Consider the following 72,089-nt stretch of genomic DNA (forward strand, 5'->3'; position numbering starts at 1 on the left):
ATACAGGAAGCAACTTGAAGCGATCATTGGGAACAAAGGCTTCTCCACCAAGTATTAAGTACATTTCAGTTAGCGTGTTCAATACTGTCCTGTGAGTGAGGTTCTTTTTGTTTGCTCTAGGGGCTGGGAGCTAGAGAGTTTTAGTGTTCTTGTGTTCTGGGTGTCGCTGGGGTTGAGGTTGTTTAAGGCGCTATGGGGTAGATAGATAGGTGGGTCACATCCTGGAGACAGAGGAGTGTCCGCCACCACAGTTTGCACATGTTACCTCTTATTTACCTCTTTGTGGTGGTGGTTTGGCTATTTCATCCACACCTATTGCTAACAGGTGCATAAAAGCAAGCATTCAACCATATCCATAGACAAACATTGCCAGTAGTATAATGGGTCGTACTGACGAGCTCAGTGACTTCACCATGGCACTGAACAAGGAAGCCACCTTTCCAACAAGTCAGTTCATCAAATTCCTGCCCTGCAGAGCTTCCCCGGTCAACTGTAAGTGGTGTTATTGTGAAGTGGAAACATCTAGGAGCAACAACAGCCCGGCCACGATGCGGTAAACCACACAAGCTTACAGAACAGGACCACCGAGTGCTGCTGTCGGGAGGTTCATGAAATGAGTTTCCATGGCCGAGCAGACTCACACAAGCCATCACTACGTGCAATGCCAAGCGTCGGCTAGAGTGATGGAAAGCACTACCATTGGACTCGGAAGCAGTGTAACAGAGTTCACTGGAGTGATGAATCATGCTTCACTTTTGGGGGAGGCTGTGGCGCAGGAGGTAGAGCTGCCGTCTAATGATCGCAAGGTTGGCAGATCGGCGGTTCGAGCCCCGGCTGGCCACATGTCGAAGTGTCCTTGGGCAAGACACTGAACCCCAAATTGCTCCCAGTGAGCGGGCCGGCGCCTTGCGCGGTAGCTTGCCGCCATTGGTGTGTGAATGTGTGTGTGAATGGGTGAATGAGAGGCCGTTGTAAAGCGCTTTGGATAAAGGCGCTACATAAGTGCAGTCCATTTACCATTTTACCATTCACTATCTGGCAGTCTGACGGATTGTGATGGCCCTCTGGCCTGTCTGCTAATCTTTGTGGCCTGTCTGCTAATCTTTGTGGCCTGTCTGCTAATCTTTGTGACCTGATTGGGCTCCAGCCCCGTCCACCGGGTAGCCTACCTGCTTGGGTAGGACTCAAGCAAAGATTAGCAGACACTCGCCACCCCCTTGAATATGGCCAGGAATGCCTCCATGGTCATCGCTCTCCCCCATCTTCTGGGGTCGGATCCGGGGGCCACCACCACCAGCAGCACCGTAGCACCCCCCCCTGCCATGGTCGCCTGGAAGAGGGACCAGTCCTCCGCCTATGCTGGGGATATCTCTATGAGTATCTCCTGCTGCAGCCACCGCATTTGGCCCTGCTGCCCCTGCAGTTCCGCCAAGGGCGACTCCATCTGTATCTCTCACTCTGTGCTCCACGTCGGGAGCCAAAAGTGATGTCAGACCCAGAGTCTGGTTGGAACGTCACCCGTTTATTGGTCAAACACAAGAAAACAAACACAGAATGTCCTCAGCACAACCCTGGCAGGTGTGTGCTGGTATGTTGTCTGTAGCGAGACCGACCTTTCCGGTTCTCCCGGACCCTCTTCACCACACCCGTCCCCGTCTGTTTCCACAGTCATGCATCACAAACTCCACACTTTCACTCAGGTTTTTCAAGGTAAGGGTTCATTCGGTAATGGGATAATTCGCCCCAGCCGGCACCCAATTATCCCACCGTCTACACTCCACCACAGTCTTCAGGCCAGACGCTGCATGCTCCCCACATGTGTATAATCTCCAGACACTCAATATTACAAGTTACCTTTATCTTTAAAAATCAAGGCTGTTGTAGACCAATCTGTGACCACACTATATGCATGGTACAATGCATGGTATACACATTGTATACCTTTGTTATTTCAATGAACAAAGAAACAATGATGGTACAGCCAGTAAGTGTAGCCTACCAGTTCTTCTAACAATATCTCAAACAATGACTCAATCTGTCTACAGAGGTGGACAGAAATGATAATCACTTGCCAATGAGTGGCAATGTAATTCTGCCGTTCATTTGTCTTTACTCTTCCGTGTTTTTTGTTTCCATGGCACGCACGCTGGTAGGGTTTGTTCCTGTGCTCTGGCCAGCCTATCAGAGGGTCACATGTGTCATGTTCTGTTTACACTCACAGAAAGAAGAGTGACAGACTGGGAGGGTTGTTATCTTTTGAGTGTACACACACACACACACACACACACACACACACACACACACACACACATACCCACAGTGTGAGGATTTCTCTGATGAACTCTGAAGAGTTGTTGATCAGCGTTTTTTTTCTCTCGTTTGTGCCAAACCTCAATGAGGCAAAATGAAGAGAGGACAGGAAAGAGATCATGTAAGGACGCAGGGGGTCTGGGGGGGACAGATAAAGAGACGGATGAGAGTCATGTGACCTGACTAAGTGACGTATCACCCCAACAGAATGTCGCCATCTCTCCACACTAAACAACAGTAAAGTCTCCCCCCCCCCTTCTGCCATTAGTTGACGACTGACCGACAAACTGCTCCAGCTCTGACCAAAACATAAACTTCTGAAATGCATTATATACTGTACACATGCACACAGGCATCCAAGCTAATAAGTTCCTGTAAGCTAATGTAAGGTCCTGCTGTACTCACTCCTGCCATTCTTATGTTCCTGTGGTGCTCTGACTGATACATACTGGCTCTGTATCCTCCCCCCCCCCACCAACCCACCATCACCCCTCCCCCCCTCCTTTCCTTCCTGACCACCCACTCACTCCTCAACCCTTTTCCCTCTCCTCGCCGCGTCCCCCCCACCCTCCACCTCTCTTTTCCACCGCTCTGCTCCTCCCTCTGCCTCCTCGTGTTTGATCAGTGACCGACTGTGAGGGTGGCATTGCTCCTTTCCTCCCTCCTTATCACCATGGCCTTCACACCTGGCCTGTCTAGTGGAAACATCCCCATAGCTGAGGTAAGATCGTTTATCATTCTGTACACACAGAATCATTACTGACTATCATTACTCCAGGAACATCCGGCTGTGTAAATGATTGAGTACTTATATGACAATTGCAGGATTCAAGATTGTTTTTACAGGCTAAGGCCATGCAAACTTGATTCATTGTTTAACAGATTTCATTATCAGAAAAGAATAACTACAAAAGAATATAATTTAATTTGGGGGTCATAATGTGTGTGATTGCCTCCTTCACCCATACTTTGTGCCAGCCTGATCAGAAACCATTCCATTTAAAAACAGGGCATCCATTAAACAATTAATGAAACGTCATAATGGGTAATAAACTAATAAAAATAATAAAAATGATTACGTATGGGTAATAAACTATACAAGTTTGCAGTCCTTTATATACAGTATAGACACACGTGTGTGTGTGTGTGTGTGTGTGTGTGTGTGTGTGTGTGTGTGTGTGTGTGTGTGTGTGTGTGCGTGTGTGTGTGTGTGTGTGTGTGTGTGTGTGTGTGTGTGTGTGTGAGTGAGTGTGTGTGTGTGTGTGCGTGTGTGTGTGTGTGTATATATATATATGTATATATAAAGGACTACTGAAAGTGTGACATAACTCTTTTGAAAATGAAACCAAAAAAGAGGGGGCTGGACAAAATCCTCTGCTCCACCTCTCTTCTTCTTTATAATCCTCACACATATACGGACATGCCCTCTCTCATGTTATGATTTATGATCTCTGTACACTGCAGAACAACGCCAACTTGGAACTATACAGCATCAACAAGGTAATATTTACTTAAGAGCTGTGTCTTAAGACTTTCAACAAAAAACTCAAGACAGTTGAAGTGATTTTTCTTCCTTTTACATTTTCTCTCTCACTTAGACAAGCTGACTAGCAAGCATGTCTGTTGGAGGTTTAAACATGAGTCATTTCCTGCGTGTTGCAATATGGAAATAAGAGCCAAACCACACTATAGGTTTCATTGCAGTCCAAGTGCTATTTCTTGCCAACAGGCAAAGACTAAATCTAATTTACTGTATCTGGAGCAGTTCATGGGTAGAATGAATTTTTGATAGCGATGGACTTATTTGAGGAACCAAGAAGTTGAGTTGATATGCAGGGTACGTCATTCAATATAACATTATTCTTGAGTTCTCTCTCATTTGATTTTTTTTTTATCAATTTATGAATTTTTGTTAAATATGTGTGACGAATGCCCAACATAGACAATGTACAAACTTTAGTCCCATACCTAGGAATTGGGATTTAACTTACTGTCCGTTAGAGAAGCTGTGTAATCAAATTCTCTGCACTCATACATTTTTGCCTTAAAAGTGTCCAATTCCCAGTTGCAGCAGTGTTTTGTTGTTTGCTTTGAGAGAACAAAGTGTGTTTGGGAAATGGCCAATGTCCATACATGGAAGTTGGAGGGACAGAGGCTGTTCATTCTGTAAACTTTAAGAGAAAACTGCATGCGGTCAAAGGTTTATACTTCACTTGTCATGGTAATGTTCAACGTTCAAAAAACTGTAACAGATAATGTAAACAGAAAACATTAAAAGGGACACTCATAGATATAATAACTTTTATGTCCTCTATGGGAACACTACACTCATCAGTTGTCAGATGCTTTCAGTCCTCAAGGGTATGCTAATGTCAGTCCCATGCCATGGTCGTGTAGAATCAGCCATATGCTTTAACCAGATGAATGGACATGGCTACCGTTGCCACAGGAAAGTGGCACAGAAAGTTAGAGCCTCGGTTAAATGTCTCTCACCCAAGATGGCAGTGCCCCCAATCACTGTACGACAGAGGAAAACCACCAGCTTGTCTGGTCAATTGATCTTGCCTATAATTAAGTGGTTTTATTGGAGTACAATACATGGAGGTTAATGTTTCCCCCAATCATTACCCTGTGGGCATTTGGGTCCCCTTAGACCAGAGGGAGGAGTGCCCCTGTACTGGCTCTCCAACACCCCCCCCATCATCCTAGTATCTTTCCAATTAGCTTCACAGTAATTAATTTAGAGTAAAACTTATACTCAGAAGAGACTGCATGGCTTGCTACAAATCCATTCTTCAGATTCTTAAGAGGATGGTTATCTAGGCGCTACACAAGGCAGGAAGCAGAGCGGGGAGATACGCATCATTATGTTGTCCTGCCCTTTTGCCTGCTGATGTACAGCCCCATGTTTACAGTAACGCTGCAGATCCATCCAGCCACCAACCTACAGCTGTAATTTGAAATATGGAAATATGGACTCCTTGACTGACCGATCAATGAGGCAAGAAATGACCTAATTCTTCTATGTTAACTTTGATGTAACATTACTTAGATAGAAAACATACATGTCATAAGACATATTCAAATAAAAACTCTCCAAGCCCAGGCCTCGCCCAATTTTGTATTATTGCCGAAATTACCTCATTCATTTGGGTGTCAATAAAGGAGGTTCACATAGAAAGAGGAGTGGTGTGCATAGTAACTTGGAAGTGTGTTGAACCTGTTGATCAACCTTACTGAAACTTGAAACTTACTGCCTGCAACCACACGTACAGTATGCAATAATCTTAGATTACAATCTTAGATGGTCTGGCTATTTTGATCTTTTTTGTATTATTATATATATAAATTTTTTTTTTATGTAGTCCTTCTCTGTGTAATATCATCTGATAAATATGCCTTTTTTATGTTATAAAGTTTACAAAATAGCAACTTTAGAACCGTGGCTTTTTTACGAAACTAATGTTATCTTGTTCCTTTTTCTTGTCTAAAAAGTTACTCAGTAGTTCCACAGATATTACAGGGAAGTTCCATCCACTCTATACCCACAATACAACCTATATGCTCTTAAATTAGGACCCCAACATTCTCAGAGATATCTAAGCCATAATGCCATACTAAACACTACACATTTCCAAAGTTCATAATCATACTGTCTGTACGCCTATGATTTATAATGCATAGAAAAACTCATGCAAACGTGGAACATACATACGCCTTTGCATCGAGTATGCAAACTAGGTCGGTAAAACAACCAATGCAATGCATGCAAATTGATGTCGTATGTATGCATAAGTGGAATATGAGACAGTAACCTGCACGTGCACGAGCGAAAAAGTTGAGACACAGCGCGTGCACATACGCACGCACATACGAACACACGCACGCACGTGCACGAGCGCGGAGGCAGGCAGGGGCACGGCAGGGAGAGATCATGTCGCTTTACACAGAACAGTTACTCACTCCTACACGATGTAAGTAAGTCCGTCTACTTTTTAACGATGTTATTACTTACGCTTATTATTACCACTAGGCTTTGTTTAGATAGTTCAACTTCAGAGATCTAAAGGAAATCGGGAGCGAGTGAATAGATTGTTCACAGGAGGAGTAGCTAAGCTAACTAACCAATTTAGTGAGTGAACTCAGTCGAATCGTGACTGTTTCAGCCCTCTCCCAGATACTTGGCTTTGAAAGATGGAAACCCCCCATATCATGTGTTTTTAGGGGTCTTTTAGGGGTTTTGCATCGTAACATAGCCCTAGTCAGATCAACCTGAGAAGGTTTGGGGGTCTTAACTTCCACCATACTACATAAAGAGTTGGGGGCAGAAAGTTTGGAGGGGGCGTGGGGGACGGGGGGGCAGGGGGCTGTAACTCTACTCTTTTTAAAAATATGTATTTATTTATTTCTTGAAAATGCTCTAGTTAGTTAGTTAGTAGAAGCGAATGCACCCGAAATCTGTGATAGGGACTCTAGTGAGTTATCTAAAAATAAGATGGAACTATTCTATCATTTCATGTGTTCACTATAGCGGTAACTATTCTATCATGTGTTTATATACGTAACATAATGCCAGAAAGCCTGTCATCCTGTATTTTAGCACAAACGCAAACACAAACCTTAGAAAAAGCCTTTTTTGGGGGGGAGTTAGAATGTAAGGGAACATAGTTTACTGTTTACTAACTATTGCATGTCAATTAATATAAGGATGCTTTCTCTGGATATTCTGCCTTTTTAATAGAGATAAGTGTGTGGTCCTAAATGGACATTGGGCCATGTAATAATAATAATAATAATAATAATAATAATAATAATAATACATTTTATTTATGGGTGCCTTTCAAGGCTCTCAATGACACCTTACAAGACAGTTAAAACCACATATCAAAACATTATAAAATCAACAAAGCAAAGTCGGATAAAAAAACATGTCAGATATAACTAACAAACAAAATACAGCAGGTCAAACCTGCACCGTGCCATTGTGAAAAGGTGTGTTTTAAGACTGGATTTTGAAAGTGGAGAGAGTGTCAAGTGTACGAGGTGGCAGAGAGTTCCACAGGCGTGGGTGCAGAACGGCTCTACATCCCATTAGTGAGCAGGAGGACAGAAGGTGTGACAAGTTGGTTGGCAGAGGAGGATCTGAGACTACGGGAGGGAGTCAGTGTGAGTGAGAAGGAGTTCAGAGAGATATGAAGGTGCTAGGTTATGGAGAGCCATAAAGGTGAGAAGGAAAATCTTTCAAATGAATACAGAATTTAATGGGGAGCCAATGTAGGCCTAGTTGTTGGAGAACTGGAGTGATATGGTCAATGGAAGGAGTTCTGGTAATGATTACGTGCAGCTGAGTTCTGGACCAGTTGGAGTTTATGGAGACATTTGTGTGGAAGGCCAAAGAGGATGGCATTGCAGTAGTCTATACAGGATGTGACCAGGGCCGTTGCTGGTGGGTGTAAGTGATGATGTGTCCAGGATGACACCCAGACTCTTAACCTGAGGGGAAGGGGAGACTGTGTATTTGTCAGGGAGAAGCTGTGAGGTTTAGCCAAGGTGGATTTAGTGCCAACTAGGGATGGACGGTTTTACATTTTTTAACTCGAGGAACCGTTAACGAAAATAACCGTGTTTTTTCCGGGTTAACCGGGATTCAAAATGACATTGTTGAGCTGCCAATTTCAAATAACGGAGCCCTATACTATACTACTATTCATAAATAATCATACAAAACATCATATTTACATAAGCAGTGCAGAGGCAACTTCAAAGAGACAAAGCAGAGATTCCTTAATTGACAGCATGGAGACAACACAGTACCGCGAGTCTGCCCAACCAGGATAATGACAGCATGGAAACAACACAGCACCGACAGTCTGCCCAACCAGGATAATGACAGCATGGAGAGAACACAGCACAGAGAGTCTGCCCAACCAGGATAATGACAGCATGGAGAAAACACAGCACCGACAGTCTGCCCAACCAGGATAATGACAGCATGGAGAGAACACAGCACCGACAGTCTGCCCAACCAGCATAATGACAGCATGGAGAGAACACAGCACTGAGAGTCTGCCCAACCAGGATAATGACAGCATGGAGAGAACACAGCACCGACAGTCTGCCCAACCAGCATAATGACAGCATGGAGAAAACACAGCACCGACAGTCTGACCAACCAGCATAATGCCAGCACTCCAAAACTGACTCAACCGGTAATCAATCAGCCAAAGCAGTGAATATGCAAGCCATATTCCATCCATTAATACACAGCTTAATGCGCACACACCGGTAAGCCTACCTGGCTTCTGTGATTGGCTGCGAGTCCCGAAGTAGCCTAGTAATAGTTGGCAAGTTCTGTGATTTATCTCCGATGGTCACTTAGTTGGTCTCCTTCCTTATGATCCTTCATTCAATGCGCCATCCGATGTTATTGCGCAAGCTTTGGGTCTTTCATAGACCTTCTTCAGGCATACGCACTACCAAAAACGTGTATTGTATCCTACAGACCGTTGCGGTCTGCAATGTACCCCATCACAGTGGGCCTGAAAGTTGCATCAAGATTTAGTCTGTAAGGCTGTTCTAGGTTTTTTTGCCAGAAAAACAAGTTTGTTCACCTTTTCAGTCTTTTTTTAAAGAAGCATCTCGTTTCCCTAACAGTGTTGCCAGATGGGATTGATTTCCAGCCCAACCACAGTCTAAAAACCACCCAGTGTGATCATAAGCAATAATAATAATAATAATAATAATAACTTTTATTTGTATAGCACTTTTCCTGCAAACGTTGCAGCTCAAAGTGCTCAAATATAAAAATAAATAAATACAAAAATAAGTAGCCCAATTGGGAGGGAATCCGCCCAATCAGGCAACACTGTTCCCTAACTCTCAGTTCTGAGGAGAAGCTTTTTAGACAGTTAATTTATTGACAAATTACATTGTTTACAAAAATCACTTTCATAGCATCTTCAACCACACACTCGGCCTTTATTATATACAGCAATTGATGACGTTGTGATTAAATGTAAAAAAATAATTTTGGGGATCCCTGGGGAACACCAGTGGTGACGGGAGTGAGCTGTGATTTTAGATTTTTGAGCTGGACAAACTAAGTGCAGCCAGAGAGTTATGACGTAAACCAGTCATGGGGGGGTGCCAGTGATTCCAATGGAGGCTAATCTATCGAGGAGGATGTTATGTGAGATGGTATCAAAGGCGGCGGACAGTTCGAGAAGCACAAGTATGGTTAAGAGCCCAGAATCGGCTGCCTGCCATTAGTAAATCATTCGTGATTTTCACCATAGCCGTCTCTGTACTGTGAAAAGAGCGAAAACCAGACTGGAATTGCTCAAACAGATTGTTGTTGGTCAAGTAGCCATGTACCTGAGCGGCAACCGTTTTTTTTAAAGCCCCGACACCAAGGAAGAGCAGGAGAAAAAGCACTGCCTTGGCTTGAATCTACCAACTCAAGCCTTCTTGGATAACAAATCCACTCACTTTATTTAAGTATTGAAGACAGCTGTTCTCAGGAAGGAAAGAAACAGATGTTCTGATGTCGCTAGATCCAAATCTGTCTACACACACGATGGTCCTCTTTAGAGGAATACTCAATGTCAATGGAAACTAGAGATGTGCGTGATAACCACATGAGGAGTGACTCTACTGTCTCACATGTCGACCCAAGATGGCTCCTCTCTACCATATAGTCATAGTCAGTGACTAGCAGCTGTTTTCCATTCCGGGTTGACTCCAAAACACGGAGGGGGGAGGGGGGGGTGGTGGTGAAGGGCGTGGATGTTTCCATTTTGAGTGGTGTGAAAGGGAGGGCATTACTGCAGTAGGAGGAAGTGTGTGTGTGTGTGTGTGTCTGTGTGTGTGTGTGTGTGTGTGTTTACACTCAAAAGATAACTCTCCCAGTCTGTCACTCTTCTTCAACGGACACATAACCCCCTGATAAGCTGGCCAGAACACAGCGACAAACCCTAACACTCGCCTAACACTCTAACCCTAACACACTAAACACAGGAACAAAATCTAACACTCTAACCCTAACACACGAACACAGGAACAAACCCTAACACTCACCTAACACTGCTAACCCTAACACACTAACAAACCCTAACACTCCTACCCCTAACACACTACTACCCACTCCAAACACTACTAACAGTCTTATTCCAACTCCTCTATAAAATCATTTGTTGTTACTTATTCCATTCCCCAGCTCTTTAATTTTTCTGTCGATTTTTGGTTATTTGTGAACTTCTCTTCAGCCTACTTGGTTCTGGTCACTACAATTTGACAATCCTGACTATAAAGTAGTACTGAAGAGACTGACCCGCCGTTACTCAGGTCTAGTGGCCCGCCCATGTCTAGAGACATTAGCACTCGATCCTCAGAGTGGGAGCAGGCTAAGAATGTACCTTTCATCTTTATTGGGACAGTTCCTTCAAGTGGGGAGGGTAATTAAAGAATAATGAAGTGATGACAGATGAGTGTGTGGCCTACCTACAGTTAGTTAAAGATGATTGCAACATTGTTGACAATGTTGATGTTCCGACTTGTTGTTACTTGATACAGGGTGGGGTTTTTACTTTTCGCAAGATTGGCCCTCTTACCCCATGATCCACAACCTCCCACAACAGCTTCTCTATGGTCCGGTTGTTGTTAAACCTCCTTATGAAAGCTCTCGCTCCAACACAGTCCTCAATCTTACAAATATGCATGCCGTTGCAGATTATCCATGGTCAGAAGTGTAATCAAGATATCCCCTAATCTACCACTACTTTAAACATACTTGTGTGGTCCTCTGTGGCTCAGATGATCCTCTGTTGTGGCTCAGTTGATAGAGCATGACACTTAACAACGCTTAGGTTGGGGGTTCGATTCCTGCTGGGACCATATATACTGACACGTGTGTGTACTCACTGCAATGTAATTTGCTTTGGATAAAAGCGTCAGCTAAATGGCATATATTATATTATGTTTGGGCAGATAAGTGCAACAACTCTGCTGTGTGTGTGTGTGTGTGTGTGTGTGTGTGTGTGTGTGTGTGCGTGTGCGTGTGTGTGTGTGTGTTCTCGATCACCTGCCACCGTTGGGTAATTCACGGTTTCCTGCTGTCGTTTGATTGAATAATGAATGTGAGTGTGTGGGCCTGGGAACCCTGACGGGGTGGGTTTTGCTGACTGGTGGAGGCTGCGGTAGGAGTGGGGAGACAGACGGAGACACACACACACACACACACACACACACACACAGGGAGGGACACAGGCAGCGGACCCAACCTAACAGCTCTTCCTCTCTGAATCATCTGATCCCTGGGAATTCTCCCCTCTCTGACCTCCTCCTCTCTGACCTCCTCCTGCATCCCTCACCCTCTCCTCCATCCCACTCTCTCACCCCCACCTCCCTCCATCTTACACTACTTCCTGTTACACCCTCTCCTCTCTCACCCCCTCCCTTGGCTCCAACATTCCCTAGTTGGCCTGCATACAGTAGCTTACAGCGCTAGTACAGTTAGCCTGTGTACAGTAGCTTACAGCGCTAGTAGAGTTAGCCCTGGCATGTACAGTAGTTTACAGTAAGTAAGTAAAGCTTTATTTATATAGCACCTTTCATACAAGAAATGCAGCTCAAAGTGCTTTACAACAGGAATAAGAACATAAAGTGAATATAAAAACATATATAAAAACATATACAAGCATAGAATGAATATAAAAGCAGGGGAAAACAGTAAAAAGAAAAGGTAAAGATCTAACTTTCCATATCCCTTTCATCTCCCTACCTTACACAGTCTTTCTGTACTTCTCACTGGCTTTCCACCAGCACCACAAACATCAGTTTTTGGAAAAGGTCTGTCTCAGTCTCTGTGTACGTTCTCAGTCTCTGTGGACGTTCTCAGCACAAGTAGAGTTAGCCTGTATACAGTAGCTTACAGCGCTAGTAGAGTTAGCCTGTGTACAGGAACGTACAGTGCTAGTAGAGTTAACGTATTTACAGTAGCTTACAGTGCTAGTACGGTTAGCCTGAGGCAAGGTAAGGAGTCTCTGTTGTTAACACCAGTAGGTGTATACATCAGGACTAGTATATGACTCCTAGTCCTAACATCAGGAGGAGTATAGGACTGTTGACAGTAACAACAGGGGGGGAAATGAGTGTCTGATAAGGCTGCTGACTCCACTGGCACAGACTGGCCTGCCTGGCCAAGGGAGCATGCAGAGATTCAGTCACAAGTTGAACTGGCTCCAGAGACAGCAGCCAGAGGGGAGGCAGCAGCACGGCTGTCTTATTGCGATGCGAGGGATTGTGTGTCTCTGGTACCACAGAGTCTGGGCCCAGGGGCAGGAGGACTTCAGTGTAGTGATTTCCAGCCACGGGATGGGCTGCCAACACTGCTGTGGGAGTTGGTATGTTTGATCAGGTACTTCATAGCACGCACGCACGCACGCTCACACGCACACACAGCCTGCCTGATCCTGAGGCTGTTGATCAGAGCTAGGCTTCAGACAATATGGAGTGAGCGAGCGAGTGTGTGTGTCCTGATGGATATTGATGGTGCTACACACAGGCTGTGTGTTGTGTTGTGTTAGCCACAGGATCCCCGCTGTGACTATTCCTAAAAGATTGTGATGCAGAGAGAGCAGGTGGTAGGAAGGGTGGAGTACTGTAGTCGTATTTTTGCTGTCCCCCCCTATGATGCTTGATCCTGCTTGATCCAGGCCTATTGCAGCTTTTTGTACCTCTGATTTTTGAAAATAGACATGGGTCATTGAAAGTGCTTGAATTCTCTCTCTCTCTCCAAAAAAATATATATTCAAAAATGTTTTACTTGTCAACTAGTTCTGTCTCAAACTATGCCGTGTTGGGTCCTTGAATTTGAGGGAATTGAGTCTTGAAAGTCCTTGAAAGGTGCTTGAAAGGTGCTTGAATTTGATGTTTCAGAAGGTGTGGGAACCCTGTATTTATTACAAACTGAGCACATGGACAGGAACGAAACTGCTCAGGAATGTGACCATAAAGCTTGGGGAGACTTACAAAAATCTACGAAGTTGAATGGTGGAGAGGAAAAAGCACAGTCGATTGGACAACATCATCTCAGTTACAGATAAAATTGGTCTATAACCAAGTGGCCGAGAATAAAAAATGATCTATCATATCCATAATTGTGTTTGCAACAATGAATTCAAGTGATACAGCAAAGAAAGTGGCTGGAAATGTTTATTTGGTTTTACTACAAACTACAAAGCATTAGGCTATGTTTAGTGCAAATCCAACACGTGCAATGCAGTTTCCGCACCATCCCTCATGTGAAAAATAGTGGTAGCTGCATCCTGTTATGGGTACGGTATGTTTGTCACCGGCAGGGACTGGGGAGTTTGTCAGGAGCAAGAGAAAATGATAATTATTAATTATATTAACGTTTTCTGCGGTGGTAGTGCCTAACCTACACATTGTGTAATTGATTCCTATGCAAATCAGAGACCCTATAAAAACTAATATATTAATTCCAAAATTACATAAACTATTATCCTTGCATTTAAATGGACTTAATTCAACTTATTGAGTGATTTGTTGATGACATTTTAGCATTTTAGCTAAATTTCAATAAAAACTGGAAAAATGTATAGTGTTGTGTACACCGGTAGTGTGTATATATACACTCACTAAGCACTTTATTTGGAACTAAATGTGTGTGTGTGTGTGTGTGTGTGTGTGTGTGTGTGTGTGTGTGTGTGTGTGTGTGTGCGTGCACCCACCCACCCCCTGCAGGAGCCAGAGACCGTGCAGCACATGCAGACCATCGCTCTGGAGAGGAACATGAGGACGTTCCACCAATGACAGCCCTTAATTTGGCCTGACAGGAAGTTAAGAAATCAAAGGCTGTTTTTTTTCCCCCCCCTCCTGCCTTTTTCATTTCCTTGCCTATGGCCTTGAGCAGCAGAGTCAGGCAGACTCTCCTGGGAGCACTCTCCTCTCGTAGCCATAGTCAGTCACTATTGCGTGAGCAGACCAGCATGGCCGCATAGGATCCAACTGGACTGGGACAGCTCTGCTAACAGAAACTCAGGTATCCTTTTCTTGTACAGTGAAGTTCTGTGAGTTCAGAAGTCTCCCTTAACCTCTGGCTGGAACAGAGGCGAGGTGTACATTTAGAAGGAAGAGGCCCGACAGTATGTATTAGATTAGGCTGCTTCTGTGTCCGGCGTGACTCCTGAGGGTATACTTGAAACACCGCAACAAGCCTCTCAACTCTTACCACTGAAACCCTGGGTCCCTGGCTCTGCCACCGGGCAGTTCTGTTGTCCCAACAACCATGCTCTTCAAGAAGAAGTTGTGCCTGATGGCGTTGTTCGGAGGCATCCTCTTCGTCATGATCGCCACCCACACCATCCAGAAGGGCAGCATCCTGTCCCTGTCTCTGTCTCTGACGGAGGGCCACGCCACCACCAGGACTGTGCCGGGGCCCGGCGCCGACCCGACGCGAGCGCCACCCCCGCCCAGCACCGCGCTGCCCAGCCCGGGCACCAAGGTTTGCGGATGTAAGTCGTGCGTAGCGAACACGGGGACCTCGGAGTGGTTCGGCCAGCACTACGACCCCCAGCAGCAACCCTTCCTCTCGGACAAAGACAACAACATGGACCCCCTCGCACTGAAGTGGTGGCTGGTAAGAACAGGACTTCCCTTATTAAAGAGCATTATTATATCATCACTAACACTACAGAGTCATCACACCAGGGGAGGACACGCTCATTGTAACGCATGGAATGGAATGAGGATCGGTAGATGGTTGATAACGTTCCATAGTCCATTCCATGTATTACAATGAGCCCGTTCTCTGACTCCTACCTCCACCAGCCTCCACTGCGTCATGACTGGCACGGTGGTGTAAGAGCACTGTTTATTATGAGGAGAGTTCAAGTTCTTGAAGATGTATATTCATGCTGTTAAGTTGTTCCTTAAGACATTAATCACTACTGCTACATTAGTAATATGCTATTACTCACGTAATGTAACCGCAAGTACCGTAATGCTAGGCTGATGATATTCCTCAGTTGTAAAAGTCAGCAATACTAAGATGAATAGGCAGTCATTCTTTGAAGATGTACAAGTCAAGTAGAGATAAAGCCAGAAAAGCGTCGGTACGGAAACCAAAACAAAGTAAATATCGGTGTAATTATTGATATAGAACATCGGTAAATGGATGGGATGAACTGTTTTATTATTTGCTGCAATGCGCCATCATTAAAACAATAAGAGAATGTTTTTGGCTGGCGACAGTTCCAAACCTTTAATTGCCATGTTAAAGATAACATGTTGACTCATCGGTTTAATCCTATTGGGGACTTTCCTTCCCTATGGATTCCCATGCTGTGAACAACATCATCAAGGTTTCCACTTTACTTCTTCTTGTAGCGTGGCACACGGAGAACATCTGGAAAAATACAGACACAGCAAAAAATTACAAGTGCTCTCTTACACTACCATCATGGCCTGGCCAAATGTACAGTAATTAAAACCTGCTGCGCTATATTCCATGCTCTGTAATCGTCAGGGTGATTACATTCATAAGGGGAATGAGCAGAGATGGAGAACTCCAGCCCCAGTCAACCCTGCTCTGCTCTCGAAGCATGCGTTTCAATACACTTTAATTGAACGTAATTAGAGGCTTTCAGGTTTTGAAAGCAACACTGTTAGTGGGCTAAGATAAGCTCTGCTCTGTGATAGCTCCCATGGCACTAAGAAGCGTGCGTGTGTGTTTGTGTGTGTGTGTGTGTCCCATGGCACTAAAAAGTGTGTGTGTGTGTGTGTGTGTGTGTGTGTGTGTGTGTGCGTGCCAAAACAAGGTAACAAGATAACCACAACAAAGCGAGAAGGTCATGAAGGGGGACATTTAACATTTGGCCTCTGCGGGGGAACTCCAGCATGTCTGTGTAACTGAGCTTCAGGAAGGGCCAGCCTGTAACGTTTCAAATATATTTAATGATTATCTTAAGACAACATGCCCACAAAAAAAACAAGCCACAGCGATGTTCTGGCCCAAGCTTTCCTCAGTGTGTGCAGGTTGGAGCTGCCAGATTTTTTTTAGGCTGCTGCATTCAAGTGCTTCTCTGGCAGAACTCCTGTTACTTTGAGTGTTTCCTATTCATAGCTATCTCAGAATCAGCCAATAGGATGCTCTACGCATTAGGAGTGCAACGGTTCAGTCGGCTCATGGTTCGGTATGAACCTCGGTTGGTTTTTGGGTCACGGTTTCTGTGTTTTGTGCGTGAGGAGGAAAAAATATGCTACTATTTATATACAAACTGTTACTTTAATTTATTTAGCTTATACTTATGGAACTTTAACATTCAGACACATTCCAGAATATGACTGGTATATTATAATATAAAGTTTAATATAAAAAATATAAATATATATCAACAAAAAACACATTGTTGCCATAGCATTTCTTATTCTTAGCTACTAGGCCTACTATTCAAAAATAGTATACAAACTTAACAATGAACATTTCCCTTTAGGCTTTGCAGCGTTCTAACGACGATCATACGATAGAAGACGTGACTGAGAAGTTGTTCCAGGTCATCTCTCCCCCTACCACGGACGTGCGACCCAGACCAGGCCAGTGCAGGACGTGTGCCGTGGTGGGGAACTCTGGGAACCTGTTGGGGTCACACAACGGCCCACTGATAGACTCTCACACCAGTGTCATACGGTATGCCAAGTTTTTTTTTATGTTGTGTTTTTTTTTGGTAATCAATTATTTATTTTTCCTTATCTTACCCCCCTCCCCCCACTAGAAACACATGAGTAACCCCCCCCCACCCCATAGTTCTTCTTTTATGTTATGTTTTAAGAAGCCCTCATGTTTAGTATTTGGTTAACAATCCTTTGCATGCAATAACTGCCTGAAGTCTGCGACCCATTGACAAGACGCTGGCGACCGTTTCAAGAGTTTCAAGAGTCTTGCCTATGTGTCTCCGAATGTGTAGCAACCTTTTCATCTACAAGCAAAAGCATGTGATAGCTTAGAATCTGGACGTTCTGCTGAGACTTGACAAGTCAAAACGCTATGGAATGCCTTGCAACTGCTGTTGTATGTTAAGTGCTTCGTGTATTTTATGTGTTCCATGTACTTTCATGTACGGTGTAGCTTACTAAAGTGTGCCTTTCCACTTATATTTGTGAAACTATGAAGTAGCCTTAAATCTGTTGCGACTGTGCTTTCATGGTGTTCGACATGAATCTATTGTAGTAGTATAGTATAGGGCTCCATTATTCGAAATTGCCGGCTCAACAATGTCATTTTTAATTCCGCGGTTAACCGAAAAACCGTGGTTATGTTCGTTAGCGTTTTTTCGGTTTAAAAAATTGATAACCGTCCATCTCTAACCAGTGCATATCATCACATTGAGGCAAATAGGATGAATGAGAGTATCAACAAATTAAACAATTTAATAGTTTCAAGGAAACATACAAAACAAATAACGTGAATGAATGGAAGTTTTACCATAAGTCATCAACAATAGAAGATCAGAGACATTGAAGGGAGAAGCCTATCAGCCTATACTATATAGATTACACTAGCATAGGAAATGACAATGAAGTGTTATCAAGGCAAGGCGCGATGTCCTCAGGACCTCTACCTGGTGTGTTCATTCAACTTTCAATATTTCGGGCTCAGAGAAGGGGGCATTTATCACCATTGACTAATAGAAGATAACTGTCATTGTATCAGCCATATATAAACACAGCAATAGTAAGATAGTGTTCTGTTCCCACACACTAGCACATGACTGTCTCCACCAAATCAGTCTGCACACACACACCTCGCTTTACAGGCTGGTCAGGAGCCAATTCTCTCTCTCTCTCTCTGCGTCAAGGATGAACAAGGCCACTACCGCCGGGTTCGAGGGGGACGTAGGGAACAAAACGACGCACCACTTCATGTACCCCGAGAGTGCCGTGGACATCGCTCCTGGGGTCCACATGGTCCTGCTGCCTTTCAAACTCCGTGACCTGCAGTGGCTGGCCAGCGCTCTGTCCACGGGAGAGATCAAAACGTACGTCCATCCTCCTATTCCACTCGGCTACTAGCTCCTGTGTAGTGTGGGTCTGACTAGTATATCACTGGTTAACTCCCTAGTTAACTCTTCATCCCCAGGGCCTGGCCAGTAGCTGGTCAACACTGTTTTTTACAGTGGATGTTCCTGGGTTTTATTGACTAGTTGCAGGAGGTAGGTTAACTTGTGTGTTCCTTCTCTGTTTTTACAGTACATATATGAGGGTGAAAGACCGAGTACAAGCTGACAAAGACAAGGTAAGGTTTATTATGGTGAATAAAAACCCATTCAATCAATTGCCAATTGGACATGAAATCATGTTACAACGTTTTGCCCTTTGCCCCCCTCATCAGGTAATAGTGGTGAATCCGGCGTTCTTTAAGTACACCCACGAGCGCTGGACAGAGCGTCACGGCAGATACCCGTCCACTGGCATGCTGACCATCATCTTCGCTCTCCACATCTGTGATGAGGTGAGATGAGAGCGCTGCATCAGGGTATATACAGGAATCTTGAGGTTAATTTCAATACCTTTCTAAAGGCCAATGCACACAGCGTGCGATTTCTGTTGCGCGTCAACATTCCATTTTGAAGTTTGAATGGAAGTCTATGAGAACATCGCATCTCAACACACACGGCCCCGATTTTAATCGCACGGCGAAAATTCGATTCCATTCATTTTGAATGGGACAAAGCACACGGCGTGCGAGTTTTGTCGCACTGTCAAATTTTGCAAATGTTAGCTTCAAAATGAATGGAATCGAATTTTCGCCGTGCGATTAAAATCGGGGCCGTGTGTGTTGAGATGCGATGTTCTCATAGACTTCCATTCAAACTTCAAAATGGAATGTTGACGCGCAACAGAAATCGCACGCTGTGTGCAGAGCCCTTAAGACTTTTTAAAGACCTTGTCAATATTTTTCCAGACCTCACCGCCACTTCGAGCTGTAACCCGTTTACATCAGTGACACCTTTAACTTAACAGTTTTAGTTTGCAATAGACTAGACCACTATCATACAACAGAATTTCCGGTTCATCTTTGTTTTTTAATAAAAACGAATAAATTCACAAACTTTTACTAAAAAATGTTAGGACTCAAACTCAGAAAGAGTCTAATTCAGAACCTCATAAAATCGTAATAAGACTTTTTAATACTTATTAAGGGTCTTGATTTCCCCAAAATTGATTTATCAACTTTTAATACTTTTCAAGACACCGCGGATACCTTGTGCATGTTCAGACTAGAGGTCTGCGCGGGAATGCTACGTGTGTCTGCCCGGCCCGGCCAGAACCCTATCTATGCCAAATAAAATCGTCCCCGAGCCCGGATCTGTTCATGGCGTCAGGCCCCGTCGGGCTTGCAGACCTCTAGTTCAGACACCCACAGCCTTAAATACTGTATCTGTTGGGTAGAACACTAATGCACATGTTTAAGGTACAAATAAATAATATGCAGTTGTCATAGCATTCGGCCCATGTACAACAATAGGCACCCTGTCACTGAAATTAGATAGTTGTTTTTTGTGTTACTGAGATTTCTGGATCAAAAGCAATTTCTGAATAAAAACAAATAAAACATAAAAGTTAGCCTGTTAGTAGCCTGCAGATTTCTAAATGATTCTGCCTGAGGGGCAGGTGTTGAATTCAGCTGTCGTTCCCCTTGTTCCCACAGGTGGCACAAAGCTGCGTTGTTCCTTTAATCATGTCTTTTTTTTTTTAAGTTATTTTTTCTGAGTGGGGCAGTCCCACTCATATTTTTCATTTTTATTGACAGTTACAGTGAAGATTTAGACAGGAAGGATGGGTGAGAGAGAGAGGAGGGATGACATGCAGGATATGTCCCCGGGCCGGAATCGAACCGGGGACCCTGCGGTTACATGGTCAGCGCTTAACCCGCTACGCCACCTAAGCGCCCCCTTTAATCATGTCTTGAGCAACTGCAACGTAGACAACTTTACATCAGCGCCTATGGTAGTTTATTCTACGCATGTTAATTGTTGCCTTCCCTCTGCTAGGTGTCTGTGTTTGGTTACGGGGCAGACCAGCAGGGGAACTGGCACCACTACTGGGAAGAAAACAAATATGCTGGGGCCTTCCGGAAGACCGGGGTGCACAACGCTGACTTTGAGACGCAGATCATCCGCATGCTGGACACAGAGGGCAAGATCGCCCTGCACGGCAGATGAGACTTGAGACCATCCCAGGTCATTTACACCGCAGTCCCGCTGCACAGACGATCTCACAGATCTCTCAACGCCTGGAGAAGTATATTGAAAACATAGGAAACGAAACACGCATGATTACAGCAATCTTCTAATCTGGGGATGTGCAACTGCAATGTAACAAAACCTGACCTGAGTTGTATGGTGGACAGGGGCCCAAGCTGTGAGAGGCCTGGGAGCTGCGGACATACGGAGGCCAGAGAGGGACATTTTAAACCTGTGATACGCCCTTGCTCTCTGCAACTACCACTGTGAGCTAAAACATATAACCAAAACCAGATACACAGAGTCCTCAGACCAAATGTGCAATTCAGATGATGTACTTTGAGCATGCACATAGTATGTGGACCCCCTTCAACTGCATCCACTAATAGGTCAAAGACATTTACGGGGAAGGAGAACATGTTGAAGGAAGGATGTGAAGTTTCTGAAGCCTGAGTCCACTTTATTGATTTCCTTCCCTGTTCTGAACGTGACATTGCTGCAACACACCGTAGTAGCCTTATACTGAAGAAGCCTGTTGAAAACACACAAACAGCATCATAAGGCGTAGAGAAACCCTGTTGAGAGGGGATAGAACCACAATAATTTTTACTCTTTTTTTTTTTACGAGGACTGACTAGGGCAATGTTTCAAGTCAACACTTTTAACAGTTTTAATGTCGTCTCTTCTCGAAAGTTGTATGCTGTATTCCATTTTACTCTACACCGTGATTGCTTTCACAATCACGTTTATTTGTATTTGGAAGGAAATTACCCCAGTTATGCTGTCCATTGTTACATTTAAACGAATCGTATCTTAATGTTTTAAAACATTTTGTCAAAATATTATATATAGTATATAGTATGGGGAGAAAACTAAGGGTACCTGACTGACCAGAAAAACTATATTTAATTTCAGAATTGGTAAACATGGGGTTCAGGTCAGTTTTTTTGACCTAGCAGAGCCGTCAATGGGAGGCTGGTCAGAAAGGTCCCTTTAATCCCTCCCAAAAGTAATACACCATTTTGGCAAAAATACACATTTGGGGGTGGGGTGGTTACACGTATTTGATATACAAAGATGGATAACCCTTAAAGGGCTCTGATAATATAGAGATTCCAGTTATGTTCCTTGTGGGAGAGTTTTTAATCACAATTTTTATGTGAATGTAGGACACTTTGTATGACACTCTGGACATTGCTTTTGCTCAGTGTCAAACATTCTAATTGAGTCAGTATGAGTTTATGATTAATCTAAGAGCACTGTGATGGATTAATTCTCACCCTTTAACATTCAAATAAATCCAAAAGCCCAAACCAACCAGTTAGGAGTTAATGCAGCTTTAATAATCATAATAACAATGTTGTCATTGCTATCTAACAAACATACTGTAGAAGAAGCTTGTTTCACAGTTGCCTCCTATTTGGAGTAAAACCTAACAAACCTAACCTATCAAATGTGTAGTAATCAGCTACCTATACAATACTACCAATAAAACATCAGAATCCATGAAGGCATTGGTAATGCTAAAATGTCATGTTATTTTATAAATACGAATAATAAACCACTGTCTGCTTACCTAACGTGGCTTAAGAAAATACCAAAAATGAAACCACTCTTCTTAAATCTCTGCAACAGATAACATCAGTCACATACAGAAGAACTATTCTCTAGCTAACCTCAGGCATTTCATTGTGCAAACCAGTAGAAAAATCAATCACTTGGAACGGTGGACAGTTAAAACGCCATCAACCTCTGTGCCATGGAACCTATCAAAACGATAGGACTCTAGTTTAAGTATCAATACTGTTGGACCAATGTATGACCCCCAAAGACTAGGACAACTCGCACTCAAACACACACATATACATTTAAATACAGGAATACTATTCAATTACATGAAGATACCTTATTAAAGCAAATGTGACAGAGAACATTATTTTTTTGAATGGTTCTCATCCTTGTTACTCGATGCACTTTCATACTATGTGCTTTGTGTTGAAAGATCTTAATGCTCACCGTGACAATGTGTAACCCTGTGTGATGTATCTGAACGTGTCATTGTGAAGCAGAGAGGGTGTGTATGTGGGACAGTTACTGTACGTGTGTGTGTGTGTGTGATTGTGTGTGTGTGCGCGTGCGCGTGCGTGCGTGTGTGTATGTATGCATGTTCAGTTGACTATGATCCAACTATGGTGTTGTTGTTTTAGTATAAAAGCATTTTGACCAATTACCATGTCTCCCTTTATTACATCACCTGTCGTGGCCATGAGGAGTCCATGTTGCGCTCTACTGACTGATCGCAACACGTATGAACATGTCCCCAATGTAGGCATTTGGCTCTGAGAAGTATGTGTCTTACATGTATTACTATTGGGAGGGTTTATGAAGGGCCGCAACTAGATTCTGCTTTTCATTGCATACACAACAACGAAGCCAATTGCGGCATATTTATGAAATAGCTGAGTGGCTACCGCAAATTAGTACAACCATAAACCATTGCAATTCCTTAACCCTCCGCCCATGAAACATCTGCTTTTCTGCGCTGACAAACTCCTAAACATCATGTTGGGGCTGGGGGATAGAACTACTAATATGTCAAGAATTTCTCTGGTCTCAGCATGACTATTCAAATGCTTCTTAAGTGCTGAACCAGGAAATCTGTTGCGACTATCTTCTCCCTCTGAAACAACAAATGCCTTTGCCACTGTGGATGAATGCTATTATTTTGCTGGTATTTTATTGCAAACACTTGATAAATCTGCCTTTGTATGAGTGACTGAGGTGCCTTGGCTTTAGCTCAGTGGGCTAACACAGTCTTCTAGTGCATGGGAGGTCTGTGTTGAAACCCAGACAGTCACGTGAGCAACAAACACAATTCATAGATCAGGGGAGTATTCCATCAATGTCACTAAAGGAAAATCCAGGCTTATTTTGCTTACATTTTGCTGGATTTTTTTTTAGAAATCTCGCAAGATTTATGAAAAATAAGTCTGGATTGTCCTTTAGCGATGTTGATGGAATACCCCCCAGCTTTGAGTATTAACATGCAACTTTTGTTCACTTGATCACTATTCAATCGTGGTATGGTGCGTCTGCACCTGGTATTAAAAATACAGAAATGTGTCTCTCTGTCCCGTGCCCACATCCTGTCTGCGTTTTCTGAATCCCCTACGTTATTTAAAGGCTGTATGCATGTGTCCACACAGAGCAGAGATCCAAACATAATAATAAACTGAATCCGTACTGGGAGCAAGTGGCCTGGCACTTTTTATGTTCCACAGTAATGCAGTTTTTTCTTTTTGTAACTACCTGCTTAATTTTTTATATTTTATACTACTTACTATATATTTATAGTAAGCAATCATATTTTCTGTAACAGGCACAATACTACCAAACTATATACAGCAGTACATTTGTCTGTGAAATTCTTACTTATCTTACTTACGTATCTTCTTATTTATCTTGTTTTCAAATAACAATTGTCTAACCTGCCATGCATATTGATGGTTATAGTTACTATTTACTGTGTTATTAGGAAATTAATGGTGGACTGAATATTTCATTAGATTATAAAGGACTGTTTTGATACACTAATTTGTGTTGTGTTATGTATTCTAACTTTTGAGAGTTACAGTGGGGTGCAAAAATTTGAGCACCCCTGGTTTAAATGTCTGTTACAATTAATCTCCAAGTGATTGAAAGCAAACCTGAACACTAAATGCTACAATGTTAAACATGACACCTTTCTGTGAATTTTAAAGTAAGGTTTCTTTTGACCGTATTTGCATTTTTCAGAGTTTTTAAATGATAAAAAAGGAAAAGGGCCCTGTGAAAAAGTTTGGGAACCCTTTTGGATTATTCTTTGTTACTTTTTGAGAAGATGATTACTAAGGCCCAGACCAGGTGATTTACTCATTAGGGCTTCAATGAGGTGAATATAATTCCAGGGTTGAACTATATATTCTGAAGTAACTCCATGCCTTCTTAAGTATCCGACTGCAGTGGCTGTTGTGTCTGGTGTTAAAAACCATGGATTCCTCTAAACAGTTGTCCAAGGATGACAGAATCAAGATAGTTCACTTCCACCATCAAGGAGAAGAAGGCTACAAAAAAACCTCTAGCAACGTTTCAAACTACCCATTTCCACTGTCAGAAACATCAGCAGAAAATGGAAATTAAATGGAACAATAGAACAATTTCAGATAGAATGGCCCGAGATCTGGTGAGAAATGCTCAGAAGAACCCACGCATCACTACAAAAGAGCTGCAAAAAAGAGAAGCAGACACCGGTCTAGTGTTTCACAGGACAACAATACAGCGTACTTTAAACAACAAAGAGAGTTGCCAGAAAGAAGCATTTCCTACAACCTCAACACAAAATTAAGCGTCTGAAGTATGCAAAAGAAAACCTTGAGAAACCTGAAGCCTATTGTTATAATGTGCCAATAGACTGACGAAACCAAAATTGAAACCCTAACCCGAAACCCGAACTTTTTGGCCACAACCAAAGAAGGAATGTTTGGAGAAGAAAGGGTGAAGCATGTGTAAAGAACACCTTGCCAACTGTTAAGCATGGGGGTGGATCCATTATGCTTTGGGGTTGCGTAGCAGCTGGGGACACCAGCAATATTGTGCGGGTGGAAGGAAGAATGGATTCCACCAAATATATAGACATTCTAGAGGCTAATGTTCGAAGGTCAGTCCAGAAATTGAAGTTGAAGAGAAGTTGGGTATTCCAGCAAGACAATGACCCGACACATACCTCAAAATCAACCATGAAGTACCTCCAGGAAAGACGAATGAAGATTTTGGAATGGCCATCACAGTCCCCAGACTTGAATATTATTGAACATCTGTGGAGAGATCGCAAACATGCGTACATGCAAGAAGGCCGAAGAATATTTCTGAGCTAGAGATGTTCTGCCAGGAGGAATGGGGAACAATTCCAAAAACAAGAATTGAAAGACTCTTAGCTGGCTACAGGAAGCGCTTGCAAGCTGTTATAGTTGCCCGAGGAGGAGTTACAAAGTACTAGCTGACAGGGTTCCCAACTTTTGCACAAAGCCTTTTTCCTTGTTTTATTCTTTTGAAACTGTAAAATAAGAATGTATCTTGCTTTAAAATGTGATGAAATGTGTCATGTTTAACTTTGCTTCTTTTCACTTAGATATGAATTGTAAAAGGCATTTTGACTAGGGGTGCCCAAAATGTTGCACCCCACTGTATACTGCATTTTGTAAAATAAATGTGGTGTTTTGGCAAAATGTGCCAACTGTTTAGAAAAGTTGAATACCGTTTCAAGAATTGTGCTCGAGCAAATCGAGAAAACCGAAAGTCTAAGCAATAATGTGGGGCAATTGCTGTGTTACCAAGCATCAGGAGCTGGCCAGTTGAGTGCATTCATTCAATTACGTTGTTTAATTACAGGTTGAAACTTTCACTACCATTCAGTTCAAGTCAAGTCAAGTCAAGTGCTTTTTTATCCTTCAACATTAGCCTGGTACGGCCTGTGCCTGTTGTATGAGTGGCTATCAATGATATTTCCTGTCTCTCCATTCAGTAGTTCGGCCTCTTATGAAACCTTTAGATATGCCACAAAGTCAAGAAAATGATATGATTGGCCGATATGATTGGCCAGATGTATCGAACCAGTTTGTAATTTCATTCACGTAATATCTTAGGGGTTAACAAACAGTTTGAAAATCATATTCAAGGGTTTCTGACCGTATGAGATATGGTGAATGACTACATCCTTGTATATGCATTGTTTTTCCTCAACAATGGAGAAATAAAAAAAGAAATGAATCCTCCAAGCTGAGGAAAACATAGGTGAACCTGATCAGTGATCTCGACACATCGACCTCCACCTCCGTACAGTATATGTTCATCACGGTCCAACCCTGGCTGACCTGGCTGACAGGGTGGCTCTTCCTCAGCTAGGTTGAACCAGAGCCATCTAGGTTGAACCAGGTCCTGTTGTCTCTAGGTGAGGGTCCCCTTCAATGTCCTCTTCCTTTGGTCAGGGTCACTCACAGAGGCTGGACGAAAGACGAAGGGAACAGCCCTTTCTTGTTTGTTTGGCCCTCGACGTATCCATGCTGAAATTGAAAGGATAAAGACACCAAACACTGCTGGGTTATGTTCACTTTGGGAATGTGCATAAATGTGGGTGTCGGGGTGTGATGCGTGACCACATGGGTATCTGTCTGTCTGTCTGTCTGTCTGTCTGTCTGGGTGTTGGGGTGCTTGTTGTCTGGTACACATCTGGATGGATTTTCATGGGTTTACCCTCACATGCACACACACACGCGCACGCACACGCACACGCACGCACACACACACACACACACACTCTGTCTGTCTCCGTGTCTGTCCTGTGTGGTGTGGGTCTGTGATTATCTGACTTAACAGCTGTGTCTTGTTCCTCAGGTGCTGATTGCACCTGGTGCTCCAAGTATAAAAGACCAGAGAACACTCCATTCCTCCTTCTCCATTCCTCGCTTCTTACCTGTCTGAATTGCTGGGTCTCAGGAGAATAAGGCCATAAGCGCTTTCCACCCGACATGATGTATGTACCTATTTACTACTAAGATTGCCAAATGCAAATTGCCAAGTATGTTCAGAGGTCAGCTAAATATTGCGAAATATATATAAAACATGTGTTTACCTTTGAACAGCTGTTGTGACTTGTTGTGAAACAAACAAACAGACAGACCTGCCTGCTTAGACCGCAGTCAAAATGACACATATCCGATTCATATCTGATTGAGGCCAGCATGAGATTGAGGCCTGCATCGGATCTGAGAATATCTGATTCAATGTGCTTTTTTACTGCTTACACCTAGTAAGTAAGTAAGTAAAGCTTTATTTATATAGCGCCTTTCGTACATGAAATGCAACTCAAAGCACTTTACAATAGTAAAGTAACCTACATGTTACATATCCGATCTGTGCCACATGTGAGCAAACAAAACCTTCTCCACCTGCAAGTTCAGATTGGGTGAATTCTTTTTTTAAAAGGTTATTTATTGGAGTGTGTTAGTCCCACAGTGCATTTTTGCAGTTTTTTTATTGGATAGAGATAGTAAATAAAGCCAGGATAGTAAGGAAGAGAGGGTATGTCAGCAGTATGTGTGCTGTAGGCCATGGTGCTAGACCACCGGACCATGTGCCTTGTTTCGCAAACTGACAGTATCCCCTGGCTCTGGCTAACTGAATCAGGAGAGGATACTGTGGATTATTACTCAGTTATCCAACAGACACAGGGGACAGATGGATGGTATGATAGCAGGGAGAAATTGATGTTGCAATTCATCTAATTTCCATTAGATCACTTATGAAGACAACAAACAACAGGCTTTTGCCTGAGAGGCAGTGTCTGTGAACTCAGTGTTTTCCAAAGCATAACGGTTGAGAACGACCACTTGCTGTGGAATATGCAGCATGTTGGGTAGTTTAATAACCGACATGACTTAAATTAGTATTCCCGTAAGAGAGACAAGTCAAGATCTGCTCCAATGACCCACATACGGCTGGGGAGCTGAGGGATACATACCCACCAATCAGCATCTTCTTCGCCGAGCACCACCAACACCTGGCCCTCGTTGAAGGTGAGCTCATCGTGTTGATCGGCCACACAGTCGTAGACCGCCTGGACACGCCTCACTTTGGCCTTTGGCTACACGACATGACACAACAGAGAAGGAGAGACCACAGACCACAGCACCACTGAGTGAAACGCATCACAGCAATTAAGAAATACAAAGATTGCACCATCCCCGACAGTAAGGAACACCCAAGACAATTAAACCATGACATGTGGGTAAATCAAGTATATGGGGTAAACCTTATTCATCACAACAAATGTGTGTAAACAACATTTACAAACTTGACATCATGCCGATCAGTAACTGGTGAGATAACTAAACCAATACTATACAGACAAGCAGACTTCCATCCAGAGAAAACAGAACGGCCGACAGGTTTTTCGGACATGAGAGTGAAGTGAAGTGAAACTTTATTTATATAGCGCCTTTCGTACACGGATGCAACTCAAGGCGCTTTACAATGATTGAAAAACAAGATTACAGAATAGAACAATGATTGAAAACAAGATTACAGAGATGGGGGGGGACGGACGAACGAGACAACAGGAAGCCTTTGAGGAAGCCAACATGCCTTTGAGAGTAGCTAAGAAACATGCCTGAGACAGGATTACGTGGTGTAATTCTGTGGTGAATGTCTGCTTAAGTAGCCAATTATGTCTGTTCTCTACAAGGAGCCTTAATGTCCCTTTCCACTAGGTGGAGCTGTTGCTGACCGACCTAAACAACACAGATTTGTCAAACTGAGACAGACAAACTTATGGACCATGGACATAAAAACAACTAAGACTGAATAGTCTAAAATGGTTTCTGTCTATCTCCTTTCCTTCACCTGTAGTGATCTGTGAATAGGATATGTTAGAATCAACGTTCATCTATCTGGCCCTTTCACATCAGTTAGCGTGAGGGAAGGAGGCAAGTGAAATGGCGCACTCAACTCATACTAAAAACATTTTTAGGGCAAAATATATACATATTTAGGAACGTATAAAGAAAAAGAAAACCAGCAATCTCTTTTTATATTTTTATAAAATAAATAAATAGTAATGGCCTCTCAATAGTCTTAATGCATTCAAACTTCTTCTTCAGCAACAAGGCGAATGCCGAAACACGTTTGTTTGTTTCACGAACTGCTGCGATGCATTAAGACTATTGAGATGCAACAGGCCAAACTAGGGTGAGCGGTCTCTTCTTTTAGGAAATGTGTCCTTGTCTCACCGGCGCTCTGCGGGGCAAGGGGTGGGGTCGTGCTGTGCTTTGGTGATGTGAGTAGGGGCCTCCATTGGACTCGCGGGGTGTGGTGGGTAAGGGGAGGGGAGGGTCTCTGCTGCCACTTCTGGGCGGAGCTATCTGATAGACAAAATGGGAGGAGTCGCTCTCTCCACCTGCTGGGAAACCTGGGAGGGAGAAAGGGAAGGAGTAAAGACACACTCAAATTCTGTGTATTGGAATGAGTCCTACAAAGCAGAAGGAGAGGTCTTCTAGTCAAAGCCTGATGAAGCTGCTGCAACATGTAGGTCATTAATACATCACTTAAGTTTATTATTCAATTATAAACCATTTGCAAACAGTTATAACTCATGAGTTTAGATATTCACTCGGTGCTTGCCAAATAGGGATCTTGCAATCTGGAGGCTTTATATATTATAATGCTTTATAAATACACCTAGAAATGCTTTCTAATCCTAATGTGAAAACTAATCCTGATGTGAAATCCTGAAACATTATTTGCAATTGTTGCACAGTGGTTACAATTGGTCAAGTTATTTCCTGAATTTTGGGGATGATTCAGCTGGCACCAAAGCGATTTAACAGATTTTAAATACAGTACAATGTGAACATCTCCCAACGTACAGTACAGCGGTCACTATGTTCTTTTTTAAATCCCATATAATCAATAAGTGGAGGGTCTCAGTTTCAACCATATCTGATGAGGGTAGTCATGGTGATAGCAGAGTAACTACACCCTCAATTGAACAAATCCGGTGTAAAAAATGACAAAACACAATTTCCCAACTTACAACCACTGTGCAACAATTGCAAATAATGTTGCATGATTTCAGGGTTAGTTTTCGAAGCATGTTTAAGTGCATTTATGAAACATTAATAACTGGCTGCTGATCGCAAGCTCCCTATTTGGCAAGCAAAAATCTAAACTGTCGAAAAGAATCTACACAAATTAGTTCGAATATATTATTGAATAATAAACTGGTTATACGTGATATTAACCAATTCTAAACCATTTATAAACCCTTTACAAATGTGACCTTAATGTAAAGTGTTGCCCTTTTCCCCCCTTGAACACACATTAGTGCAATAGACATATCGCTCGTCTTGTGGATATTGATGCCCATTTTTGGATCCTCATGCTTGCAATTGTGTAATTAGAATCATTCCAAGCAAACGTGCTTGCCAAAACTGCAAGTGAAAAAGGGCCAGAGCAACGTAAGATTGATAAAGTAGAAAATCATGTAGAGAGTCTACCTCTCTCTGGAATCTCAGATAGGGAGTTGAGGGCAGCCACAGTGTGTTTTGGGGACCCTGAGCTGAAATAGACCGGACATGACAAATTACACTCAGAAAACAACTAATTCGTCCTTCTCCAGTAGAGGTCAGTCTCGTCATGGTGTGCCAATAGAAAGAGTTGTCATACAGTACTCACACATACTTCTGAAAGGACGACTCTGTACCACCGTAGCCTCTTGAATTTGACGGCACCCAATGATCTAAACAGAGGATAAACAGACAGTCTGTGTACAGTCCACCCTTTTGTCACCAGAGGTCCATGTCCCAGATAGGGAAATAAGTATTCAACACATCGTCAACACAAACAACATATTTCCATTACAGCTATTCACATGAAATTTAGACCAAACATCGCTATTAACACTCTAATCCAGCACTTTATTGAACATAGCTTTTTTAAATGGATTGTTACAATTTATTTAGCTGTGTAGTTTTATTGAGTTAATACCCATGTCTTGTCTACATTTCATGTGAATAGCTGCAATGAAAACATGTTGAATTTTTTAAAAATGTATTTGATGTGTTGAATACTTATTTCCCCCACTGTTGGGATCCATGCCCTTCACCCCTGAGCCTGTCGTCGTAGGAAGTTGCTTCTATACTCTGGTCTAAGTTCAGTTTTGTGTATGACTAAGTAAGAATTGTGAGAGGGTAAGATGATCCCTGAACTGCATGTACAGGATGTGACCTACCTGCGTGGGCGCTGTGGGGAACTTGAGGGGTTGGTTCAGAGTAGGTGCGCTTGTGTCTGATGACCAGAGGGGGCGGGGGGGTCCTCCTCTTACTGCTACTGCTGCTGCTACTACTGGGGGGGATGATGTCACCCCAGCTCTCAGGGGGGCTGACCGGGGGAGGAGGGGGAGGGACGGTGGGGGCTGGAATACACAAGTTATATGAATAGAACACTAAACACAAAAGTGTACATGGCTACTAGTGATAGTTTCTGTGACTGTCGCTAAATATTTTCAACGATTTCCTATCCAGAGTCGTGCCACAGTTGCCACAGTCCGGACACAGAATAAAGGTCCAGTATGTAGTTTTGAGCTCTAAATAAAACATGTGAAAACAAGGAGTTGGGCTCACCTTTGACCCTGGGGGGGAGAGGTGGAGCAGGGGATGAAGGGGGAGGTGGCGGGGTGCTCTCCAGGCTGCGCATGTGCGAGCCTGAAGCGGCGTACGCCTCTCGCTTATGTTCTCGAGCCATGGCCAGCCGTCGGCCTACGCTGAAGATCCCCCCCCCACCTCCTCCTCCTCCTCCCCCGCCTCGGTCCAGGGTGGAGGAGCTGGCGGAGGTATGGTAGAGGCTGAATGGCCGAGAGGAGGAATGGTCCTTCTTCACTGGGCCCATCTGAACAAACAGACTTTGAGTTCCCTAAAGATTTCGTAGCACTACGGTCATCTCAAGTCCATCCTATGAAAGACGGTATCAATGATACAAAGCTTTTGGGGAAACTCCAAATCAAGGCTCTACACTCAATATTGAATACACACTACTACGCTCTCTTGAAACGACAGTGGTGTTGCACAGTGACTACTGGGTTTTAGTTTCTGTGGCTGACTGTGACAAGGGAGACAATGCAAGTAAGCTAATGCATCACTGGCTCAGATGGCATAGCATGTTGCTAGCATTGCTATGGTTGTGGGTTTGATTCCTGCTGGGCCCACATACAGTATACTGTAAAAAAAAATATGCACTGACTAAATCACTTTGGATAGAAGTGTCTGCTAAATGGTGTCTATTATTATTATTATTTTAGATGTACATGTAGAATTATGTTGCATGTAGAATCTGCAGATGCTGTCATATTACATATGTTGAATCCTTCAGTAACTTGAATGTAAAATGTAGTTTGCCACTGACCTTCATGTCAAGGTCGTCATCGCTCTCGTACAGGTCATCCCGGGACAGCCGCCACTCATACTCCACGTGTACATGCATGTTGAACTGGTCACTCTGAGACTGGTTGATCTGGTGGTCAACAAGGATTGACTAGATTAAGTTCATTCAAATGTATTCACCATAAAAAGGTACCATATACCTGTTTCTGTTCTGGTTCTGTTACCTGCCCAGCGACTGTCGATTAAAATATCTATATCTACTGTATATAAAACTATATCTGATAAAGCACATCAGATTTCAGCTTCTGAGACTTATGTTTTTGCTGTATATTGTCCCTGTCAAATAAACATAATAAATACATCAAATAAAACATTTCATAGTGTGAACAGTTCAATCTTATTAGATTAAGAAAGAGTGTACTGGCTTGGTTTATGACTAGGGGCCCAGTCATCCCACTTAGTGAGAATGAGTGTTGTGTGGTCAGTCGAGACTCACCAACTCTTCACAGTGTGTGTGCTTTAACCTGCGGGAGATGAGCAGCCCCGTCTCCCCTTGCTCAGTCTCTGAAGAAGAACACAGAGAGAACAACTGGTTACCAGCAGGCACAGAGAATGGTAATCACAACAACCACTCTACACCTGCAGAGCCACTGGAATAAGCAACCCAGTCAAATAGTGAGATGTAATACTGCCAGTATAATACTAGAGTACTGTGCATTTGTTAAGAGTCTTCTTTTTTTTGTCTTGGACTAGGCTCCATGTAGGTCACTTGCAGAGTAGAGTACACCCAAGGCTGAAACATTACCTATGTAAAGGGTCTAATGTATAAAGGGACTGAATTGAATTAGGCCCTTAACTCCCAGTGGAGCATAGGCCATTGACGACTCTTCTCCATCCAGCACGGCTTTGGGCTATCTTCTCTCCCCAGCTGGTACCATGTCTTTTCAGCTCTGCCTCCGTGTCCCGCGTCCTCCAGCTGTTTCTGGGCCTTCCCCTCTTCCGCTTCCCCCGGGGGTTCCAAGTCAGGGCCTGGCGTGTGGTGGTGTCTGCTGGCTTACGTAGGGTGTAAAGGCCAATCCATCCCCACTTCCTTCTCCGGATCTGGCTCTCTACTGGCTCCTGGCTCCCTCTCTGCCACAGCTCCTTGTTGCTGATTTTGTCCGGCCACCTGATTCTGAAGATGCGCCTCAGACAGCTGTTAATGAATGTCTGGATCTTCTGTATCGTCTTTTTTTGTCATTCTCCACGTCTCCGCACCGTAGAGAAGGACACTTTTGATGTTGGAGTTGAAGATGCGCACCTTCGTTGGTGTTGCTATTTCCCTTGAGGCCCAGATGTTTATAAAGGGACTAAAGCTCATAAAAGATGGTATATGAATAAAGATGATTATCAGTATGACTCACTGAGGTGTGTGTTGGCCTTGGCCCTCAGCAGCAGTTTAAGACACTCAGTCTTGTTGTGCAGACAACAATAGTGCAACGCACTGTTTCCCCGGGTAGTCTGGGCGTCCAGATTGTTGCTGTAAGCAAATCCAAAACACAGTTATTAATACAATACACCAGTAAATCAGGGTACCGTTCAATGGTCTCACCTGGTTAATGTCCCATTATGGGTCTCCCATATGGAGATACTGTAGATTACTGCTGTAGATTATTGTAATATAGAAAAACAAGTTCCTGAAGAAGCTTTGTGGGCTACCAATTTACCCCCAAAACACCAATCACCAAACAACAGCACATCCGTCTCTACTCACCAGTTGTGAACCAGGAAGTCTACCATGTGCAGTGAGGTTCTATCAGCCAATAGGACGGCGAGGTGTAGAGCAGTCTCCCCTTTCTCCTACAGACAGGTAAACAGGTGAGGAGTAGGGCCTTGGGTTAAGGGTGCTGGTCAGGGTTAAGGATAGTGACTCGGGACTAGAGGTATGGAGTAGAGGTCAACACTAGGGGTAGGGACTTGGGGTCAGTAGTAGGGTTGGGGTCAGGGGACTAGGGTTAGGGTACCTGTACGTAGCTGGGTAGTGGCTTGCTGAGATCCAGTCTCTCGGTGTACAGCTGCAGCAGGCTGAAAATGTCTCGGCTCTCTACTGCCTCCTGCAGGTCCCTCCTCAGAGTGGCAGGAGAGCTGCTTCTGTGCTGGGAGAACTGGCCCTCCATGTACTTACACAGGATAAAGTCCTTACGCACCGCCCTGGACACAGAGGCAGAACACACACACACACACACACACACACACACACACACACACACACACACACACGCCATCAATCCACACATACAGAAATACTGTATGTACAAACAGTGTACATTGTACATTGGTTTCAAGAGTTTTGACTCTACGTCATCGTTTTCAACACACGCTCCTGTATCGCCGAGTCGTGTAGCCGTTAGGTGCAAACGATATCAGATCAGCGCCATTTCAGCCACATCCGGCACCGTGTAGCCACACTCACAGAAAGGGCGTTCAGACAAACAGCTGTAAGTGGTTGGCAGTAGCGAGAGGAGTAATCCCTGCCCTGCTTATGACTCACATGTCACTGTCAGCCGTGGGTTTCAGTGAGGGACTGAGGAGGTTGGCCTCCACAATCTCGTTGAAGCCCGAGTTACCCACATTCTTTGCCAGCTGGTGAAGAAAAGATGAAAAATCCATGAGTAGATGTGGTGTACAAACTAGATAGAAGCATAGTGTGCAGTGTCCAGGATACTGAGACTAGAGTGGTTATGATATTGGCTGAACTTGTCCAGTACATAGATCTATGTCAAAATGTATGTAAAAATCATGATACAACACTGGTTATAAACCAAAAGGCTATCTCAAACTACCTCATCATGATGAACTGAGAAGTGTTGCAGTGATACGATTACTCTTCCAAATCCTAGTGAAGGCTAGTGAATTTAGATTCACAATTCTATTCTAGGGTCTTTTGTTCAGCTGGAGCTTCATGTTAGAGATGAAGACTCAAATGACAGAAAGGGTCACCCCAAGGCTATACAGTACCTAGACAACAGTTTGTCACCCTCTAGCTCAGAGGTGACCATCTTGTTCAGTGCAAAGGGTTATGGGTAGACTGACCACAGGGTTAGGGTTAAGTTAGACTTGAAGGGTTAGGGTTCAGTTAGACTAGAGGGGGGTCAGTGTTGGACTCACTAGTAGCTCAGAGGTGCCTAGCTTGTCCAGTAAGAGAGACTGGATGCGTGAGTAGTGGACGCCCATCTCTCTGTGGATTCCAGAGCACTCGATACAGGTGAGGATCCCTAGGTTGGTGGAGATCCAGGTGGGGTCTAAAGACATTCAGACAGACAAAGTATTTTTTTGTGGTCGCACTCTCACTACGCCCACTGAGCAAACGCAAGTCCTCAGAGTTTAGGCACGGTTACTCATCAGCTGGAGCGTGGTTCTAATCCAAAACCATCTTTATTACACATGTCTAGTACTGAAAACATAAAAAAATAGGAACATAGAACAAAAAATGGCCTGTTAGGCAAGTCCCTATCCCTGTTCTATAGGCCTGCGGGTCTGACCTGGCCCTCCACAGTCACAGCAGACGTTGTTGCCGGGTGTGCGGAGGATGTCCTCGATAATGGCTCTGGTCAGGTCCTCCACGCTGTTCTCCTCACTCGGCCTGTGCTCGTCCAGCGCCACGTTGAGAGCCTCCTGCTTACTGTTGGTCAACACCGAGATCCACCTGACATGTAAACACAGGGAGCAAGTTCAGAGGTCTGGTTTATGCTATGCTAGGTCACATTGCTACTATCCCCGTGGGCATTCTGTGTTTGTTTCACAGTTGTGTGAAATAGGGATGGACGGTTTTTCGGTTAAACCGAAAACCGGGGTTTATAAAAATAGAAACGTTTTTTTATCAAAACCGTCTGAAACCGGATTTTTTTTTTTTTTTTTTTTTGAAGAATAAAATAGAATAAGAATACAACTGGAACATGTCACATGTTTGTCGTGTGTGAAAATAACAATGATACAGTCTGAATCTGCCGCGCAATGAGTGAGAGGTTTGGTCAGTTGTGAAGAATAACTGAGGATTAATATCTAATTGGGATTATATTTAAGGGTAACGAATCACTCTATGGGAAAGATAGTTGCCTTCAGTTATTGGTAGATAGGAAAGGTTTTTTACAATTACTCGCTTACATTTAATAAGATCATTTTCGCTGCTCTCTGTAAAGCGCATTGGGTCACTTTTGTGAGAAATGCGCTATAGAAATAAAATGTGATTTGATTTGATATCAATCAATCAATCAAACTTTATTTATGTTCTATAGCACAAATCATGCATTGAATGTAACTCCAAGTGCAGTATTTACTAAACCACAATATAATAAAACAAGAGCTATACGGATCAAGAGTGTTTGTGCACAGCGCCACTGTGTGTGAAGGCGCTACTGAAAGTGATGACAGAACGCATGTCTCAGAAGATACGCGGTCACTTAGTGACGCAAAGGTAGTTCTGTATTTATCTCTATCTGTATTAGTACATTTATTTTGAAAGCTCTATTTTGACAGCTCTACCATGGGCACTTTTATTTTGATGGGGCATTCTTTGTTGATTGACTTACGACAGTTCAGGACGAGTCAGTCTCGCGGCATGTGGTTTTTATGAAAAGCTTTAAGTATGTTCACTGCATAATTCTAAGTCTAATATTTCAGTGATTATTGAGCAGTATTCAAATATTTAAATACATTGAGCAGCAGCTGAAACTTTGTCTAAGAACCAAGATATTGAGAAAGCAGTTCATTCAATGAAGACGCTGTTCCAAGAGATGATCTTCCGTGCAGGCGTGCACCCTGGATCAGCGGAGCTGGTGTGTTAAGTGTTCATGTGTTTTCATGTATGGTGTAGCTTACAAAAGTCTGCCTTTACACTTATATTTGTGAAACTAAGTAGCCTAAATGTGTTGCGACTGTGCTTACGGTGTTTTAATGGTGTTCGACATGAGTGTATTGTAGCAGTAGGGCTCAATTAGTTGAAATTGGCGCTCCCTTTTTTTTTTTTTTTTTTTTTTTTTACTGTATTTTTCGGTTAACCGGAAAACCGCGGTTTTACTCTCTGACGGTTTTTCGGTTTCAATAATTGGAAACCGTCCATCCCTAGTGTGAAACACAGTCAAAAGTCTAATATATAGTGCTTAATATATATCTCTTTTAGCTCTATACTCCACCAGTTTGGATTAGAAATCAAACAAAATTCAATGTTTGTTTTTTTCTTCAGATAGGGTTCACCGTTTAGACAGTTTTTAAACATACTCTCCTTATTTCAGGTCAAGTATTGTGTATTATCCCCCCCAAAAAATTAAAAGTTAAGGGGTCTGAATTATTTTCTGAAGGCACTGTTAAATGTCATAGCATACGTACCCTAACCCATTGAATTGAATGGGGAAGTGTGTCCAAACTTTTGACTGGTACTGTAGGCTAGAGTATGTTTCAAAGACCGCCCTCAACTAGCTGGATCTGTGTGTCTGTGCGTGTGTTGTGTGTCTGTGTGTGTGTGTGTGTGTGTGTGTGTGTGTGTGTGTGTGTGTGTGTGTCTATGAGTGTGTGTGTGTGTGTGTGTGTGTGTGTGTGTGTGTGTGTGTGTGCTCAGGCAGTTTTACCAAACAGCTAGTTTCCTATGTGATCCACTACACACATCTCCAGCTCACTGTCACATGAAATGCCTGAGGAGATGTCGGCCTGCGCTCGGCTACGTCAACACACACACACCGCTCCAGGGAGGTATGTTTAGCTACTGTAGGTAAACACACTTCTTTATTTGAACAGGATGTATTCATATAGGGCTTGATCAATGCTGTTTTAAAGGAGCGTGAGAGCAGAGCACCATTTTGTCCTAAATAATCAGTATCAATAATCAGTCATATACATTATTAATTTTTAATTAATTAATTTTAATTAATTAAATGCATTTGCCTCAAAACACGATTTCACATGATTTTCCAGTGACATTGGTTGTAGTTGATTCACCCAGACATCTTTTAGATGCAATGATCCCTTACTTAAACATTCAGTAGCCATATTTTGTTTTGAGAGCATTGCCATAGGGCCCCATTCATTCTGAAAACATGGCTTAAGTGCCAATTCAACTCATATTATTGCAATGGTAAATTCATCTGAAAAGAAAAGTACACAATTGTCAAGCCATAATCCACTTGTGCATTAGGTGTCAAGCTGTAATATTAGGAATAGACAAGGGCTACTCACGTGACACACTCTGGCTCATCATCGGCAAGAAAGTGATATGTGCGATTATCTGAAACAAAACAGAGGAGCAATCTGTGATTGGTACATCCATTTGGGACTTTTATATTAATGATATATAGCCACTGATTCGTGAAGAATATAAAAAATATATTATAATAATAATAATATTTGTAAAAATATATAATAAATTATAAATCAATTGTCTTACCATATTTATAGGCCAAATATAAGCTTGTTTTACGGTATTGTTTGTAAACAACAAAACCAACTCCACACACTACAGAAATGTACATATCCCCCTGAGACCCGGCAATTCATTTTTGTCTTCTGTGGGGGACATGAGTCTGAGATCTCTAAGTCAAGCACCATTTATGCATCTATTTGTGTCCTACTGTCCTGTACAGAGGACATCCTGGGCTTTCTAATGATGTCACCGTTGTGTTGGTGTGACTAACAGAGCACATGGACTTAGTTTTTTTTTTAAATGGCTTGTATCCCATGTTCCATATTTTATGGCAACAGGGGAGGTAAGTGATCATTCTTTTGCAGATATTATATTTCTTCTGCTAATAATCAAATTGTTCCTTCAATATGAGAGTCTTAACTTCAATTTAGCAAGATTTCAGAAATATAGAGTAATTTTAACTGTTTCAAAACACAACTTTTATTCAATGTCCTCTGTAGGGGACAACAGGACTTACTACTTCCCGTTTTTAACCAATTTCCAGTCCCAGTTCAGTTCAGTTCAGTTCAGTTCAGTTCAGTTCAGTTCTAGCCAATTCAAAGAGGTCAAGGCAGATTCTTCAAGGTTATGCAGTCCAACAAAGTCACAAATGATCTTGATGTCTCTGATGAGAAAAAGAATGATGCCCTTTGGAAGGTGAAACCTCTCAGAGTGCAATAATGTTCATAATAATAATAATATGTCCACAAGGGACATATGATCAACAACAACAAAAAAAAAATGTTTTGAAACATTTTGCTGCAACATGTTTCTTTCAACCCAAATACTTCTGGGTTGTCAAAACCTTTTTTCTTCTACTGCTTGCACACTACTAGATTACTTGTATACCACTGGACTACTTAACTACCGTACTGTATTATATTGCATTATTCATATCATTGTACTTTGCACAGCATTTTTGCAACATTGAAGCCTCTGTAAAGCCATTACTGTAGGATTACTTCTTTTACTTATTTACTTACTTATTATTATTGTGACTTTGTACTTGTAACACAGTAATAAACATGGTTAAAACGATCATCTTGATCTCATAGAGGGAGAGTCCTTGCATCAATACTGTAGCTCTGTCTATGAATGTGAGAGTGTTTACATTTCTCTACAATGTCTACAAAGAAGGTGGTGGGGTGACTGCTTTGTTGTATTGTAGATAGAACAACATGTTTTTCAGGATCAAGCGCAGTAGTTCAGTACATATTTAACACTCTAATGAAAGGGAAGTCTCATGACAAAATAATTCAGAAGGCTCTCATCATTTAGAGACAGGGAACTGCTTGTGTGTGTGTGTGTGTGTGTGTGTGTGTGTGTGTGTGTGTGTGCGTGTGTGTGTGTGTGTGTGTGTGTGTGTGTGTGTGTGTGTGTGTGTGTGAGTGTGTGTGTGTGTGTGTGTGTGTAAGAGAGAGAGAGAGAGAGAGAGTGTGTGTTCTTGGACCTTAACTCTTAAAAATGCAAATTCTTTACATCAGATTTGACTGTTGACTATGGCTCATTAGTCTACAAAGTCCTCAAGGCCAACATTAGTCTACAAAGTCCTCAAGGCACACAAACACTCATGGGTGTGCCCCTCAAGTAATTTTACGACAATAATGTCTACCTATTTCGGGGACGTGTTTTTGCCTCATGAACAGTCATTTTAGAACTAGTGACTGAAAAAAAAAAAATCCTGTAGCATCTCTTAAAAGTTTGTTTGGTGGTCAGAGAGGCTAACAGAGGCTAAGAGATTAGGACGTTTCCTTATGATCAGAGTCTGACTTACGAGAGATGAGGTCGAAGCACTTGCTGTCCTCCACACTGGGTTTGACCTGGCAGGTGAGCAGGTTGAGTTTGGCGGGTGGCTTGTTCGGCTGGGGGGTCAGAGGTCAGGGGTCATGTCAGGGTGAGCAGTGATATACAGAGGAATGGCTGTGTAATTAAATACCAAACAAACCCTGTTTATTCTGCTGACTCATCCTCTGGAGGGACTATACGACAGAGGAGCCACAACACTCAACAACTTAAAGTAAATATACAGGGTGGATTTTCAAACAGGTGCGAGCAGATCTGAGGTTTGAGCCTGATTTGTGCTCTTGGCACAAAGTGACTGTTTCGTACACACCTCTGTGCTCCACCTGCACCTGTCTCACAGAGAAGGGTGTGTGTCGTCTTCACAAAACTACGCTAATGCACCTCACGCCTCAATTTAGAAATGAGAAAAATCACCCTAATAGTGTTTATCTAATACAGTTGCAAGAAAAAGTATGTGAGCCCAGTCAGAGTCCTGAGTGACCTCAACCCGATTGAGATGCTGTGGCGTGACCTCAAGAGAGCTGATTCACACCAGACACCCCGAGAATATTGCTGAACTGAAGCAGTTTTGTAAAGAGGAATGGTCCAAAATTCCTCCTGTCCGTTGTCCAGGTCTCACCTGCAACTACAGGAAATGTTTGGTTGAGGTTATTGCTGCCAAAGGAGGGTCAACCCGTTATTAAATCCAAGGGTTCACATACTTTTTCCACCCCCCCACCGTGAATGTTTACATGGTGTGTTCAATAAAAACATATTGTTGTTTGTGTGGTATTAGTTTAAGCAGACTGTTTGTCTATTGTGGGGCGGCTGTGGCGCAGGAGGTAGAGTCGCCGTCTAATGATCACAAGGTTGGCAGATCAGCGGTTCCAGCCCCGGCTGGCCACATGTCGAAGTGTCCTTGGGCAAGACACTGAACCCCAAAATTGCTCCCAGTGAGTGGGCCAGCGCCTTGCATGGCAGCTTGCCGCCATTGGTGTGTGAGTGTGTGTGTGAATGGGGGAATGAGAGGCCGTTGTAAAGCGCTTTGGAGCAGCAAAAAAGGCGCTATATAAGTGCAGTCCATTTACCATTATTGTTGTGACTTAGATGATGATCAGAACACATTTTATGACCAATTTATGCAGAAATACAGGTCATTCCAAAGGGTTCACATACTTTTTCTTGCAACTGTATCTTGAGTGAGTATCAATGATATGTATAAGAGTACAATGTGCACATTATCCACTGTCATCATTCATACAAGTTGTTACATAATTGAGTACGGGTTGATTGTGTAATCCTAAAAGGTACTCCTTAAGTAATTCTTGAAAAGGAAGGTAACCATCACAGTGTACTAGCATGAACTCACAGTTCCATGTGCAATAGTTAGGTAGCAGTTCTGCACTGTGCACTTCCTCTTCTGCCACATCTTCCTCAACCTGCGATGTGGACGCACGCACATGCAGACACACACATGCACGCAAACATTGACACACACACACACACACACACACACACACACACACACACACACACACCTTGGTGAACTGCCTTCATTTTGTCATGGTATGACGGTGTGATCACATTTTGTTTTGTTGTCCCACAGTTATTTTCCATCATCTCTCTATGGCACAAATCAGTGAATTCACATCCTTTTACATACATTTACACAATATTTGGGTCTAGATTGCTGTAACATACCATTTGCCGCCATGACCAGATATACAACGTTACAACCAAAAACCTACATCGGTTTTTCTAAAATGCCCATGGGGGATTGTCCATTTACCCGTCACTTCTCTTGTAGAGGTACCCTGCTTTCTCAGTGCCGTACTGCTTGTTGCCTTGCAGCTGGTGCATGCTGTAAACGGTCTGCTTGCTCAGAGAATCCTGGGTTGACAGAAAGGTACAGGTAAAATGGGTATTTCAAATATTTGAAAACTTGTGTTTGATTCAGCTTGCCTTGCCCAGACAATATGGTGTGGCACTTCAGTAAAACAAACCAGAGAGATGGTTTTGCTATGTAACTGCCCTCAAAAGTTGCTAATTTGGTAATATATCTGGTAGCGGATTGAGGCTGTAATGTGGCCCTTCAAGGTTTATCTCCTGTTTAGCATTTTCTTCATAACCACATCAATGCTAAATGAATAACTGACTGAGTGAACCTAGTACAACCTAAGTCAAAAACAAGGAAAACCTTCAAAAATAACAAACTGTCATGTTGGTAGTTTGAATAATTAGTAATAATAAGTTATGTAGATATGATGACAGAGTAAGTCAAACTATAAAGTGGATCAAATAGAGACGTGATCGTCTATCAGTGCAATTTGGCATGCAATTTGCCACATGGTGTACCATAGAGAAACAGTTACTGTACCAAAGTGTACCTTGTAGAAACCACTACCTCTGTTCTACATACTAGCGACATGATGCATTGAGATGTCGAAGGAAAGCCCTAGTGTGACACACAGGCCAGGGGCCTCATTTATAAAACTTGCTTACGTGTGCACACTGCACATATCTTATTCGCCCTTGTCCTGTACGCATTACACTGTACATCTGTATATATATATCTATATAAACTCCTCAAAAAAAGTTTGGAAACGTTATTTCGGTCGATTATTCCTCCCCTTTAATAATACCAATTGGTATTGTATTTTATATCGTTGGAAAGCCTGATTAGTCACCTTTACAACAAGGTACAACTTGTAAGGATCATGCATTCGTGGAAGGAGCAACACAGCTAAACGTGTGTCAAACTCCACTTGCGTGCGCGTCGTTTTATAAATCCGAATGTTGGTGTGCGTGAATGTTCTTGCTTTGCGTACGTACACAAGCTTTTTACGCCAGTTCTAAGCAAAGCTTTATAAATGAGGCCCCAGATGAACACACAGTATACATGCACATAACAGACACATGTGTGACAGGTTACAGACAAGCTCTTCTGACCAAAGACCTTGAAGAGCATCCAGACTGTAGACTTTCTCTCTAAATGGTGTTTTGTACAAACCTCAATAGCTCTGAGACTTACACATGCAACACTGGTTACAACAATTACAGATGAGTTTACAAACGGCACATTTTAAGCACATGCAAGCACAGTATGTTACAGTACAGAATGACTAGCTATCGAATTCAACTTACTCTCCTTGACTGTGTGAGTAGCAGCAGTGAATAGATAAAACCACAGTGTTTATACTGTATCTCTAAAAGATTACATCAACATAAATCAATCAATCAAATCAGACTAGATTTTTCTAGCACATTCCATACACAACTGCAAGGCAATCCACTTTACAGAATAATGTAGAACAGCCAGATAATTAATTAATACAGTAAAACAGAGATCAAGATTGGATTATAGAGACTATTGCAGTGCTAAAAAAAAATATAAGAACAATGGAAAATAAATTATTGTGTATGTGTATACAGTATGTGTCTGCACCGTGTCAGGCATTTCCCTCATTGACAAACATGGATTTATTAAGTCACATCTTTCCCCCTGCTGTATATTGGCATTGGCAACATTGTCCTCACCTCTTTGAGCTCAGGCTGCAGTGAGGGTCGGAGCTGGTCTCTGAGAGAACAGAGTTGCTTCTTCTCCTCGTCCTGCCTATGTTTGATCTAGACACACACACACACACACACACACGCTAAATAACACACTACTCATTCTCATCAACACACACTTAAACACCTTCTACCCATCCTGCACACACTACCCATCCTAAAACCCTCAAGATCACTCACTCATCATCATGTGTAGGGTACACATGAAGGGGTAAAAAAATAAGTCTGCCCTCCTTCTTTGGATCCCTTCCCGTGATGGGCCAAATGGATCGTTTCACTTTGAGGTCCTTCAGTCTCTCTCTCTCTCCCTCTCTCCCTTTCACAGTATGCTTTATTATTAACTATACAGAGTCAGACCTCCCTACCAATTATACAACAACACACGCATCCCTACACACTCAACTACACACTCAACAACTACACACTCCTCTCATTCCACCGACACAGACTCATTCTCACATTCCTCTCCCCTCCCAGCACATTCCTGGCGACTCCAACTCTCCGTTAATTAACTCTGAGCGTCCCCATTCACCACCCTCACAACATTTTAGGGCAGCACCCCCTCGAGAAATCTACTTCCTACGTGGCTGTGGTGTTGAGTAGGGTTGGAGGGCTGGTGACCCCTGAAGGACAGCCCGAGTATGGCTGTGTGCCTGGCAGCATGGTGGTCATCATTACTTTATACTCATGTACGGTGTTCGTTTGAATACTTCCAACATGCTGACAACACTCACCGTGCCCAGGGCCCCCGTCAGCTCTTCCATATACTGCTTCAGCTTCTCTGTGGCCATCAAACACTCCTGGAAGAAACTGACACAGGGGAGGGAAAAGGTGTGGTGAGAGGTGTGTGTGTGTGTGTGTGTCCCTGTGTCTCTATGTGTTGTAGCACAAGCCAGGCTTGGGGAGGGGAGAGGGGGGGGGGGGCAGATGCTGCATTTTACACCACAATGACGGCAGCACCACACACAAATGTAGCCTTAGGCCGTGACACTCACACTTGACTTCTTTTTTAAGAAAAAAGCGCAGCCTTCACCGCCTTTTTCCCAGAATGCATTTCGCACCGGCGAATATAGGCGGCGGCAGCTGCGCTTTTCTCACGCCTTTTCCCATAGGGTTGTATGTAAAAAGGCGGCGAAGGCTGCGCTTTTTTCTAAAAAAAGAAGTCAAGTGTGAACACGGTCTTATAGAGGTATCCATTGAGACTTGTTTTTTCAGGCTGGCTCTCATCTTGTATTATGATAATGCAATCAGACTACCTAACCTTTATACTTACTTCCAGTCTACATAAAGGCAATATCTTGGTCCGGTCTCTCTAACCTAGATTAAACCTACTCCTATGCTAAAAAGTCAATTTAATGTAAAGTCTCAAGTGGTAGTCAAGTGGTAGTCTAGGATATGGCTTAACTGCCCCTCCATACAGTGCCCCCCATAAGTATTAGAAAGAGCATTTTGTCGTGACAGTTTCTCAGGTGTTTTTGGTCAGTCAGGTGTGTTCCGTAACATCATTAATGTCATTAACATCTGCTATTGTATCAATAAAACAAAAAGACATCAATGAAAGGAAGCCGTTGTGAGTCTGAGATATCTGAAAAATCTATCAGAAACATAGCCAAAACCTTAGACTTAGTACCAAAAGCAACAGTTTGTAACATAATTTACAAAAGTAAGAAAGCACTGGAGAGCTCAGCGATCTCAAACCGGTTGGCAGGCCAAGGAAGACTTCTACATTGGATGATCAAAGAATGCTCACCATAAATAAGAAATAAATCCAAAAGAACTGTCCCACAGATCAAGAACACTCTGCAGGAGGTTGGCGTAAATGTGTCAGAGACTACTGCAGAACACATCACCACGGGACTACCGGGGCTTCACTGCAGTGGTATAGTCTAGTTTTTTCTAGTGGGTATACTGTGATTTTGCCCTCCCAGTCAGAGCGACACCTGTCCCGTAGCGACACCCCATAAGCACCACCACACTCACTTATGCACACAGTATGCATCTACACCGGTGTTTGCTGCCTTGGGGGGGTGGCATGGACTGTACTTGTACATCAAGCTGCCTCACGCTACAGAAACAGGAGATAGGCTCCTGCCCCCTAAGGGCCGTTAGGCTCGAGAACCATCGGTTCTCAAGGCTACTTATGTGGTCTTGACTACATGTCCACTTTCTCACCTGGTTCTTGCTGTCTCTCTGGTGTGCCGACACCATCCTGCTCTCTCTCATTCTCTCCCTCTCTATCCTCCTCTCTCCCTCTTTTGCTGTCAACCAAAAGGCAAATATAACAACCAGAGTATTTATAATTTAATAAGAGGTATACATTGAATTCATATCAAATCATAACATCATTCTAATTGAATATTGGGTTGCTGTGGGCAATGCAGTCAGATACTGTCTTTACTTACTCTCTCACCTGTAAGAAAAGCGTACAAAAAACAGACATTTCCAATGAGTGAGGGTTTGTTCCAATGCTTCAATCCACTGTCCATGTACTGTAAATATACCATTATGGTATTACCATAAAGCCCAATTCTAGCAGAATAAGAAAGATTGTATATCTACTTTAAGTAAAATAATAAAGTGCATCCAGTTAGCTCTTTAGCTGGCATGTGTGCAGCAGACTAGCTCATCTAATCACCTCTGAGCACGCTAGCTAGCTTGCTAGTTCTTTGACACTATTATTCACATCATGAAACTATAATCAGACACTTTCTAGTCACAATAATAACGACTCATTTGAACCAACTTTCTCTGTCAGAACACAGTAATTATATTTGCTAACGTTTCAACTTGTTTACTTTCTTCTGCAGAGCTTTCACCCTGCAAAAACTCTCTTGCGTCAAAACAAAACAAAACCATTCTCCAGCGCGGCACGAAGCGAAGTGTGGAGGTAGGTCTGGCCCGCCCACCCCAAGGCAATTTCCCCAAGGGGAAATACTGAGAGCATTCTGAACAACTGGTTATGCGATAACAAACATGTCCGAAAGTTCGAAGTAAGTGCTTCGTAACACAGACGGGGTGAATTTTATGAATAAAAGTGTGAAAGTTCTGTCACAAAACGCGGTTACGTATCCTCGCACATTTTTAAGTGGGTATACGCAAATCCTTGGCCTTTCCTAGTGGGTATACGGCGTAGTCCTGCGTATCACGTAGACTACACCACTGCTTCACTGCAAGGTGCAAACCACTAGTTATCCTCAAAAAGGATGGTCAGGTTACAGTACTGCTAAAAAACATCTAAAAAAGCCAGCAGAGGTCTGGAAAACGGTCTTGTGAACAGATAAGACTAATATTATCAGGTACCAGAGTGATTGCAAGAGGAACGTTTGAATCTGCCCAAGATGTACAGCATACCACCTCATCTGTAAAACATGGTGGAGGGAGGTGTTATGGTTTGGGCATGTATAGCCGCCACAAGAACTGGCTAATTTGTCTTAATTGATGACGTCTAGTGCTGACAGCAGCAGTAAGAAATACAGAAACATCTTGTCCGCTTGAGTACTGTAAGCAAATGCCTCCAAATTCATTGGATAGTTCTACATTGTACAGGATGACCCCAAAACATACTGCCAAAGCAACTAGGGAGTTTTTCAGGACCACAAAATGAAATGTCCTTGACTGGCCAAGTCAATTTTCTGATTTAAATCCAATTAAACATGGATTTCATTTCCTGGTGATAGGCTTTTAGGCAAAAAGACTCACAACAAACAACAACTGAAGACGGCTGCTGTACAGGCCTGGCAAAGCATCACCAAATAATATACCGCCCATGTAATTGTTTGATTTCAAAGCCTAAAGAAAGCAAAATGCTGCTTCTTTCCTTCTTTTACAGTTTTCTTACGAATGCTACGGTTAGAAACGACGCATGTATCACTTCGCTTCGCTTTTGGTGAGAACGCTGCTCGAGGCTGTCCATAGGAAGATTGCATGCGTCTTGATCTGGATAAGAGCGGGACGAACGGACGAATTTTCACATTTTCTGACCAATCAACTACCATGTCTGTTGCTTCGATTGCGTGCTTTGATTGCTTCGATGACGTATGTTACTTCGTTTACATAAAGGGCTGTGAGAACGCAAATCAGAGAAATAATGTATGTAACAATGTTGCAATCTCATCCACTTGCTCCGGGTCATGATTCGGATTCTCATGTGAGAACATGACCTCACTTACTTGTACTGGGAGTGGTAGTGCTTGATGAGGTTCTGGAGCAGGTCCACACCTTTCTTGGTCTTGATTTCGTTCACTTTGATGAGGTACTGTAACAAAGACGCAGGGGAAGAGAGAGGGTTCGAGGTCTAATCATTCATCAACTACACAGAAAAAAGTCCATAATGGGTGCATCTCAAATGTCGTTCCTCTATCTGCACTGATTACAGAATGGGGCAGGTTAATTAAGGTTAATCGATACAATTTAATGTACACCATATTCTCGGCAGACTGCATAAACACACTGACCTCATGAGGAGCCTCATAAGGGCCTGACTACTCACACATCTGTAGCAACACCACATTCTTAATAACAACCAAGCTGTTAACCAAGCTCCAAGTCTTTCACCTCACTCACACACACACACACACACACACACATCTCTGATACCTCCAGACTCTCACCTCATACACACACCTCTGATCCCTCCAGACTCTCACCTCACACACACACACACACACACACACACACACACACACACACACACACACACACACACACACCTCTGATATCTCCAGACTCTCACCTCACACATGTGCAGCTGGAACATCCGCCGTTCCTTCTCCAGCTCCTCTGCGATCTCCCCCCCGCTCACCTCTGTCCGCACCATGCCATACTGCTTGGCCAGTTCCCTCTTCTCCTTCTCGATCTTGGTGCTGAGAGATCCAGAAACATATTGCTCACAGCTCAGATTGGTCACCCGGATTAACCCTGCATAGGGTTTGATCTCAGATCCAAAAACACACCGCTCTGAGATTAAATGGATGAAAACAACTTTTACAACACTGCAGAAAGTGGATTGCTTTATCATGCAGTTTGGGAAATGGAAAGCAAACTAGCATTTCACTTGGAACAAATTGATTCTTGATTGATCTTAACATCTGTTTCAGATGGCCTTGGGAAGTCACATAGTTTCCTCATGTGGACCGCTTGAAAGTGCTGCGAAACTGAAAGCACACTCACAATTTATTCTCATAGTCCTTCCAGGCCTTGTCGAACGGCTTCTTCAGATCCTGAGGGGTGAGAACAAAACATTCTCATTATTTTATTCAATCTTCATCCATCCTAAGTCATTCAACTTATTTGTTGTCATTTGTTGAGTCATTTGTTGGTGACATTTTTGCATTTTAGCACATTTTAAGAGTGTCATAGCAAAGGGTTTTCACATGTTTTGTCCTTCTGGGGTATTGTGTGTGGATTGATGCCAAATAACTTTTTTATTTAATCCATTTTAAATGGAGTCTAATACACAACAAAATGTGGAAAAAGTGAAGGGGTCTGAATACTTTCCGAATGCACTGTAACTCCAGTATCCACTGAAGAAAACTCTTTTGAACCTGAACACCCCCTTGTGTGTCAGTCCAACTAGGTTGCCTAGTAAAACACCATGTTCTTTATCAGAATCAGAATCATCTGAATTAGTATATTCGCACTTATAGGAAATTGACTTGGTGTGGTTGGTGCATAATACATAAAGACACAGACGGCAATAAAATAAAAAGCAACAACAATGTAATAAGCAGCACTATCAAAAAACCCTGAAGAGACAAAAGAGTTTTATTGACTGATTGAGATTTTTATATTTTATATATTAAGGCAGGAAGTTTTGTTAAAAAAACAAAAAAAAAAATTGTTACACCCATCAAATAATGTGGTATTCAAAATAAAAGAATGTCATTCTTTTCTTGGTAGTTATATTTATGCCAGTCTAAGATTAGATTAGATTCAACTTTATTGTCATTGCATAGTTCAAGTACCAGACAACACAATGCATTTTAGCATTTAACCAAAAGCGCAAATAGTGATTTGAAACATACTATAAAAACATGACAATGATAGTGATAGGTACAGTATGGCGGTAGTTAAGAGGTATATAGAGTTATGAGCTATGTAATGTACAGATGTATAAAAGAGGCTATATCAAAGAGGTATGTGCAAAGGTAATACTGAAAATGAAAATAGGTATGAAATAGGCAAAAACACTATACTGAATGAACATTTTCTAGGGTACATTCATATGAATCACAATAAAAATGAATTATTGGCTTTATTCTGGAATATAACTAATATAAGGGCATAAGTGACACTCCAATGAACATAAAAAATGTTGCTGTTTTATTTTGTTTTGCTACGACACCTGTGATACTTGAGGGAAAGGCAAGATGACATTGGACTCACCCCCTTCACCTCCTTTAGGTCTCCTTTGACAAGAGAGTCCAGAAAGAAGTTGATGTTGTGTAGCATGCTCTTCAGCTACAAGGAAGACAAACATACACCAACTGTTAGCTCCCATTGGTATGGCATCCAATGGAAACTACAGTTAATGTTGACAAATGAAGAGGTTTCAATGGGTATTCATTCGTGGTAGAGACAAAAAGACAAAACAATAGACTGCAGAAGCACACAATGCATTTCGACTAGTGTTCTTGTCTGACGTCTTTCAGGAGCAATAAATGGTAACATACTGTACCCTACTTACACTACCACGAGAATTGAGAAATGGACAGCAACTTATGCTGAAAATATGCTATGGTTGCTAAAATTTGCAAACAATTCACTATAAGTGTGTGAAGGATTGATGCGGTCATGGCAACAAGAGTAGTGGGATCTTGATGCATGTCCTCCCTCCCTCCCTCCCTCCCTCCCTCCCTGCCTCCCTCCCTCCCTCCCTCCCTCCCTGCCTCCCTCCCTCCCTCCCTCCCTGCCTTCCTGCCTCTCCCTTCTTACCAGGTTCTTCATTGGCATCAGCAGCTCTTTGGAGAATTCAGCAAACTTGGTGAAGGCAGAGGCTACTTCCGGTTCTCCATTAGAGTGGAGGTTCACAGCAACTTTTTCCATCGAGAAGATGAACAGCTCCAGGTGGGAGATGTGATCTACAAGGGGAGTGAGACAGGAGGCTCTGTTTAGGTACAGCTCTGCAAAAAATTAAGAGACCACTGCGATGTTCAACATCATAGCTCCAACACTTGCTCGTTTTGATATTTAATATTTCTAATAATAATTATAATAATAACATGTTCATTTAAACCTGAATCATATTATTTCAGGTTATAAGAAGTATCTCATCAGGGTCAATGACGACATCTCCTGTGCGCCTGTGTTTGGTCTTGGAAAATGTAGTTCATATAAATGTAGTTCATATAGTGCTATTTTGGTACACAGTCTTTGGTACTCAGTCTTTGCTAGCTAACAGTAGTAATCAGATCATTTCAGAGAATTTGGGTATCGATGGTTGTGACTTCTGTGGTTTTACCTTGGCCTGAGGCCTGCTTCGCTTTAGCTGCCTTCTTCATCTTTTGCAGCACAGTCCTGTCACAGTCCAAGGCCTGGGAACAAACATAGACATTACATTCACTTAAAGGAAAATGTCACTGATTGTCACCACGACTCAACAGCAAGTTATTAGTGGTACTTTTAAAAAATAAATGTTTAGCAAATAACAAGAAAATAGCTTTTTTTTATAAGAACAGGAAGTCAACATTTAACCAAAGTTCTACCTGATAATGGTATGAGGTATAATGTCCCATTATACAGTGTGAAAGTACCAGAATATGTCCACTATATGGTGCTGTCCATGCCATTAGGTGAATATAGTATGAAATTGTTTTATTGTTCACAGTGATAATTTTTAACTTTACTTATGTCTCTTTGCAATATAACATCAGAAAGAAAAGTGACTAAATGGACAAGATGGGCTTGCAAACCATGAATCCTAACCCCAACCTGCCACACAGTGAATCACTGATGATTTCTCGACCCGTGAAACAGCCCATCTAGAAAAGGACTAAATCAGAGGCATTTAGAGGCATGCCGGAATGCCTTAAGATTAAAATCTGAGTGGTATTTTCAGCAACAAACTTCAATTACATGTTTTGGGGACCCCAGAGACATACATTAACTTGTGGAAAAAGAGCATAATAGCTTTAACACCTCTTCCATCATGTTTCACAGATCTTGGGCAGATGCTTTTTTTCTCCAAGCTTTTTTCTTGCAATCACTCTTGTACAAGATAATATCCGTCGTATCTGTCCACAAGCAGACTTTGTTTCGGACGGTTTTCAGGATACTTTTTAGCTAACTATAAGTGAGCGTACCTTTTGAGGATAACTAGTGGTTTGCACCATGCAGCGAAGCGTCTGTTTGACTGGTGACGCCTTCTGTGGTAGTTATGATTACCACATAACCCGTTATGATAGTCTCTGACACATTCCCGCCTACCATCCTGGAGAGTGTTCTTGATCTGTGGGACAGTTGTTTTGTGTGGTTTTTCTTAATTATGGTGAGCATCGGTCATCCACTGTAGTAGAAGCCACATACCAGCCCGTTAACGATGTTGTTGTTTTGTGTCTGATTCCTGGTTAGAAGCTGTGATGTGAGGGTGAAATTGTCCTGACAGTGCAGGCTGTAGACCAGGGGAACTCTATACTCAGCACAGCTCCAGCCTTTCAACCTTTGTTTGCCACGGCAGCCATGTGTCTGGCCTTAGCTCCCATTGACTCAATGGTCATACAACCTTTCTACTAACCTGCGTAGCAACACAGTGGACTCCGGAGAGAACAGGGACATACAAGGCATGACATTGGCTGCCTATGAGATGTAAGGCTAAACTAGTTTCCATTGCATGGTTCTTCTCCCCAGAATTTCTTGAACAGAGTGGCATCTGACTCACATTTATTAAATGTCAAAATGCGCAAAGATACAGCTAACTTTCACTTTCGTTGTTAACAACGATGTCGTTGGCGATTGTTACAGACTTGTATGTTTTGTGTTATGTCCTGTGTCTGTCTTGGTTTTGCTTCTGTCTGTCTCCCCCTAGGTGAAGTGGTGTGCGTGTGGTTCCTCCCCTGTTGGTCGTTGGGTCCTGTCCATCATCATTGTCCCGTCAGCCCTCACCTGTGTTCAATCATCTACCAGCCCGTTGTCCAATCCCAGAAGATCTGTCTCCTACTTCAGTGATTCCCACAGCATGTTAATACTTTGGGGGGGCCCCAATATATAATATAATGGCTCCCCCCAAAGTATAATTTGTGCTCAGTGAGTAAAAAAAAAAAAATAGATACCAGTGTGGAGTTTTCTGTCTTAAATTTGATATAGATCATGGTTGGTTTGTGAGGATGTTCATACACACTTGGTAAGATGTGTGTGTGAAAGAAGACCACAAAAAACAGCAGTGACTGCTCTCAGCTGTTTAACACTTAAAGACCTAGACACCATCACCAGTTGTAGGTTGTCTGAAGTGCAGTGTTACTATGAAAATGTACTAGAATGCAGGAATTGAGAGAAAAAAATCTCAAAATGTTTCACGGGGGGGGCCCACGCATTATTATTAATTTTCCCAAACAGGACATTTTACGGGACGCTGGAGGAACTTCAAGCTCTAGTATAGTGTATCTGCATTCGTCATAACGACCGGTAAATTACTGATCTCTCTGTGGCGTGTGTGCTGCATGCGTATTGCGTACTGGCTGAGATTATTTCAACGCACAAAAAAGTGCAGTGGGTAAAAGAACACTGCATTTGTTCGGTACACACAGGAATTGAACCGAAGGACCCGTATACGAATACGTGTACCATTACACCCCTAATAGGCCTACATCCACACACTATCAGCATCTCCCTTCTCCACACACACACACACACACACACACACACACACACACACACACACACACACACATGATCAGCATCTCTTCCACACCAACCCCTTCTCCTTAGTGTGCTCTTTTTAAGCCATGAAATCAATGAGGGCGGTGGTGAATTACTACTATTCCACTGGACTAGTGCCTACATCCCTGTAATTTACTACTATATACTCCACTGGTAATTCACCTTGCTCACTATACCATGCCACTGAAATGAGCTTACCGTAGCTCCATATCAACTGCACAGGCACACAACGTCTTATACCAAAACTACACCAATGCAAGACATGAGAGCATACACCAACACAAGGGTGTATTTGTTTGGTGGTAATTGAGAAACTTATTACAGGATTCTCTGCCTGTCTCTATCCTTATAGACTAGGCAGAATTTGTGAAAATGTGCTTATTTAAGGTGCTGAAGGCAAATCGTGTTCATTTATGGCATACAACCTTTTAGGGTTATTGAACATATATAAATATATAAATAGTAGCATTTTTCTTTTCTCCTTACGCACAAAACACGTACCGAAACCGAACCGTGTATAAAATTACTAGGGGTATATGATTATTATATATATAATCATATATATATATATGAATATTATAAATAATAAAATAATAATATTATAATAAATGTTCTGTATGTTTTGTTCATAGTTGTGTATTTATATTCATATAAATATTTCATATTTGAAAATTCTGAAACAAACTAAAATGAATTGCTGTTGCAGGACTATTAATGTCAACTAATATTGAAATAGGCTACCTGTGCACTGGGTATAGCCTTGTCCAAAGAAGCCCCAGTTAGGGACAAAATGTTGTCCATAGAATAATCTATTTTGGGAGCAAAAAACAGCTTGCAGATGTAATTCTATTCTAAGAATCCTAGCAGTGTAGCCATGTTCTGCAGCATGATGCTATGCCCTTGGCCGTGGATCTGAATGTGGTCTATTGTTCGCCAGAGGCAGGAGGACCACACATCCTAGTGTCCTGGGATTTGCTTCAATTAGGCTACTTCATGACTGTACAAATAAATGACCTAGTCTTCCTGATTGGTACACTGTCAGTCCTGTGGTACAGACAGACACATGCAGCACAAGCGTGCGCGCACGCATGCACACCCCAGGCAAGGGAGGGCCTCTCCAGATTCTTCTCTCACTGCTCGGGCTCAGCTTGTCTCTCTCTGCTAGGGCTCAGCTTGTCTCTCACTGCTAGGGCTCAGCTTGTCTCACTGCTAGGGCTCAGCTTGTCTCACTGCTAGGGCTCAGCTTGTCTCACTGCTAGGGCTCAGCCTGTCCCACTGCTAGGGCTCAGCTTCTCTCACTGCTAGGGCTCAGCCTGTCTCTCACTGCTCGGGCTCAGCTTCTCTCACTGCTGGGCTCAGCTCGTCTCACTGCTAGGGCTCAGCTTGTCTCTCTCTGCTAGGGCTCAGCTTGTCTCTCACTGCTAGGGCTCAGCTTGTCTCACTGCTAGGGCTCAGCTTGTCTCACTGCTAGGGCTCAGCTTGTCTCACTGCTAGGGCTCAGCTTGTCTCTCTCTGCTAGGGCTCAGCTTGTCTCTCTCTGCTAGGGCTCAGCTTGTCTCTCTCTGCTAGGGCTCAGCTTGTCTCTCTCTGCTAGGGCTCAGCTTGTCTCTCACTGCTAGGGCTCAGCTTGTCACAACCTGGGTCATCACCATGGTAACATGTCCCTCTGTATTAGAGGTGGGGATTCTCCGACATTGTTCCAATTCTGACCTCTAAGGCATTCTCCAATATGTCTCCACAATAACTGGCAGAGAGGCATAGGTAGACTCTGCTGGGCTGATTCGTAAACGGGTCACAAACAGCTGGTCAACATGTACAAGTGTCTGGTGGTGATATAGTTTTTTGCAAACATGTTATAATGTACTCACAAGTCAACTGAATTATTTAGTTTTTGTCTTTAAATATTATTTTTAAAAGTCAGATTTAAAGCTCTTTTTAAATCAAGTGGTCACGATACAGTGTTGATGACCACAAATACTAAAGAAAAAAACAACCAACTCATATCAGCACAAAAAAACGGAGAAAAGGAAAACAGACAATAGTAGTAATAAGATCCTTCATTCATTCTAGTGGAGTATTGTTGACAAAGATGGGTGGGCATGTCTCAAATTCATGACTGAGTCTATGATTTCACTACGTTAGAATGTAATTGGATTGAATAGCAGGTGTCTTGCGGTACTACAAAGCACATAGGGGTGCTCACTGAAAATGACGGCCAATGTGTCATAATAAAAAACGGTCACTATGAATAAATAAATGACAACATAAAAACAACGTGGTGCTTTTTAACCACGTGCCTGTATAATAGTAGTCTAATTCATGGTTCCTGATATAGAGCAAATATGTGTTAAACAAAGGACATTACACACAAACGACGCGTGCAGATATTAGTCTGCAGCACCTGACTTTGGGGTGATATTAAATATGCAATATGACAAAAGAACACATGCGAATGAATTGGAGAACAACATATGTTGTTCTGTTCTCCAATTCATTCGCATGTGTTCTTTTGACAATAAAAGCGGCGAACACAAAGGAAAACGTCCAGCGCTGAGTCGACAAGCCCGATCCAACAGATTGAACGATAATGGGTCGATACCTGGATTGCAAAGGCACACCTTTGTGCAATAGGCACGTTTAGGTTACCTTGGCAAAGCACCACAAACTATGTCTCTCTTCCTCCAGAGTAGTGCAAACAGTAATCGATCAGAGCTCAATGACAACCATAAATGCATGGAAACAAATGAAAATGCTGCATTACATTACCTCTTCAATGTTGTTCACGGCGTTTCTACAACTTGACATTTTCGTAGTGAAAGACGAGGTCGTTGGAGAGCTATAGTCCTCCATGGTTTCGGCTATAAACTCATCGACAGAGATGAACTCAGGCATTATGTTAAAAAGAACAAGCTATTTAAAATAAATAAATAATAATAATAATAATAATAATATGATAATTTAATTAACAACGCGTCAAGTCCGATCTGCAGCTGACATCGCAAAAAACATTTTTAAAGAAAAAAAACTGTTTATCCGTTTATCCTTACGGCAAATCAGCTGAAATCCAGTGAGCACGGGAAAGGAGGAACTGATGCTGCGAGCGCGTGCGTCGTCAGTCTCGCGCTGTAAGGTTTGGATTCGCGCACGCCCGAGCACGCGTTGACACGGTTCATTGGTGATTGTCAACGGGCTCAATCTGGCTGTGTTCGAAATGGCATACTAGCATACTGCATACTAGCATACTCAATTAGTATATACTGCATACTGTTTACTAAATTCATAATAAGTATGCCAATACCAGCCGACCGAAAATCTAGTATACATGTCTTGCATACTCAAATTTCACATACTCTACTACAGTGTGAACGCACTGCATACTCAAGGACCCCAATTGAAATAAGCCAGTGGCTTTCTTGGGTTTTTATCCTGTTAGTTGACCTTGTATGTAATATGTACTTTCATGTACCTACTTCTGCAAATCTTCTAATAAAGTTTTCAATCAATCAATCAATACTCAAAATCTACGTCATATCTAGTATGAGTACTATGCTAGTATGCCATTTCGAACACAGCCTGTGTTCTCAGAGCTCCCGAGTGAAACTCCGCCCACCTACCTAGCCCCGCCCATCGGTAAATGAGGATTTATTCAAAATAAGAGCCCCCCAAGTTTAACTTTACTTCGCATTTAAACATGGTAAATAGGGATCAAGGAAACGTAAACAATATGCTAAACACACACACACACACACACAAACAATTATCACCATATAATATTTGGTATAGTATTGTCCCAGAAGGGTTTGTAATTGTTCTTATATCCTAATTACCTGATGAAATAGGATTGCCCCAGAAGAGTAAAGAGCCGAGTGGTACCAGAGATGAATTAAAATCTTTAAAAAAAGATGTCCACATTGCTAATATTGGCTGTCCATCACCAGCACTTTTGACCACTTGTCTGCGGGTTTTATAACTAAGTGTTCGTATTTGGTGAGGGCAGTTAGTGCCTTCCATTCTGTGTCAGTAATGTTGCATTTGGTATCAATGTTGGTGTTATGGGAATGTGACTGTTAGTTGTTGTTTTTTTTATCAATGATTGAATTGGTGTGGATAGTGTTTGTGGTTTCCACATGGAGGGGGCCAAAAATGGCAGTGCTTGTTAATTGTTTTCATAATTGAAGTGATTAGATTCAACCGTTTTGTCATTGCACAGAGTACAACAAAATCAATTTATTGCTCTAGGCACAGGGTCAGCCATAGTCAGGAGATTCTCACGAGACTGGTCAAAAATAAACCTCGATATTCCTTTAGTGACGTTGATGGAATACCCCCCCTGCAGTAAACATTTCTAAAAGATAATTTCTAATGTTATGCATCCTTGTCTATGAGGTGTCATGACCCAGTCTCATGGTTCAAGACAAAAAGGGGAAACCACACGTCAGAATCAATAGAAAAACATAATATTTATTAACCTAGACAAAAATTATACTTACAAAATGGGAATGAGGTGTGTCCATCAGCAATATAGTGTAAGTGAGTGGATGTGTGTGTGAATGGAGGATATAGTAGGGTGTAAAATAATAAAGCCACAAATTAGAATTGCTACAACAATAAAAGAGTAAAAGTCCTTAAAAAAAAGTTTCAGAATAAAAGTCAGGGAAAAAAAGTTTCAGAATAAAAGTCAGGGGAAAAAGGTTTCAGAATAAAAGTCCGAAAATGTTAAACTTATTCTAAGAGGTCAAAAAAGTAAAGGCTATATCCTTTATCAGATGAAGGGACTGACGCTGTGGATGTGTCCTTAAACAGGATGAATAACTTAAATGAATAACTTTGGCTTGTCGAGTGTTGCATGGTATCAGATTCTCTCGGTTCACTTTAAATAGGGTTTACATTTTTACTTGCTTTTAAAAGAGAAAAAGATAATATGCAGACTTGGATACAGTTCAGTAGACTATGATGAGCTGGAATTACACTTATCAGTATCTTATAAATCATTATGACGTTGGATCTTTTACAGATGCATTCCCATCAATAATACCTGTTGACAATGTACAGTATGTCATTGTCTAGTGTATTGTTTACAACATCTTAGACATTAAATGCAAACAATGATGTGAAATAACCTCATTTTGGGTTGGAAAAGGTAACACAGTAGAACTGAACTCATTATGCAATTATTTATTAGGCAGATATAAATAGAAAAACCTACATTTGTAGCATCAGGAATTTAAATGATTATCCCAGAAAATCCAAATCTGAATTCACCAGGAAACACTAAAAAGCATTGAAACTTATTCAGCACAAGTATCAATTGCAAGTAGTCAGAAGTAACCTTCTTCCTGGTCTTCTTAGTCAGCTCATCCTTCTCCCTTTTCTATTGCTCTGCAATAAATAATAAAGGGTCCTATTTTACAAAATATATTTATGGGTACTTTAGGTTGTTATTCAAGCATATAGCTTAACTAGTTCATGTTTGCTGTACTAGGTTTGTCATTTCTAAATGGTGAAAAGAAAACATTGAATTAAACCTGAGAATCTCTACTCTAACCTCATGGTAATTGCTTGATTTCAAATCCAAATGGTTGGAGTATGGAGATAAAAAAACTAAAATATTTCCTCTTTCCATAAAGTTATGGAGGGCACTGTATATGGCTTAACAACTAGTTCATGTTACCTGCAAGAATACCAAATACTTCCAATGTTACCTGGAAGAAGAGTGCCAAATACTTCCACTTCACACAGAGCAAGGAATTCTTTCCTGCCAGGGATGACCACATTGACATAGCGACCCTCCATGTTGTTACACTGGAAGGTGTAGGTCTGTTCTACTGTGATGCGGGAAATGACAGCGCATCTGAGAGAGAGAGAGAGAGAGAGAGAGAGAGAGAGAGAGAGAGAGAGAGAGAGAGAGAGAGAGATAATAAAGATCAATGTCAGTTCAACAATGTAACAACCCCATAAAAAATGCACTGGTATGGATAAGAACAAAATATATATTCATATAATTGAATTCAATGAATGTCTTCTGCACTTGGCAGGGAAATGTTGCATGCATCACCTGGGATTGTTGTTGCCGTTGTTCTCCAGTGAGTTACCAATACGAATCTCAGCACCTTTAAGCCTCTGAGCACAGCAGTCTCCTCTGTTGGTGATGGACACAGCAGTGATTCTGTACACACCTGGCAGGTCCACTCTCCACCAGGGGTTGGTTTCAGCCAGAGTGTGGGTGCAGGATCCTTTGAAAAAGTTTACGTCTCTGTTCCCATCAATGGCGTTGAGAGCAGGACCATAATAACCCTGTGATGACTGAACAGCCACTCCTTTCAAAGCCACGTTTACTGGAGTGAAACACAAGAGAAATCATGAGTCCTAGAGGGGCTCGAGCTTGATGTCAATCACAACATGCTTGAGTCAATTGGCAGATAAGTATATTCCCATTGTTCCAAAAATATTTGGTTTAAATGAGTGCTTTGTATGAGGAACTTAGAAATAATTGCTGCCCTTTCTTTTTTAAGTATATGGCTTAACATCTAGTTAATGTTACCTGGAAGAAGAGTGCCAAATACTTCCACTTCACACAGAGTAAGGAATGCTTTCCTGCCAGGGATGACCACACTGACATAGCGACCCGTCACATTGTTACACTGGAAGGTGTAGGTCTGCTCAGCTGAGATGTGGGAGATGACAGCGCATCTGAGAGAGGATAAAGATTCATGTCAGTTCAACAAATCCATAAAAAATGCACTGACGTGGATAGAAAACAAAATAAAAATTCATATAAACTCCTCAAAAAAGTTTGGAAACGTTATTTCGGTCGATTATTCCTCCCCTTTACTAATACCAATTGGTATTGTTTTTTCATATCGTTGGGAAGCCTGATTAGTCACCTTTACAACGAGGTACAACTTGTAAGGATCATGCATTCGTGGAAGGAGCAACACAGCTAAATGTGTGGGTAGAGGCCCCCAAAAAATTGCCAAAATCCCCTGCAAAACAGAACTTGTCATCATTGAAGGCAATCTCAATGCAGTGAGATATTGGAATGATATTCTGGAGCCAGTGGCGATCATATACACTGTATCTCTAGAATCTGGGACCCAACTCCATCCTCCAGGATGACAACGCTCGCTCCCACAGAGCCAGGACCAGAGTGATCAACGCAACCATATTGGCTGACTTGCGGCAAATCCTGGTTGAGGAATGGGATGCCATCCCACAGCAGTGCGTGACCAGGCTGGTGACCAGCATGAGGAGGAGGTGCCAAGCTGTTGTGACTGCGTATGGATCTTCCACACGCTACAGAGGTCCCTGACAGTGTAAAATGAATAAAGTATAAAAATGTCAATATGTGTTGTTTTTTCCTTATTACTGTGAGAGAGCGCAATCATCCAATCCACCAAGCAACTCAAAACGAGAGTGAATACCAACAGAAGAATATTGCAGGGGATTTTGGCAAAGAAAATTGGGCCGCTACCCACACATTTAGCTGTGTTGCTCCTTCCACGAATGCATGATCCTTACAACTTGTAGCTCGTTGTAAAAGTGACTAATCAGGCGTTCCAACGATATAAAATACAATACCAATTGGTATTATTAGAGGGGAGGAATAATCGACCGAAATAACGTTTCCGAACTTTTTTTGAGGAGTTTAGTTCAATTTAGTTAAAGAGTTTAGTCTTTCACACTTGGCAGGGGGAAATGTTGCATGCGTCACCTGGGATTGTTGCTGCCGTTGTTCTTCAGTGAGTTACCAATACGAATCTCAGCACCGTTAAGCCTCCGAGCACAGCAGTCTCCTCTGTTGGTGATGGACACAGCAGTGACATTGTACACACCCAGCAGGTCCACTCTCCACCAGGGGTTGCTCTCCTCCCGAGTGTGGGTGCAGGATCCTCTGTGAAAGTCTGGGTCTCTGTTCCCATCAATGGCCTTGAGAGCAAGACCATCAAAAGCCTGTGATGACTGAGCGGCCTTTCCTTTCAACGCCACGTTTACTGGAGTGAAACACAGAAGAGAAATCATGAATTGTGATCTTTATGTGCACTGAGAGTCCACATTAAGTCCTAGAGGGGCACTAGCATGATATTCACAATGTTCTTGAGTCAGTTGACAATTCAAAAAGAGTTCTCAGAAGGCTACAATAGTCATAGCCAAATGACATACTGCATGTAATGTAAAATCTAAACAACATATGACTGTAACAGTACAACTAATGTTGTATTCCTACCTTGTGGGGGACTGTCTGGCTCGTGTGGAAATCCTGTGGAAACTCCTGTGGAAATGTCCATATCATTGTGATGTATTTCAAGATGTTTGTCACTCCGGTTACACAAGTACAACCATGATATACTTCCGGGGGAGGGGGCCGTGGTATTCTTATCAAAATATAAGAGGCAATAAAATGATTGAAAAATGATGACCGATTGGCCTTTCCTTTCAACGCCACGTTTTCTGGAGTGAAACACAGAAGAAAAACCATGAATTGTGTGCACCAAGAGTCCACATTATGTCCTAGAGGGGCTCTAGCGTGATATAAATCACAACATGCTTGTCAATTGGCAGATAAGTATATTCCCATTGTTTCAAAAATATTTGGTTTAAAAAGAGTGCTTTGTATGAGGATCTTAAAAATAATTGCTGCCCTTTCTTTTCCAAGTATATGACTTAACATCTAGTTAATGTTACCTGGAAGAAGAGTGCCAAATACTTCCACTTCACACAGAGTAAGGAATGCTTTCCTGCCAGGGATGACCACACTGACATAGCGACCCGTCACATTGTTACACTGGAAGGTGTAGGTCTGCTCAGCTGAGATGTGGGAGATGACAGCGCATCTGTGAGAGGATAAAGATTAATGTCAGTTCAACAACTCCATTAAAAATGCACTGGCGTGGATAGAAAACAAAATAAAAATTCATATAAACTCCTCAAAAAAAGTTTGGAAACGTTATTTCGGTCGATTATTCCTCCCCTTTACTAATACCAATTGGTATTGTTTTTTATATGGTTGGAAAGCCTGATTAGTCACCCTTACAACGAGGTACAACTTGTAAGGATCATGCATTCGTGGAAGGAGCAACACAGCTAAATGTGTAGGTAGAGGCCCACAAATATTTGCCCAAATCCCCTGCAAAACAGAACTTGTCATCATTGAAGACAATCTCAATGCAGTGAGATATTGGAATGATAATCTGGAGCCAGTGGCGATCCTACATCTCTAGAATCTGGGACCCAACTCCATCCTCCAGGATGACAACGCTCGCTCCCACAGAGCCAGGACCAGAGTGACTACGCAACCATATTGGCTGACTTGCGGCAAATCCTGGTTGAGGAATGGGATGCCATCCCACAGCAGTGTGTGACCAGGCTGGTGACCGCGTATGGATCTTCCACACGCTACTGAGGTCCCTGACAGTGTAAAATGAATAAAGTATAACAATTTCAATATGTGTTGTTTTTTACTTATTACTGTGGGAGAGTGCAATCATCCAATCCACCAAGCAACTCAAAACGAGAGTGAATACCAACAGAAGAATATTGCAGGGGATTTGGGCAAAAGATTTTGGGCCGCTACCCACACGTTTAGCTGTGTTGCTCCTTCCACGAATGCATGATCCTTACAAGTTGTAGCTCGTTGTAAAAGTGACTAATCAGGCTTTCCAACGATATAAAATACAATACCAATTGGTATTATTAGAGGGGAGGAATAATCGACCGAAATAACGTTTCCGAACTTTTTTTGAGGAGTTTAGTTCAATTTAGTTAAAGAGTGAAGTCTTTCACACTTGGCAGGGGGAAATGTTGCATGCGTCACCTGGGATTATTGCTGCCGTTGTTCTTCAGTGAGTTACCAATACGAATCTCAGCACCGTCAAGCCTCCGAGCACAGCAGTCTCCTCTGTTGGTGATGGACACAGCAGTGACGTTGTACACACCCAGCAGGTCCACTCTCCACCAGGGGTTGGTCTCCTCCCGAGTGTGGGTGCAGGATCCTCTGTGAAAGTCTGGGTCTCTGTTCCCATCAATGGCCTTGAGAGCAAGACCATCAAAAGCCTGTGATGACTGAGCGGCCTTTCCTTTCAACGCCACGTTTACTGGAGTGAAACACAGAAGAGAAACCATGAATTGTGTGCACTGAGAGTCCACATTAAGTCCTAGAGGGGCACTAGCGTGATATAAATCACAACATGCTTGTCAATTGACAGATAAGTATATTCCCATTAATTCAAAAAATATTTGGTTTAAAAAGAGTGCTTTGTATGAGGATCTTAGAAATAATTGCTGCCCTTTCTTTTCCAAGTATATGACTTAACATCTAGTTAATGTTACCTGGAAGAAGAGTGCCAAATACTTCCACTTCACACAGAGTAAGGAAGTCTTTCCTGCCAGGGATGACCACACTGACATAGCGACCCGTCACATTGTTACACTGGAAGGTGTAGGTCTGCTCAGCTGAGATGTGGGAGATGACAGCGCATCTGAGAGAGGATAAAGATTAATGTCAGTTCAACAATAATAGATTTTATTTAAAAGCGCCTTTCGCAAACTCAAGGACACTGTACAGAAAAAAGAAAAGCAGGACGCACTTGGCAGGGGGAAATGTTGCATGCGTCACCTGGGATTGTTGTTGCCGTTGTTCTCCAGTGAGTTACCAATACGAATCTCAGCACCTTTAAGCCTCTGAGCACAGCAGTCTCCTCTGTTGGTGATGGACACAGCAGTGACATTGTACACATCCAGCAGGTCCACTCTCCACCAGGGGTTGGTTTCAGCCAGAGTGTGGGTGCAGGATCCTTTGTGAAAGTTTGGGTCTTTGTTCCCATCAATGGCCTTGAGAGCAGAACTATAATAATGCTGTGATGACTGAACAGCTACTCCTTTCAACGCCACGTTTACTGGAGTGAAACACAGAAGAGAAATCATGAATTGTGAGTCCACAATAAGTCCTAGAGGGACTCTAGTTTGATATCAATCACAACATGCTCGAGTCAATTGGCAGATAAGAGAAATATATTCCCATTGTTCCAAAAATACTTGGTTTAAAAAAGTGTTCTGTATAAGGACCTTAGAAATAATTGCTGATCTTTCTTATATAAATATATGGCTGAACATCTAGTTAATGTTACCTGGAAGAAGAGTGCCAAATACTTCCACTTCACACAGAGCAAGGAACTCTTTCCTGCCAGGGATGACCACACTGACATAGCGACCCGTCACATTGTTACACTGGAAGGTGTCGGTGTTTCCTGCTGAGATGTGGGAGATGACAGCACATCTGAGTGAGAGGATAAAAATCAATATGTCAGTTCAACAATGTAACAAATCCATTTTAAAAAATGCATAAAATGCATTGGCATGTATAAGAATACAAGCTGTATTCAAATAGTTGAATTAAATGATAGTGCCAAGCCTTCTACACTTGGCAGGAGGAGATGTTGCATGAATCACCTGGGATTGTTGCTGCCGTTGTTCTCCAGTGAGTTACCAATTCGAATCTCAGCACCGTTAAGCCTCTGAGCACAGCAGTCTCCTCTGTTGGTGATGGACACAGCAGTGACGTTGTACACACCCAGCAGGTCCACTCTCCACCAGGGGTTGGTCTCCTCCCGAGTGTGGGTGCAGGATCCTCTGTGAAAGTTTGTCTCTCTGTTCCCATCAATGGCCTTGAGAGCAGGACCATCAAAAGCCTGTGATGACTGAGCGGCCTTTCCTTTTAACGCCACATTTACTGGAGTGAAACACAGAAGAGAAATCATGAATTGTGATCTTTATGTGCACTGAGAGTCCACATTAAGTCCTAGAGGGCCACTAGCATGATATTCACAATGTTCTTGAGTCAGTTGACAATTCAAAAAGAGTTCTCAGAAGGCTACAATAGTCATAGCCAAATGACATACTGCATGTAATGTAAAATCTAAACAACATATGACTAACAGTACAACTAATGTTGTATTCCTACCTTGTGGGGGACTGTCTGGCTCGTGTGGAAATCCTGTGGAAACTCCTGTGGAAATGTCCATATCATTGTGATGCATTTCAAGATGTTGGGGCCGTGGTATTCTTATCAAAATATAAGAGGCAATAAAATGACTAAAACATGAGAATTCTACACATTTAACACTAGAACAGCCATGGTGGGGTCACAGGGCCCACCCTGTGTGTAAAAAGAAATGTATACCTTTACACTATCAAATTTCAGGACCCTCCTTTCATGACTCTTCCTAGATATGTGCGTTCTACCACCCAGTATCCTTACATTTTCAAAATCACATCAGGATAAGCCATTATAAAGCTATTTTGCAGTTTTTCTGTGTAGGAGGCTGGCTAATTCACAAGAAGCGTAATCTTTGTGTGTAAGTAGCAGATTACCATTGTAAAGAGGGGGTCTATTTAAGCTAAGAGTAGCTGAAATAGGCATGCCTGTCCTAGTGTTTAAGGCAAGACAATTATACATTCAGCTTAATATTATGTTATCTTGACACATTGGTCCTACAATAATTATCATTATGTACAGTACAATCTGCAACAGTAGTAGAATTTGCAGAGGAAGTGAAAGCCTATAGAACATAACCACAGTGGCTTGGCACTGACTAGTGTTGCAGAAGTGGTGGTGGAGGGGCGATAGATGGGAGAAGACATGAGATGCAGCAACATTTGATTTGATTTTAAGATCCCATTAGCTACTCTTCCTGTGATCCACACAAAACATAAAAAAGAAACCATCACAATATATAACAAAGAAGAAAACACCAACACACAACAACCAATAACAGAAATAAAAATTAAAAACATTAAACAGTAGAGGGCAATATGCAAAATAACACATGCACACAGATATGTATCTGTATAGCATTAGCCTTAAATGCACAGTGGTGCAGTTACAAGACACTTACCTGCTAAAATGTAGAAAAATAGACCCCATAGCATGGCTTGTTGTGGCATCATTGAATCACCTGTTTTCAATCTCCTCTGTCAGGATAGATGTCAGTTTGACATTACATCCAACAATCATGGATAGTCACAGTAGTTTAGAGCAGTGTTTCTCAACCCTCTCCTCGGGGGGCCCCAGCCGCTCCACATATTTGACCTGTTCCACCACCAGCACACCTGATTCAACTAATCAAGTACAAACCATAATTGCTTTGTACTTGATTAGTTGAATCAGGTGAGCTGGTGGTGGAACAGATCAAATAATATGTGGTGCGGCTGGGGCGCCCCGAGGAGAGGGTTGAGAAACACTGGTTTAGAGATTGCTACATGTGGATATTTTTTGCTTCCATGTAGAACCCTTTCCACAGAAGATTCTTATGTAGCCCAAGACGTTTTTCTGTAACAGAAGTAGCATACTCAGTGCTCACAACTCTAGTAGAACTTATTGGGCTCCTGGTTCTTCAGTGTTGATCTTCACAATCTTCTCAGTACAGCAAACAGACTCCTTCAAGTGGCAGAATATTAGCCCTCTCAACTCAGCTGCTCCTTATAATTTCTAATCACATGACCAGGAAAGGAGTGAACTGAGATTGATTTGGGTACTGTGTTTGATAATATGTTGTGTTTTCAGGCTAATGCAGATGCCATTATTTGTAGAAATATTTTTGAGCTTTTGTTCCAATGGTCTCTCAAGTGTCATTTTCATTGACTCGAGATTGCAACAGTATGTTTGTGCTCCATCTTCAGAATGAGTATTTATCAAAAACAGCATGTCCTTTTTTAGGTTCCCCAGCCTCTGCAGTGCCACCACATGAACATATCCATCATGTATCCATAAAAAAATGCATAAATCCAACACAGAACATTGAACTTTGCTGTTTAATACATAATCTTTTCTAGATTGTCATTAAATCAGACATCATTTTCCAGGTTTGTCAGAGAAGTTACATTACATACATCACCAGGTTAGGCTGACAGAGTAGAAATCCACCACAAGCCATTTCCAACTATAAAACTAGTAGGCTATTTCATAAGTATCTGTATAGGAAAGGGCAGTTGTTTAACTGTACATTGATGTACCTTCCATTGCAATATACTGTACAATTACCCTAAAATCTGTAATCTTTGCATAATATACATCCACTTTGAGGTTAATCGTTAAGAGACAAATATAATGGTTTTACGTGTGCATCGACAGTGTCCTCTGTAAGTATTGGGACAGTGAAAGCTAAAGTATACATTCTCAGCTTTTATTTTAGAGTATTTGTGTAGAATTAGTTTCACCGTTTAGAAAGGTGTAAGAAAGCTGTCATTGTCTAGTCTTGACTTGAGTCTTGATTAATTCTGAATTGTACAAAAACATCTTGCTTTCTCATACAGAAGACAATGACCCCAAACATATTGCGACAATGACCCCAAACATAAAGTGAAAGGTTCCTGACTGATCAAGTCAATCTTCCGATTTAAATCCAATTGAATGCATTTAATTTCCTGAAGATAAGATCTTATATACATAGGCATAGATACCCAGCATATGGTGGAGTCAATGGGTCACAGACATCAGGAAGTCATTGCATGCAAAGAACATGTAACCAAATACTCAACATCAGTTTTTAATTTGGTCACAATATGAATCTGTCCCAATACTTTTGGTGCCATTAAATATGGGACTATGTATAAAACGTGTAATTTCTAAAAAGGTGAAACTAATGTACAAAGAACACTCGAATATAAAAGCTGAGATTAACAAGATCAAGGTGTATAGAGTCAAAAGAAGAAAGAATGCTTTACTCCCAATATTTACAGAGGGCACTGTATTTTCTTTTTGTTCATAGCCTGCCTTTGTATTTTAGGGGTGAACTGAACTGTCTCTTTAATGCTACAATCTGTTCAAAAGCACACATCATTCACACACTGAGGAAGGCCAAAAAGACTGCCTCAAAAAGTGTCACACCAATCATGCATATTATATGTATATAAAATAATGCATGATAATCAGTTGCTTCCCGAATACAGTACACACTGTATAAGTCTTCGAAATATAAATTGAAAGGAGGGGGGGGTTCTGGTCTTGAGTTCACAGCACCCACTCAAACAAGGAAGTGAGACAAGTTCTTCAACACCAGAATGTCAGCTGAACGTCCATCTCAGTGTCTGAAGCCACACGGTAGCAAACATGTGCCTGGTGTAGGAGCTTGGTAGTCGTGAGGTCATGACCCGCACTATGTGATGTCCTTCTGTCTCGGTGGGCGATGAATGTTCCTGATGACGCACTTCACCATCCACTCGATACCTTCATTAACCCCTTGTCTTGAGAGAAAAATATATCTTAGCAAGGTATCTCATAGATGCAATCCATACAGTACTGCTATACAAATGTGTGACAATTTTCATCTTCATCAACAACATACAGTGTAATAACTTTACCATCTTCATTAAGGGAGCAGGCTGCATCCCTTACGTATAATTCAGTCAGTTCTGATGTTGGTGGAATAACAAGTAAGCATTTCCTTACCCTGTTAAAGCTGTACAAGGCTGGACCAGACAATCTCGTTTCCCGATCTTTGTAGCGCAGTCACTAAAGGCGGTTTTAATGTCCGGCACAGACAGGCAGTTCTAGTAAAGGAACAGAGACATACATATAAAATGCCTGGGGGATTTTCTCATAAGAAACGTTACCTTATGTTAGTGGCGATCGAACGAAAAACAAGCTCTCCTTGCAAAAAGAGCTTGCCGAAAGCTGTTTACATGAGGGTGCCGTCTTTGAAAAAAACCACCCTAGAAGGGAGATTACCTCCACGTCCTGTTTGTTAGCGAGCACAAGGAGAGGGACGCCTTCCAGAACCTCACTGCTGATCATTTTCTCTGAAGAAGAAAAAACAGCTCTCAGTCACTCAAGGATTGACACAGAAAGCTCCAGGAGCCTAGTTGACATCAGATCAGTTCAAATGAGCTGTTCATCTATTCTGTGTACATTTCTATGATGCAACCTGGAGAGATTCTCACCAAAGGCATCCTTTGATTCTGATAGTCGCCCTTCGTCAGTTGAGTCTATCACATAGATCACTCCATGGGACTCAGCGTAGTACTGTGGAACGTACAAAGCAAAACGTTGATTTCATCAATTGACTTCCAATTCTTACACAAAAACAAAGAAATATGACACTTATCAACTGTCATCTATCCTATGTGTATGACTATTATATATATATATATATATATATATATATATATATATATATATATAGTATGTTGTCAATATATTGTGGCTTGCCTGTCAAGTGGTACTTAGTATTGGAGTTTTCAACCAAATAACCTGATATGCCTAGCCCTTATATAGCCCATATAACAACCTCTAGAAAAGAGAGCACACGTCTTATATTAAATGTCACATTGTCTTTTCACATTTTATCTCTCTGCCTGCTTACTTTGTCCCACAGCGACTGAAGCTCATCTTGACCACCAAGATCCCAGAACATTAGACGAGCCTTGCCCACGTCGATTGTACCAACTGTAGATATAAGCAGAATTTATTTAACAAGCATCAATTGAATGTAACACAAAAAAAAAAACTTCTATCTATACGAACTGGTGTTGGTTAGGGTTAAGGCTACTTACTGTTTAGACCAACTGTTGTAGTGATCTTGGACAAATTCATTCCTTTGTAGTTTTTACTGAACTTGGTCTTGGTCTGCTCCAAAAATGTCTAGAGGGTTTGAAAATATATCAATGACACTTCAGGTGAGTCTTGTAAAAAAAAAAAGTTATGCCCCGATCTAAAGCAATGCCATAACTTATCAACAGATATATCATCTAGTTAGATGGATATCCTCCATTGACTACATTTTATACCACTTTTATACACAAATGTCTCATTTTGCTAGCTAAACATTTCAAATGAGGACAGTTATAAAAAAAAATGTTTTTGCCATTTTAATCCATAGCGATTTACAATTACGAATTACAGGGACATTCCCCCTGGAGTAACTGAGGGCTAAGTGCCTTACTCAAGGGCACACTAGTAGTGGTGTGGTTTCAGGCGGGATTTGAACTCACAACCTTCCGATCACAACATTCACAAGTCCAACTCACTATCCACTTGACCACCACTACCCCCCTCCTAGTTATTCATGTGTATCATCAGAAATGTAGAACTTCACATGCTTACCGTTTTCCCTGCATTGTCCAGTCCCAAGATCAAAATGCAATACTCGTCCCTTTGGAACACGTACTTGTACAGGCCAGATAGTAACGTATACATGATCCTCAAACACTGGTAACACTGCTAATGTGCGAGGCGACAGACAGACAACTCACATTGTTAGATGCATGAATGTGGCCGCATTGGAAAGGCAACTTCTAGTAGCTACTAGCGAAAGAAAACTGCGTTTAAACCCAATCTGCGTCTCAGAGGCGCAAGGAAACCAAACTAGCAATTGACTCAACAAAAAGGCTTAATGTAAACCTACTTTCAGAGAGCGATATATATTATTAGTGTCGCCGTATTGACATAAACACTGTGGTCAACAGCAGCAAGCAAGCAGTTGATACGTGTTTCTAGGAAGTAGAGATATCTAGATTCTCGAAACGAATTGTGGGACTTGAAGTCCACAACGTGTTTGTTCAACATCCGACCTATCGGGGATCTTGCTGTCATTCAACTCTTTTACCCACCATGCATTTCGCTGCTTTGAATGTGACGTGTTCCGTCCTGTCTGTGTTTAAAGGGACAATGCAGCCAACATTTCAACTTGACTTCACACTCACCTTGTTTGTGGTCAAAGAGGATTAATCCTCTTTCCTGTGGTCAGATGTTGAATTCCCTTTACTGAGGTACTGAGTCAGCTTTGTCATAGGCTCCCATTCATTCTTAAAATATAAATTAACACATTTTAACATCTAACTGCTATTATACTAGTACACCCTCTTTTATGTCTGCTTTGCGTCTGCTTTCGGGTTTTGAAA

The 72,089-nt window shown here is 42.2% G+C and overlaps 3 protein-coding genes across 3 annotated transcripts; 1 reads left to right on the forward strand and 2 right to left on the reverse strand.

Moving 5' to 3' along the window:
- Nucleotides 1–3,732: 3,732 nt before the first annotated feature.
- Nucleotides 3,733–23,139, forward strand: LOC308173332 (CMP-N-acetylneuraminate-beta-galactosamide-alpha-2,3-sialyltransferase 2-like). The gene is made up of 7 exons (XM_080548342.1): nt 3,733–3,810; nt 14,074–14,968; nt 16,824–17,017; nt 18,186–18,365; nt 18,577–18,622; nt 18,719–18,838; nt 20,382–23,139. The coding sequence occupies exons 2-7, from the start codon at nt 14,618–14,620 to the stop codon at nt 20,550–20,552; spliced, it is 1,062 nt and encodes a 353-aa protein (XP_080404468.1). The 5' UTR covers nt 3,733–3,810; nt 14,074–14,617; the 3' UTR covers nt 20,553–23,139.
- A 3,398-nt stretch (nt 23,140–26,537) lies between these two features.
- Nucleotides 26,538–57,089, reverse strand: unm_sa1614 (un-named sa1614; the record flags this gene model as incomplete). Its single annotated transcript, XM_080547882.1, has 28 exons — nt 26,538–26,671; nt 28,129–28,251; nt 29,396–29,574; nt 30,662–30,723; nt 30,840–30,903; nt 31,396–31,578; nt 31,787–32,051; nt 32,565–32,672; nt 33,039–33,106; nt 33,946–34,061; nt 34,296–34,381; nt 34,546–34,732; nt 35,073–35,164; nt 35,690–35,823; nt 36,064–36,227; nt 38,750–38,798; nt 40,747–40,834; nt 42,124–42,193; nt 42,544–42,644; nt 44,292–44,378; nt 45,059–45,134; nt 48,494–48,579; nt 49,057–49,186; nt 49,494–49,543; nt 50,709–50,783; nt 51,258–51,403; nt 51,784–51,856; nt 56,964–57,089. 28 exons carry the CDS (start codon nt 57,087–57,089, stop codon nt 26,603–26,605), a joined length of 3,057 nt encoding a protein of 1,018 aa, XP_080404008.1. The 3' UTR covers nt 26,538–26,602.
- Nucleotides 57,090–68,060: 10,971 nt separating this feature from the next.
- arfrp1 (ADP-ribosylation factor related protein 1) lies at nt 68,061–71,628 on the reverse strand. The gene is made up of 7 exons (XM_080548332.1): nt 71,293–71,628; nt 70,743–70,830; nt 70,553–70,635; nt 70,131–70,212; nt 69,919–69,989; nt 69,640–69,740; nt 68,061–69,434 (listed from the first exon to the last, which is right to left on the reverse strand). Exons 1-7 carry the CDS (start codon nt 71,383–71,385, stop codon nt 69,347–69,349), a joined length of 606 nt encoding a protein of 201 aa, XP_080404458.1. The 5' UTR covers nt 71,386–71,628; the 3' UTR covers nt 68,061–69,346.
- Between the last annotated feature and the right edge of the window lie 461 nt (nt 71,629–72,089).

Source organism: Nansenia antarctica (genome assembly GCF_963989245.1).
Source record: "Nansenia antarctica genome assembly, chromosome: 18".
NCBI classification, from domain to species: domain Eukaryota; kingdom Metazoa; phylum Chordata; class Actinopteri; order Argentiniformes; family Microstomatidae; genus Nansenia; species Nansenia antarctica.

What these genes read in the sequence shown, in the direction of transcription:
- LOC308173332 (XM_080548342.1), top strand. Translation starts at nt 14,618, where the DNA reads ATGCTCTTCAAGAAGAAGTTGTGCCTGATGGCGTTGTTCGGAGGCATC. An exon ending in TCGCACTGAAGTGGTGGCTG is followed by an intron (nt 14,969 to 16,823) that starts GTAAGAACAGGA and finishes ATTTCCCTTTAG; the next exon opens with GCTTTGCAGCGTTCTAACGA. An exon ending in TCCACGGGAGAGATCAAAAC is followed by an intron (nt 18,366 to 18,576) that starts GTACGTCCATCC and finishes CTGTTTTTACAG; the next exon opens with TACATATATGAGGGTGAAAG.
- arfrp1 (XM_080548332.1), bottom strand. Translation starts at nt 71,385, where the DNA reads ATGTATACGTTACTATCTGGCCTGTACAAGTACGTGTTCCAAAGGGAC. An exon ending in AGAATCAAAGGATGCCTTTG is followed by an intron (nt 69,990 to 70,130) that starts GTGAGAATCTCT and finishes TTTCTTCTTCAG; the next exon opens with AGAAAATGATCAGCAGTGAG. An exon ending in CCTTGTACAGCTTTAACAGG is followed by an intron (nt 69,435 to 69,639) that starts GTAAGGAAATGC and finishes TTTTCTCTCAAG; the next exon opens with ACAAGGGGTTAATGAAGGTA.